Source organism: Heterodontus francisci, chromosome 35 (assembly GCF_036365525.1).
Source record: "Heterodontus francisci isolate sHetFra1 chromosome 35, sHetFra1.hap1, whole genome shotgun sequence".
Taxonomy (NCBI): Eukaryota; Metazoa; Chordata; class Chondrichthyes; order Heterodontiformes; family Heterodontidae; genus Heterodontus; species Heterodontus francisci.
Genome location: NC_090405.1, coordinates 39419675 through 39491763, shown reverse-complemented (window position 1 = coordinate 39491763; position 72089 = coordinate 39419675). Strand labels below are relative to the sequence as shown.

The 72089-nt window shown below is 43.3% G+C and overlaps 1 protein-coding gene across 1 annotated transcript; it reads left to right on the top strand.

The window, feature by feature from the left end:
- Positions 1 to 49758: 49758 nt before the first annotated feature.
- LOC137350634 (ornithine decarboxylase antizyme 2-like) lies at positions 49759 to 69764 on the top strand. The gene is given in 6 exon segments (XM_068015400.1): positions 49759 to 49981; positions 61197 to 61272; positions 61274 to 61354; positions 64625 to 64797; positions 66660 to 66745; positions 69240 to 69764. Coding segments are annotated over 6 exon segments (651 nt in total). The 5' UTR covers positions 49759 to 49877; the 3' UTR covers positions 69371 to 69764.
- The last annotated feature ends 2325 nt before the right edge of the window (positions 69765 to 72089 follow it).

Below are 72089 nucleotides of genomic sequence, written 5' to 3'. Positions count from 1 at the left end.
GCTGCAGCAAGATTGAGTGAGACAAGAGTTAAACGGGAATCACTTGGGTAAATGGAAGAGGGAAGGAGGGTAGGACTTGGAGTGGTCTTGTGAGCAGCTAGTTTATTGCTGGACACCAATGGTGCTGCTGTGCCACGACCAGTGTTGGTAGCATTCAATGACACGAGTCAGGAGTGTGATGGAATACTCTCTACTTGCCTGGATGAATTCAGCTCCAACAGCACTCAAGAAGCTCAACACCATCCAGACAAAGCAGCCCGCTTGATAGGCACTCCATCTACCACCTTCAACATCCATTCCCTCCACCACCAACACACAGTAGCAGCAGTGTGTACTATCTACAAGATGCACTACAGCAACTCACCAAGGCTCCTTCAACATCACCTTCCAAACCTGCGACCTCTACAACCTAGAAGGACAAGGGCAGCAGATGCATGGGAACACCACCACCTGCAAGTTCCTATCCACGTCATACACCATCCTGACTTGGAACTATATCGCTGTTCCTTCACTGTCAATGGGTTGAAATCCTGGAACTCCCTCCCTAAAAACACTGTGGGTGTACATACACCACTTGCACTTCAGTGGTTCAAGATGGTACTCACCGCCACCTTCTCAAGGACAGTTAGGGATGGGCAATAAATGCTGGTCTTGCCAACGACACCCAGATCCCAGAAATGAATAATAAAAACATGACCCAGTAAACAGTGCCTCTTCACTCACTTCTGCTATGTATATTGTTTTCCTGTTTGTTGATGTGATTCGGGTAACACTGGTAAGACAGCTTGTATTGCCCATCTCTAGCTGCCCTGTGGGTATTAAGCGCCAACCATGTAGGACTGGAGTCACGTGGAGACCAGACCGAGTAAGGGCAGCAGGTTACCTTACCTGAGGGGTAATTAGGTCATATCAATGATGGTTGGTTTTCCAAAAAAGAACAACAGCAAAGTCTGAAGAAATAGCTGGCAACTGGAATTGTCTCATGTGAGGCTACATTTCCTCCTGAGTTGAAACATGAGGGAGAAATTCAATTTAGTTGCGACCAATTTGTGACTGTAAAATGAATATTAGGGAGATGAATTCTGGGTCACCATCTCCTGTACTCAATCTCCCCAGAAGTGCACCAGCCATCATATTGAATCGGGCATCTATTGGTCATCCCAGACAGCCAGCTCAAAACAGCGGGGTCCTTCATAAAATATCACTTGTTGAAGGCCCATTTTCCCTAGGCTGATCCTCAAGCCCATCCAGTAAATCTTGGTTCCAACAGTCAGGAGACTGCATCAGCATTATTTAAAGGGATCCTCTGCTGCATTCAGATATGTCGCTAGTTAGTCTTTTTCAGGCCTTTCTCGTCACTCTTGGTTGCTATAGTTACATTCATGGACAGTGACTGGGGTTCAAGCACTAACTCTGTACAGAGGCCTCAGCTCATATTGGTGAAATTATAGGTGTATATGCTCGATGTTCCATTGGGACAGGAGGATGCAGAAGAGCAGCAAGAAAGAGACCTGCAGCCGCTGGGAGGAGAGGACGAAGGAGCGGAGGGTAGGAGGAGGCCTTACACCATGTGCATGGCGCATCAAAGATGGCACGGATGTGGGGGAGTGAGAGAAGTAATTGTGAGGACACTAGCAGGGGGCAGAACAGGACGAGGTTCAGTGACGTGCACTGCTGTGTTTGGGGAAGACTGATGGGAACTGGAGGAGGGAAGACTTTTGTGTGCTGGGGCTACAGGTGATGCAGGGCTAAGCAGGGAGTAAGAGCGAAAAAAGCAAGAATCTTACCTCAGCAGCACTTGTCAGGTCATTGAATTCCTTAAGCCAATCATAATCAAATGAGGCACATGCTACAGTTTCATGATAGGCCATTGATTAGCATTCCAACTGTGACTATACTTCAAAAGTATTTAATTGGTTGTAAAGCACTTCGAGATGTCCTGCGGGCATGAAAGGCGCTATATAAATGCAAGTCTTTCTTTATGTTTCCATCATTGTTTGGATTTCTCCTTCTTTAGTGCTTTGACGATATGCGCTGTAATCTGGAATGTCAAGTGCTCACTGCAGAAGGCTCCAGATCTCTTTCGAGGCTTAAAACAGCATCAATCCATTTGCGTAAAAGGACATCAGTGAGATAGCTGTGTAATCAGCTTTCAGGCCTCCGGGGTCATACTACAGTTCCTGAGTAAAGCTCATGCTGTGCTGAATTGCCACGAGTATTTGCCATGTAATAAAGTAGGCTTCCCAACACTGCCAACTGGGGCAGGGCTCTAAAGTAACGTCAGAGCTCCGGACAACATCAATGCCTTGGAACATCAGCTCCAAAGAAACAAATTGGCTGGTTTATTAATGCATAAGGAACTTGCATTTATATAGAGCCTTTCTTAATCTCAAGCTGTCCCAAAGCCAATGAAGTACTTTTCAAAGCATCTTGTCATTGTTGGAAATGTGGCAGCCAATATGCACACAGCAAGGTCCTACAAACAGAAATGAGATACTGATCAGATAATCTGCTTTTTCATTATGCTAATTGAAGGATAAATATTGGCCAGCACCCCTGGGAGACCACCCCCCACCCTGCTCTTCATCAAAATAGTGCAATGCATTCACCTGAGAGGGCGATGGGGCTTCAGTTTAACGTCTCTTCAAAAGACAACACCTCCAACAGAGCAGCACTCCCTCAGTCATCTGACTCAGAGGCTACCCTTGAACCACAGCGAATGCAGAGATTTGGATCTTTTCATCTGATCTTAAATATATTTTTATTAGTTCTCTGGATGTGGGTGATACTCACATGGTTGGGTTTTCTGACCCAGATGGGGATGGCCGCCGTTGTGAAAGGGAGAGGGACACAACTGAGGAGACAGAACCATTTATAACATCAGCTAGCATGAGGGCTGGAAAGGGAAGTTGGGTTGTCAGCCATTTAATAGGAATGGGGTCAGCACAGCAGGAGGTGGGTCCCATGGACAAGATGAACTCAGAGAAGGCATGAGGGGAATAGGAGACAAACTCGAGAAACAGAGAAGAGGGCTAGGGCAGAGGCAAATTGGGAGTGGACGAAATTTAGCTGGTGGCCAAGGGAGGGGGCTAGAACCAGCAGAGGCAGCTCCACAGAAGTCCATAAGTACTCACACCTTGTTGGAGCTGAGGCTATAGATAGCAGAGGAGAGAAGTTTAAAGAGATGGTAATGGAGAAAAGAAACCAGGTGTTATCATTGCTGTCCAGGATAACCCTGGACTAGTGGGTAGTTTGGCAGAGGTGAATAACACCCAGTAGTACTTCAGAAGACATTAGGGCTGAATTTTCCTGAGTCCACCCTCCCCTGACCCTGCCATGATCCCGCACTAACCCCCCAAATTAACGCAGCGAGTGGTTAGGATCGGGAATGCTATGCCCAGATTCATTCATGGCTTTCAAAAGGGAATTGGATAAGCACCTGAAGAGAAAGCAGGGCTACAGGGAAATGGCTGAATTGCTCCTGCAGAGAGCCAGCATGGATTCGACGGGCCGAATGCCCTCCTTCTCTGCTATGACCCTTCTATGATTCCATGGATATTTGAAAGGCGAGAAGGCCTCTATATGGCCCTGCCGCTCCATTATTTGGGGTCATTCCCACCACCAGCCCAGGCCTGTACTGCAATGGTTCACCTGGTTGCCCTGAGGAATGGTGGAAGGAGGGGCGGACAAGAGGAAATGGGCTAAGTACCTGAGCCCCACTCCACTGCTGGCCTTTCCATAGTCTGGGCAGGGAAGGAGAAGGCAGCAGCGTGTGGAGCAGGGGGATGCTTCCCAATCCAACTCTGTCCCCTTTTCCATCAGTATCCTACACAATTTGGGGTGAGATAGTGGAGGAAAATTCATTCCAAAGAGTCATCCACATAATATGTACTTAAAAGTATTTGTAAAGTCAGGGTGGCAGGTTCTGTTCCTTGAAGGACATTAGTGAGCGAGATGGGTTTTTACCACAAACTGGCAGCTTTAGAATCATAGAAATTGTTACAACACAGAAGGAGGCCATTTGGCCCATTGAGTTTGTACCAGCTCTCTGCAAGAGCAACTCACTTAGTCCCAATTCGCAAACTCTTTCCCTGTAGCCCTGCAAATTTGTTCTCTTCAGATAATTATCCAATTTTCTTTTAAAGGCCTCGATTGAATCTGCCTCCACCACAGTCTCAGGCAATGCATTCCAGATCCTAACCACCCACTGTGTAAAAAATATTTTCCTCTTGTCACCTCATGTTCTTTTGACATTCACCTTAAATCAGTATCCTCTTGTTTGCAATCCTTCCACTTCTCTCTATCTACTCTGTCCAGACCCCTTATGATTTTGAATACCGCTACCAAATCTCCTCAGGGCTATTTTTCTGGTGCCAGCCCAAGTATACCAGATTTTATTAAAGGTGCAATTTCACAGCTTGCCTTTTATACCCGTAGCCTCTAGGCTGCTGACCCAATCAGTATTGGCTCATTAGATAGCAATGTCACCTCTGAGCTACAAGGTTGTAGGTTCAGATCCCACTCCAGACACTTAAAGCATAAAATCTTGGTGTGACACACACATGCAGTACACCAAGAGACTGTCTTTCAGATGAGAGATTAAACCAAGACCCCATCTGCCCTCACAGGTGGATGTAAATGATCACCTGACACTATTTTGAAAAAGAGCAGGTAAGTGCTCTTACCAATATATATCACTGATTAAAACAGATTATCTGGTCATTTATCTCATTGCTATTTATGGGAGCTTGCTGTGCACAAATTACCGTGACTACACTCCAAAAGTACTTCATTGGTTGTAAAGTGCTTAGGGATGTCCTCAGGGTTTTCGAACCAGAACACTACTGATTGGATTTTCTAAGCATGCTGCATACTTTGCCAATAGTACTGAGGGCCCTTTATTGGGAACACTAGCCTTCTACTATTGTATAAATTTGTAGCCTTGAGAGGGTACCAAAGAAGTTGCAAATTCTACCTTTTCTCTTATTATTGTTAACCTAAAATAGAATGTTTGCAGCCTAAAAATTCCTGCAGTAGCGAATTATTTTCTGCTGTAAAAAAAATACAAAGGAAATCGAGAACACTCAACCCCACACTGAAGGTTATCATTTGATTTGCAAATTGACTGACAGCAAGTGTGGGATGGGAGGAAATTTCTCACAACCGCAAGAAGGCATAGAAATGTTTTGCCAGGGTGAGAAGGTGCTAATTCCTTCATGAGTCAGATTAGCAGGAGGTAGAGAGGAGAAACACCAGTCGGTGCCATGCCATGCCATGCCACATCCTGCCATGTCAGACCACACCATATTATACCAGCTTTGCTATGCCTAGCCACGTGATGTCAGCACAAACCATGTCACACTACACGCCAAGGGCTGAATTTAATGGGCCCTCTAGGGATGGAACGGAGTTGGGGCTGCCCATAAATTTGCCTGGGAAGGCAAGGAGTGGAGGTCCCGTCGGCCTCCCGAAGCCTTCTAATTTAGCTCGGGGCGGGGAAGACTGAGGTCAGCATCCCCACCACAGGCCAACTGAGGCCCTTAAGTGGCCAATTAATATAGAGGCATCATTATTTTAAAGAGTGATGTTATATATTATTATATCATTCATAAACAGCTTGGAACTAATTAGCTAGAAACTAATTGTTATGTGTAAGTGTATTCCAGTATGCCATATTTCACTGTGCATGTGACCACCCAAGCAGTCGTTAGCAGGAAGCATGGAAGCTGAATGAAGTAAACAAAGAGATCCAGCCTTTCCAAGTCTAAAGTTTGATTATTACGAACTTATGGGAACCAGGAGACATAACAGTCTCAATGGGTGTTGGTGTTTGGGAAGTGTGCTGTATTTTCTGGGTGATATAGGAGATTGGGAGCGGGGGGTGGGGGGAGGTGTTAGATTTCTCCAGCGAGCTGTTGCTTCCTGGATCCCTCCAGTTAGGTTGGCTGGCAGGAGGAGGTAGCTGGCTTGAATGGGACTTGCAGAAAACACAATTTTTTCTGTTACGCTTAGCCGCTTCTTGCTGTTTCCTCCGTGGCTGGCCTGGCCTACTGCAGCTGGTTTCTTAAAGCTGGGCCGCACTTTTTTATTGTCAGTTGGAAAGAACTTTTTGTACCTTATCATATTGTTTCATCTGCATTTTTATTGGTGCATTCATTTTTGCTGGAATTTTAGCATTTTAAGGCTTTAATTTCCAACGCTATTTCTTACAACAATCTGTCTTCCAGCCGCAATTTAATTTTGTATGAACCCAAAGTGGGAAGGATGGGAATTGCATTGGGGGGGGGGGGGGGGTGGTTTGGACTGGATTTGAAAGATTTGGAGGAGAAAGGGAGGTTCTTAAAGGGACAAGAAAGGCTTGTGTGGCCATCATACCGTACGTTATACATTTGCACATCCTGAATCCAAGATCTGCATTTATAGGCCAGACAGTCCCATCCCAGGCATCTCAGAGGAGAGGTTCATCGACGCCTTCACTTCGAAAGGGAAGCTGCCACATAGCTTTGCCATCTCCTACAGACTGGCAGGGCCACCTCTTCCCGTGTGTGAAGGTCATTACAGCACTCAATTTTATGCTACTGGATCCTCCTAAGTCACTGCTTTTAGCACCTGATAAATCAGTCAGCCAGCTTTCCATAACAACAACAACTTGCATTTATATAGCAGCTTTAATGTAATAAAATGTCACCGGGCCCTTCACAGGAGGACTATCAAACAAAATTTGACATTGAACTACATAAGGAGATATGAGGTCAGATGACCAAAAGCTTGGTCAGAGAAGTAGTGTCTTAAAGGAGGAAAGCGAGCTCGAGTGTCAGAGAGGTTTAGGGAGGGAATTCCTGAGCTTAGGCCAAAGCAGCTGATGGCACAGCCACCAATGGTGGAGCGATTAAAACCACGAATTCTCAAGAGGCCAGAATCGGATGAGTGCAGATACCTTGGAGGGTTTATCCAATTAGCTTTACTTCGTTTACTGAGTAACTGCAAGTGATCAAGTAAGGGCAAAAGGCAAGTTTTTACTTGCAAGGCTCAACACAATTGTCACTTTTCCAAAAAAAGGAATGGGCACAGAACTTTGCCCAAGTGGCAATATTCTACAACAGTGTAGATGATTGTAGGTGACACCCGTTTCCTGCTCCTCTGCTGTCTGCGTCACCCTCTCCTACTCCTCTGTGAACTGTCTCTGCCAGTGCTACTCAGTAACTGCATCTTTCAGGCTATATGCATCTTCCTTTGTGTTTTCAAATTTCAGTGAGAGGGATACAGGATGTTAATTGTATATTAATTGACTGTTTAATTGTATTCAGGTGGTGTGCAGTAACTTGGGGATTCACCTGAGCTCCTATATATAGGAGCAGACTGAAACTGTGGTTTGGAGGTGCATGATATGTAATGTGCATCTCTGTAAATAAGTGTAATAAATGGAGTGTATAAAGATTACACTCCAGTTCTATGCTTCACCGCCTGGCTATCTTTGATAACACAGGATGCTCTGGGTAATTGGCAACCCAGAGCAAGGGAAACTCTTTCAAAGAGCTGGCACAGACACAATGGGCCAAATGGCCTCCTTCTGCATTGTATGATCCTATGCTTCCAAGTCTGCCTTTCTTTCTGTGTGCGACTCTATTTTACACCTGCTCTAGAGAAAGACAACCTTGAAAATACAGGCCATACCCAGCGGGAGCTTTTTGCAGTCCTCTGAACACTTGTTTCTCAATTTGGAATGCAAGTGTGATGCAAAAAATAACCAGAAACAAAAGAAGTGACATTACCAGGAAACAGATTGCTTCAATAACATTTAAATCACATTTCACAGCAGGGTAGAGGAAGTCAGAATAATCCAAAATGTGTCACAGCCAATAAACAACACTTGGATTTTCTTAAAGGTTCAACCGCAAGTCCAGATAAATTCACAGTGTAACTTTGAAGCAACTAACTCTAAGTAAATGAAGCTTTATCATTTTCAGCTGCACCATTGCTTTTTTTTTTCAATTTTGAAATACATTTTTTTTTGCTCTGTGACTCTGCTGCTGACAATGTGGAAAAACGATAATCACGTAATCACAGGCCCCAAAATTCTAGGTGAGCACAGAAGGCTGAATGCAGGCACATCACTGAGCGGATGACTGCATTTGGGACAGAACCTCTTTCCACCATCCAAGAAGCCCAAGTAGTACTGTCCGGGGTTGCAGGTGGTGGGGGAGGGGCAGGGCAGGCAGAAGTGTGTGAGCCTTCAGTCCACCCTCCCCATGTCAAGAAGGCTTGTCAGGAATTCCTCTGCATTAGGCCCAAGGCACACTGCTCGTTGGAGGGTCGGCCTGAATTCTCATTGGAAAGGTCAGCCTGAGTTCTGCTCATGTTAACCTTCTGGACATGGGTTTTTGCTCCCTGAGATGCAAAAAGCAAAATTATCAGCCTTCCCTTTAATCAGCTGCAGTTTCAGGACCCAGGATTTTCGCAGCATAGAAGGAAGCCTTTCGGCCCATCATGTTCCTGCTAGCTGAGTGAGAGAACTATCCTCTTAGCCCCATTCTCCTGCCTTTTCTCCATACCATTTGAAATTTTTCCTTTTTAAAAATATTTAGCTACTTCCCTTTTAAAAGCTGTCATAGGTCCCACATCCACCACTGTTTCTGATGGGGCACTCCACATCCTAACCATCCTCTGCATTAAAATAGTCTCCTCACCTCTCCCTATGATTTTTTGGTGATGATCTTAGGTTGACGCTCTCTAATTATCAAATCATTGACCAGTGGACAAAGTCGTTCCGAATTCACCTTATCAAAGGTCTTCATTGGCATTAGCAGTATCAGGTTCAAATAAGATCGATCCATGTTCATTTTTGAACTGATGTGTTGACCTTTGAACCATTGTCAATGGTGTGTTAACCTTTGAACCACTGTCAATGGCACATTGAACTTTGAACCACTATCAGTAGTGCATTGACGTTTGAACCACTGTCACTGGCATGTTAATCTTTGAACCACTGCCAATGGTGTGTTGAACTTTGAACCACTGTCAAATGGCATGTTGACCTTTGAACCACTGTCAATGGTTGTTAACCTTTGAACTACTGTCAATGGCATGTTGAACTTTAAACCACTATCAACAGGACACAGCTGCATTATGTTCAGTAATTGAACACCAGGCTGTTTGAGAAAGAATCACCTCCAACATTTAAGAACCCAACATGAGCATGAACTTGTGTTGACCAAGTCATGCTGATCAGTAAGGTTGTCAACTTGATCTCCGGGCTGCGGGAAGTCAGTTAATCCCAGTTAGGAAATGGGGAAATTCAAAGTCTGAAAGCCTTTGAGTTGGAGAGACGAACATCACAATATTTCAAATGCTATTAAATCCTGGCATAGAGCTGAGCAGTTAGGAAGAAAGCAGCATAGTCTATTGAAGTTCCCCACAACCCTTTGTGTTATGCAATGGCTCAGTGGTAACACTTGTGCCTCTGAGTTGGAAAGGAAATGAGTTCACAATATTACATTACTAATCCCATCTGGAGTGGTCAGTCTTTGTCTACAGTCTATACAGACAGGGGTTCAAGGAACACTCAATATGGTGGCAGCGGTGGAATTTTTCAAGACTCAAAGATGATTCTGGAGAGCACACTTTTTTCAGTAACACAATGTTGTGGGTTCTTTATTGAATACTGAGGGAGAAGCTGCTACACTGAGATGTTCACTGTGGAGATGTATCAAGACTGCTTAACACTGAATCACATGGTGTGTCATAGCGCTCACATGACCAACATGATCTTGTGGCCACACCTTTTAAAGGTGTACACACACAACATAACCCTCCACCACCTGCCTACACACTGCACAGCTGCTGAGTGTTTCAGGGTTTATCCCCTCTCCTCTGATGTTTATTGACCCTGTCTGCACTGGAATATTGCTGACATGCTGCCTGGGGTATGCAGCATTGCTGCTATCGGGTGACGAAAAGTAACTGGGACTATGGCATTAGTCCGGGTCCATTCACAGTACAAGCAGCCATACTCAGTAAACAAAGCTCAGTTTGATTGTCATTCCAGGCCCCTGGACAAGGCTGATGTGGTGGCTCCTTCCAACCATCATGAGCCCCAGGCCTGCAAATTCATTCCCAGCCTCTCGTCTCCTCTCCCGGGATTCTCGGTCAGTCCGAGGCCCCAGTAATCCGGTTTTGAGTCCATTTTCAGAGCTGCCTGAGCCCCAGTGCATGCTCAGCGATCGATTAACAGTGACTTACTGTGGGAGTGCACCAGGCCTGACATGGAACTCCCCAGCGCAGGAGCTCTGAGCTGTGCTGTTCGAGCAGACAAAGGAAATCAAAATAACAGCCAACAGCGCACACACAAACCTCGCCATCGCAGCAATGGGTCCTGGTCACATTATTTCACAGGCCTGCTAGAAAGTCCCTATGGACCCAGTTTGAGAACCGCTGATCCAGGCTGACACTCCAGTCTGTACCGAGGGAGCTGCCGTCTGTTGGATGAGACATTAAACTGAGGCCTGTCTACCCTTTCAGGTGCATGTTTAAGGCCCCATGGCACTATTTTGAATAAGACAAGTGAAGTCCATCCAGTGCCTTGACCAATATTTATCCCTCTACCAATACCACAAAAACAGATTATCTGCTCATTATCACATTGCTATTTGTGGGAGCTTGCTGTGTACATATTGGCTGCTGGGTCTGTTACATCACAGCAATGACAACGCCTCAGAAGTACTTAATTGGCTGTAAAGTACTTTAGGACATCCTGAAGTTGTGAAAGGCTTTGTATAAAAAGAAGTCTTTCCTCTTGTCCACTTACTGGCTTTTATCAGATTCCCCTATTATGTTGCATTCATCATTTAGCATTGGAAGGGAGAATACAGGAACAGTTATTGTTAAAATCAATATTAGTTATGCAATCAAATAATCTGTTTTCCCTCAGAATGTTCATTCTGATATATGTTATTGTAGTAGGAGTTCCATAAATAGCAATAAGCTAAGTAACCACAATACATGCACAGAAGCTAATGTTGACCTTGAAAGAATTGTAGCTCTGACTGCACCGGGATTGTCTGATAAGCCTGCAGTCTAACATGCATTGTCTTCAGAGTATTAAATAGCAATCAGCGACAGTCAATATTTATTACTTATTTTGCCCACATTCTCAGCCCACCCGCCGTTCCCTTAACCTTTCAAAATCCCCCCATGGCTTTGCCCCTCCCCATCTCTGTAGCCTCCTGCAGCCCCACAACCCTCGAAGATCTTTGTGCTCCTCCAATTCTGACCTTTTGTGCATCCCTGATTTTGATCGTTACACCATTCGTACCATGCCTTTAGCTGCCTGAGCCCTAAGCTCTGAAACTCCTTCCTTCACCTTCTCTGCCTCTCTCCTTCTTTACGACACTCCTTCAAACCGACTTTCTTTGACCAAGCTTTTGGTCATTTGTCAAATTTTACGTATATGAACATACGAACATACGAATTAGGAGCAGGAGTAGGCCGCTCAGCCCCTCAAGCCTGCTCCGCCATTCAATAAGATCATGGCTGATCTGATTGTAACCCTTGCTGGGAGGTTTGCTAGTGCTGTTGGCAGGGGTTTAAATTAATTTGGCAGGGGGATGGGATACAGAATGCAGGTACAGTAGGGGGTAATGCACAGTCAAATATAGAAGAGAAACTGAGTCAGTCTGGAAGGCAGAGCAAATATAGACCTGTTAAGGCACAAGCGAATAATGCAAGGTTGGATTGCATCTATTTTAATGCAAGGAGTTTTACTAGTAAGGCAGATGAATTGAGGGCATTGATCAGCACATGGGAATATGATATTGTTGCTATCACAGAGACATGGTTGAGGGAGGGGCAGGACTGGCAGCTCAATATTCCAGAGTATAGAATCTTCAGGCATGACAGGGGAGGGAGTAAAAGAGGAGGTGGCATTGCACTGTTGATCAAGGAGTCAATTACTGCAGTAAGGAGGGATGATATCTTAGAAGGTTCCTCAAATGAGGCCATATGAGTAGAACTTAAAAGCAAAAAGGGGGCAATCACTTGGCTGGGAGTGTACTACAGGCTGCCAAACAGTCAGGGAGAGATAGAGGAGCAAATTATGTAGGCAAATCTCAGACAGGTTTAAAAATAATAGGGTAATAACAGCAGGGAATTTCAACTTCCCCAATATCAACTGGGATAGTCTTAGTCCAAAAGGCTTAAAGGGGGTGGAATTCTTAAAATACATACAGGAGAGCTTTTTGAGCCAGCACGTAGAAAGTCCTACAAGAGAAGGGGCAGTACTGGACCTATTCCTGTAGAATGAAACCGGACAAGTGGTAGAAGTGGCAGTGGAGGAGCATTTCGGAGATAGTGACCATAACTCTGTAAGATTTAAAGTAGTTATGGAAAGGGACAAAGATGGACCAGAAATAAAGGTACTGAATTGGGGGAAGGCCGATTTTAATCTGATAAAACAGGATCTGGCCAAATTGGACTGGGAGCAGCTACTTGTAGGAAAGCCTACATCAGATCAGTGGGAGTCACTCAAAGTGGAAATAGTGAGAGTTCAGAGCCAACATGTACCCGTTAAGGTGAAGGGTAGGACCAACAAGTCCAAGGAACCCTGGATGTCAAGGGATATAGAGGATTGGATCAGGGAAAAAAAAGAGGCTTATGGCAGATTCAGACCTCTGAAAACAGCAGAGGCCCTAGAGGAGTATAGAAAGTGTAGGGGGTACTTAAAAAAGTAATTAGGAGAGCGAAGAGGGGACATGAGAAAACATTGGCGGGCAAGATAAAGGAAACTCCTAAGGCATTTTATAAGTATATTAAGGGTAAGAGGATAACCAGGGAAAGGGTAGGGATCAAAGTGGCAATCTGTGTGTGGAGCCGAAGGACGTAGGTCAGGTTTTAAATGATTACTTTTCATCTGTATTCACTATGGAGAAGGACAATGTAGGTGTAGAGATCAGGGAGGGCGATTGTGATATACTTGAACATATTAGCATTGAAAGGGAGGAAATATTAGCTGTTTTCGCGGGCTTAAAAGTGGATAAATCCCCAGGCCTAGATGAGATGTATCCCAGGCTGTTATGTGAGGCAAGGGAGGAGATAGCAGGAGCTCTGACACAAATTTTCAAATCCTCTCTGGCCACAGGAGAGGTACCAGAGGATTGGAGGACAGGGTATGTGGTACCATTATTCAAGAAGGGTATCAGGGATAAACCAGGTAATTACAGGCCAGTGAGTCTAAAATCAGTGGTTGGGAAACTATTGGAAAAAATTCTGAGGGACAGAATTAATCTCCACTTGGAGAGGCAGGGATTAATTAGGGATAGTCAGCATTGCTTTGTCAGGGGGAGATCATGTCTAACAAACTTGATTGAATTTTTCGAGGTGGTGACTAGATGTGTAGATGAGGTAAAGCAGTTGATGTAGTCTACATAGACTTCAGTAAGGCTTCTGATAAGGTCTCGCATGGGAGATTGGTTAAGAAGGTAAGAGCCCACGGGATCCAGGGCAATTTGGCAAATTGGATCTAAAATTGGCTTAGTGGCAGGAGGGAGAGGGTAATGGTCAAGGGTCATTTTTGTGAATGGAAGCCTGTGACCAGTACCACAGGGATTGGTGCTGGGACCCTTGCTGTTTGTAGTGTACATTAATGATTTAGATGTGAATACAGGAGGTATGATCAATAAGTTTGCAGATGACACGAAAATTGGTGGTGTCGTGAATAGTGAGGAGGAAAGCCTTAGATTACAGGACGATATAGATGGGCTGGTAAGATGGGCAGAGCAGGGCAAATGGAATCTAATCCTGAGAAGTATGAGGTGATGCATTTTGGGAGGACTAACAAGGCAAGGGAATACACAATGTATGGTAGGACCCTAGGAAGTACAGAGGGTCAGAGGGACCTTGGTGTACTTGTCCATAGATCACTGAAGGCAGCAGCACAAGTAGATAAGGAAGGCATATGGGATACTTGCCTTTATTAGCCGAGGAATAGAATATAAGAGCAGGGAGGTTATGATGGAGCTGTTTAAATCACTAGTTAGGCCACAGCTGGAGTACTGTGTACAGTTCTGGGCACCACACTATAGGAAGGATGTGATTGCACTGGAGAGGGTGCAAAGGAGATTCGCCAGGATGTTGCCTGGGCTGGAGCATTTCAGGTATGAAGAGAGACTGAAAAGGCTAGGGTTGTTTTCCTTAGAGCAGAGAAGGCTGAGGGAAGATATGATTGAGGCATACAAAATTATGAGGTGCATTGACAGGTTAGATAGGAAGAAACTTTTTCCCTTAGGGGGCATAGATTTAAGGTAAGGGGCAGGAGGTTTAGAGGGGATTTGAGGAAAATTGTTTTCATCCAGAGGGTGGTTGGAATCTGGAACACACTGCCTGAAGAGGTGGCAGAGGCAGGAACCCTCACAACATTTGAGAAGTATTTAGATGAGCACTTGAAATGTCATAGCATACAAGGCTAAGGGCCAAGTGCTGGAAAGTGGGATTAGAATAGTTAGTTGCTTGATGGCCGGCACAGACATGATAGCCCGAAGGGCCTGTTTCACTGCTGTATAACTCTATGACTCAACTCCACATTCCTGCCCCGACCCTCAATAACCTTTCACCCCCTTGCTTATTAAGAATCTATCTACCTCTGCCTTAAAAATATTCAAAGACTCTGCTTCCACCACCTTTTGAGGAAGAGAGTTCCAAAGACTCATAACCCTTTGAGCGAAAAAAATTCTCTTCTTCTCTGTCTTAAATGGGCGACCCTTTATTTTTAAATAGTGACCCCTAGATCTAGATTCTCCCACAAGAGGAAACATCCTTTCCACATCGACCCTGTCAAGACTCCTCAGAATCTTATCTGTCTCAATCAAGTCGCCTCTTACTCCTGTAAACTCCAGCAGATACAAGCCTGGCTTGTCCAATCTTTCCTCATAAGACAACCCGCCCATTCCAGGTATTAGTCTAGTAAACCTTCTCTGAACTGCTTCCAACGTATTTTCATCTTCTGTTTGTTAACCTTCCTGCAAAGCGTCTTGGGAGGTTGGCACTATGTAAACATAAGTAGTACTTGTTACAAATAGCAGCAATGTCAATATTTATTTATTATTTTTTCACACATCGTGAGCCCATTTGCCTTTCCTTCAATGGTTATTTGGACAGGAAGTAAATGAAGGCATCAGGTCTCTTATCTCTTTATTTTGCTTGTAACTAGGGATAAGTAACAGATGTAACCATGCCAGTGTCCCAAGAAGAAATAAATGAAAATCTCGGGAAGGCACTGATTCAGGTGTCTGCATGTATATCAAAGCAATGTGACAACACTGAGGGCATATCATTATGTAAACATTCTTTTTTTGCACTTTGACTATGTTGGCCTCGTTGCTGTGGTAACCTCTTTCAACATGAATGCAAAAATTACACAGCGCTCTTGGAACTCCAAGCTCACTCATACAGATTTTGTTTAGAGATACAGCACTGAAACAGGCTCTTCGGCCCACTGAGTCTGTGCCAACCAACAATCACCCATTTATGCTAATCCTACATTAATCCCATATTCCCTACCACATCCCCACCATTCTCCACCACCTACCTACAATAGGAGCAATTTAGAATGGCCAATTTACCTATCAACCTGCAAGTCTTCGGCTGTGGGAGGAAACCAGAGCAACCGGCAGAAACCCACGCAGTCACAGGGAGAACTTGCAAACTCTGCACAGGCTGTACCCAGAACCGAACCCGGGCTGCTGGAGCTGTGAGGCTGCAGTGCTAACCACTATGCCACTGTGCCAACAGCATTAATGACAGCATTGTATAGAAGGTCCAAAGACCATAACTTTAATTTGTAATCATCTGGAGCAGAAATTATATAGGATCATATATAATTTTACAAGGCAGAAACAGACCATTTAGCCTGACAGGTCTATGTCAGTGTTTATGTTCCACATGAGCCTCCTCCATCTATCACCTACTTCATCTATCTCCAACCCAAAACTGTCTATTCCTTTCTCCCTCCTTTATCTAGCTTCCCCTTAAATGCGTCTACTCCACGTGGTAGCGAGTTCCTCATTCTCAGCACTCTCTGGGTATAAAATGCAAGGCCTATGATGAAACTGTACAGCATCATAATGAAGTTGGAGGGTACAGATCAGTGGTAAAAGGACTCTGGAAATTTGGAGGGATAATGGCCTGGAATTTCCTCAGATCCACTGTCCTAATTTTACCAGGAATGTGGCGGAAGCCCGGGTGTAAACAGGATTTTTGCCTTACTTCCCAGTGACATTCTGGTGGCAGAGCAGGAACTGCTCTCAGGAAGATTGAGGGAAATATGTAGAAAAGATTTACGGGAATGGTTGCGGGGATGAGAGACTACAATTGTGTGAGTAGATTGGTGAAGCTGGGACTATTCTCCTCAAGAAGGTTGAGAAGAGATTTGATAGAGACGTTCAAAATCATGAGGGGGGTCTAGACAGAGTAGACAGGGAGAAACTGTTCCCATTGGCGGAAGGATCGAGACCCAAGCATCACCAATTTAGGGTGGTTAACAAAAGAACCAGAGGCGACAAGAGGAAAAACCTTTTTACACAGCAAGTAGTTAGGATCTGGAATGCACTGCCTGACAGTGTGGCAGAGGCAAGTTCAATCGAGGCATTCAAAAGGGAATTTGGTAATTATCACAAGAGAAAAGATTTGCAGGGCTACAGAGAAAAGATAAGGGAGTGGGACCCACTGAGTTGCTCCCACAGAGAGCCGGCATGGACATGACAGGCTGAATGGCCTCCTTCTGATCTGTAGCCATAATATGATGCTAAGTGAACATTGAGTGAGAAATACCGAGAATGAGGCGTGGATATTAATGTCTAGAGACATGAGATAAAGCAGGGAGAGGAAGAATGGATGAAGTGTTGGAGATTGATGGGTAACTCCCAGTACTAGAAGGCTAAAACCATAACTATGGTTATGGGCTAAAACTTGTTCAGAAGAGATTAGAATCGAAGGGCGGGGGGAAGGAAAATACTGCAGATGTTGGAAAACTGATATAAAACTGGAAATCCTCAACAGGTCATGCAACATCTGTAGAAAGAGAAAGAGAGTTAACATTTCAGGTCGATGGCCTTTTGTCAGAATTGGAAGATATTAGCGAGTACTACGCTCTGTTGCTGTTCTGTAGCAAAGGAGATGAAATCGCTCAGCAGCAGCGTAAAGGTTGAGGGTGGAGGTAAACTTCACTGGCAATGGCAGCATGGTGCTTATGGTGGAGGTTGGCTACAAGTCTCCTTGTAGCTAAAGGAACAGCTTTCCAACTGCCAACCCTGCTAAACCTGAACCTGCAGAGGCAGTTTCTCTCCATCACCACCCAAATGTCTTTGGGCTTGTACATGGCTCAATGGTGAGTATTGGTAGTCATTGACTAGTGCCATATGATTGCCCTGACACACACCCTTTGATCCTTTACATTATGGGTTCAAGCCCTACTCCAGAGCTGAACACAAAATCTAGGCTGATGCTCCCGGTGCAGTTCTGAGGTAGTGCTGCACTGTCATCAATGCCTACTTCCAGATGAGATATTAAACCAAGACTATATCTTCCCTCTGTTACGAGTGCTTCCATTTTCTTGTTAAATTTTTTTGGAGGACTTGGGTTTTAAAACTGAAAAGGATTCCATAGATGCTGGAACTTTGTGTTTTTTTAAAAGAGGTCGTCAGAACGTCTTTTGGACTGAGCTTGTAAACAAACAGTTACTGGAAGAATCAAGGAGTGCTAAAAACGAGCACTTACTGGAAGGCATCTGTCTTCAGATAATTACCCAGCAGGGGTTTTTGACTTAGGGAAAGATATTTACTAAGAAGTGACAGGTCAAGATTTATAGGAGTCAGGATGCTTGACTCTTGTGATATTGTGTTTTGGTTTTGATTTGGATAGTGAGTTGGGATATGGACAGTGGTACAAAAGACAGTTGGAGAAAAGTTGCCATGGGAGCAAACCCCAACTCAGCTTGTTCCATCTCTTTTGAAAAGCCTGCTAACATTTCCATCTCTTTAAGAAGCCTGATAAGCAGGTGTAAGAAACTGCCTGAAACCCTGTTGCTGCATTTTTCCTGGGACGCCTGCCTAAACTGATCTTCAACGCTGCTTGACAAGAACTGTTCTAGGAAGAACCCAGTGACAGTCGTCTATGCGTATTTGGGGCGTCAAACCAAAACAAAGGACACCTGATGTCTTTCCATATTTTCTCTTTTTTCTTCAAGAATTAGCAAGTATTTGGCCAAATTAATCTTTTTCACTGTTTTTTTTGTAATAGAGCTCTAAAGAGTAAATCTATTTTTTCGGTTAACTGGTGTATGCGTGTGTGTGTGTGTGTCAGGGGCTGAAGTAAAAAAGGGAACTTTTATATTTCAATCTGTGTGTTAATGCTTTGCATTGTTATGCTTAAGACTTGTTTTATAATAAACTGATAATTTTGTTGTTTATTAAAGAAACCTGGTTGGTGTATTTTATTCTGGGATAAAAATAGACTCTATGACTGACCATATTGGTAACTGAGAAAAAATTTAAATATATGTTGTGACCTGTGGAGAAGTGGAACTAGAAAAACAGTGCACTCCTCCCACCTCAGTAATAACACCTCTCAGCTGGCTGTAAATGGTTCCATGGCACTACTTCGAAGAAGGGCAGGGGAGTTATTCCTGGTCTCCCAGACAATATTTATCCCTCACCAACATTACTAAAACTGGTCTTTATCATATTGCTGTTTCTGGGACCTTGTGTGTAAATTGGCTGCCATGTTTCCTACATTTACAACAGTGACTGACTGTACTTCAAAAAGTAGTTGATTGGCTGGAAAGCACTTTGGAACATCCAGGGTTGTGAAAGGTGCTATATAAATGCAAATCATGCCTTTTTTCTCTTTGCATCCTGTTGCATTTTATTTTGGGATGGGACACAATGAAAGCAGTCCCCATAAATCACAATGGAATGACGAGAAAATATAAGAACATAAGAAATAGGAGCAACAGTACAGTGTACAGCCCCTCCTCTCTACTCCACCATTCAATAAGATCATGGCTGCTCTTAGACCTCAACTCCCCATATCCCTTGATTCCCTTTGTGTCCAAAAATCTATTGATCTAAGTCTTGAATATACTCAACAACTGGATATCCACTAACCTCTGGGGTAGAGAATTCCAAAGATTCACAACCCTCTGAGTGAAGAAATTTCTCCTCATCTCAGTCTTAAATGGCCGACCCCTTATCCTGAGACAATGCCCCCTTGTTCTAGACACTTCAGCCAGGGGAAACAGCACCTACCCTGTCAAGCTCTCACCGAATTTTATATATTTCAATGAGATCATCTCTCATTCTTCTAAACCCCAGACAGCAGAGGTCCATTCTACTCAATCTTTCCTCATATGACAACCCTCTCATCCCGGGAATCAATCTAGTGAACTTTTGATGCGATCCCCTCTAAGGCAAATATATCTTTCCTTAGATATGGAGACCAAAACTGTACACAGTACTCCAGGTGTGGTCTCACCAAAGCCATGGACAAGAAACATGGCCCTTCCCAACAAGAGATAACCTTGCGTACTTTTAGTGTCAATTTTAAGTGGATGAACTTCATTTTGAGCTGAATGAACCTTCCAAATCAGAGGTGAGAGTGCGACCACTGAGCCACTTAGGCAAATGTTCACCAGGCAGCCCGTCCCAGCACTGTGCAGCCATGGCATCAAAATTTGGATTTAAAAAATTGCACAGGCATCTGAGCCAAGCAACACCTGGCTTTGGAAAGATGCCTTCTGTCCAAATTTTCTAAAAGGGAGCACAACAAAAGAGAAAATAGGCCGCACTGAATGCTCGGTTAGGTATCCACCACATTGGATATCAGGACAAATTCCCATGGCAACAGGTTTAACTTTTTTGTAAGGTTCGGCTGAGGGAGGATGTTCATTTTTAATTCATTTGCAAGGACAGCTACAACCAATTATATGAATATGTCAACTGCATTATTGTGTAGAACTTTGTTTTCAGACCTGGATCTGTAATATATTCCATAGCAGTGTCAGTCCTCCTTTAATAGCAAACACAGCTTAAAAACAAGGCCCACGCAGAGCCTTCCAGCTCTTGGAGAACTCCAGAAGGGAACAGCTGGTGTGCGCCATGAGTCATAATTTAATTGTTAGTTTAAATAACAAGACATGATCCTGCTTGAAGATCCCAACCAGAGGGTAATGTATCATTAGCAAGCAGTAAAGGGGCTGCCTTAAAGGTGAATGGCCCAAATTATTTTCATTGAGATTCAACAGTGCCTCAAAATAAGGAGCTCCAGCAACTATTACATTTTGATTCAGTTTAAATCAGGAACTAAATTGCCAGTTGAACCCTTTTTTATTTACATGCTGCTTGAGAATTCACAACCACCATCCCCTCCTTTTGCTCTACCAATAGCGGCTGAGCCTCCAGCCTCCTGCATCCCCCACTCTGGAATTCCCTCCCTCCATCTCTTGGCTTCCCTCTTTTTCTGTAAGTTGCTCCCTAAACCCCACCACTTTAAAGAAACTTTAAGTCACTCATCCTAATATCTCCTCCTTGGATTGGAGTCCATGCCCTTGCTGCCTGCAATTTCAATTGGAAGCTGTCAGATCAGGCTGCGAAAGGAGAGAAAAAGTCTGCATACCTGAATGCAGCAAGACCGGGACAAAATACAGGCCTGGGTTGATAAGGGACAAGTGAAAATTCACGCCAATGATCATCTCCAATGAGAGAGAATCTAACCATCTCCCCTTGATGTTCAACGGCATTATCATCGCTGAATCCCCCACTATCAACATCCTGGGGGTTACCATTGACCAGAAACTGAACTGGACCAGCTACATAAATACTGTGGCGACAAGATGCAGGGCCCAAGAGGATGAAGACATTAAATGATACTCGCTTTCACAGCCCGGATGAGGTCTTTGAGTCACTTGTGGCAATGAATCCACGTGCGCGGCGTGACCCCACGGCTGCTGACCTCCTCTGTGATGTGTTGCCAAGCCTGCTTGTTTTAGCTCCCAGGTCTCCTACTCCCATTCCTCGGGAACAATATGTACCTCCTCTCCCTGACAACCTGCAGGAGCACCTGGAGAGAGGCATCAAGGAAACGTGGGGTCACATGGGGTCTCCTCTCAGCCATCCCTAAATATCCACTATGACCTCCCCCTCTTCCAGGCTTTCAGAATGCAGAGTTCAATGCAGGGTTGGCAGCCCTTTAAAAATGGCACCAGCAACTGCTGAGGCATCACCTGACGCCATGCTCCCCGGCTCTGGGCCCGACCCTGACCATGCAATTGGTCGGGTGTCATAGTTCATTCGGCTTAATTGGCTGGCCACTGCTGAATCGTGTACGGCCCCGGCCACTCCTGCCCCCAGCATTCCTCGCTCTCGGTTCAGACAGATTTGCATAGTCATTTTCTCATCTTGGAGTCAGAAGGTTGTGGGTTCAGGACTTGAATGTAAAAAAAAAATCAAGGCTAACACTCCAGTGTATTGCTAAGGGAGTGCCACAATGTCAGAGTGCTATCTTTCAGATGAGGTCTTAAATCATGTCCTGTCTACCCTCTAAGGTGTATGTAAAAGGTTCAATGGTGCTATTTTGAAGAAGCGCAGGAGAATTCTCCCTGATATCCTGGCCAATATTTATCCCTCAATTAGCAACTCGGGGTGGCGCGCTCTGATCTCAGCGGTCTGCCTGTGCGGATCCGCCGTCGGCTGAGCCCCCTCCATATTTTGTGCAGAGGTTCATTTAAATGGAAGGCGTGGAGCAGCCTCTCCCAATGACGTTGAGAGGGGCGGCTGTTCCGTACCCAGCAATGGCGGCTGGTCCGTACCCAGCAATGGCGGCTGGTCCGTACCCAGCAATGGCGGCCGTGCCAGCGCACAGGCGCCGGGCGCCATTTTTAAAGGGCTGCAAGCCCTTACTGGCAATTTTAATTTTCAAAGTGACCATTACCTTTAGTTTATATAAAAACATTAAAGTACAGATCAAAGTCCCTCTTCCACCACCCACCCCCACAATCATAAACCAATAAATTTATTTCGCTCTTCACCCCGAGAAGCCATTTTTGACGGTCCCGACCTTTCACCCTCAAACTTTACAATCTCTGCCCTTCAACCCCTTCCCACCATCCCCTCAGACAATGGAGTAAGTTTCCTCCGTTTCCCCCCCTCCCGACCTGAAAATTAAACTCCTCCCCCCTCCCACCAGTGGCTCGCCTTGAATCCACGAATGGGGATCGGAAGGCGCAGGACTTCCAGTCACCGTCCAGAATATCAGCGTGGGATGTCCGCCTGGTCCAGGTAAGTTAATTAACATGTATTAGTAGACAATCTATCAGGCAAATGAAGGTCCAGCCGCCAAGTGCCAGGGGGAGGGCGCACTGAGGCCTCGCCGCCACTGGTAAAATGCTACAGGGCCTTCTCGGCGTTGGGGGTCACGGCGGACCTCTCCTGTAAGAATTTGACGGGCCCCTCCCCCAACCCCGCCATGATCCCCAATGCCAGAGGGCTAGCAAAATTCAACCCTGACTGTCTGTTCATTGCGTTGCTGCCTGTGGGATCTTGCTGTGTGCAAGTTGGTTGCCACGTTTCCTACATTACAACAGTGACTACACTTCAAAAGTACATAATTGGCTGTAATGCACTTTGGCACATCCTGTGACCATGAAAAGGCGCTGTAGAAATGCAAGTCTGTCTGTCTCGTGTGAAGTAGCGGAAGGTTTCCCTGACTGATTAACTGTCTGTTAGGCTGCAACGTGAACACTTTTTCCATAGCCATAACCATCTTTAACACAGTTGATAGGGCGGTGAGTCCTTAGTGTTGGGAGGGTTTTATCTGAGGATAAGTCACATCCACCAGTATCCCACTGGATGCTCCAAGCTCTAGTGTCTGGAGTGGGATTTGACCCCTCCATCTCTGGATCAGAATCAGAAACACAACCTCTAAGGTCTAACATAACTGTCAGAGAGAGAAAAGTTCCCCAGTGAGAGAGGTATCATTGCATTGGGAAATGCCCGAGACTGAACTATAGGGCCATGCTTCAGATCCAAAGAAAGGATGATCACCCAACAAAGCAGTAAACACTGGTTCAATTTCTATGATAGTCAGAACAGTAAAACAGGAGGAGGCCATTCAGCCCCTCGAGACTGTTCTTCCATTTAATGATATCTTGGCTGATCTGTATCCTAACTTCACCCATCCGCCTCAGCTCCATATCCCTGAATACATTTTGTGAGGAAAAATCTAGGGCTCTCAGATTTTCAAAATTATTAATTGAGCTAGCATCTCATGCTTTTTGTGAGACAGCACTCCACACCTACCACCCTTTGCATGAAGTGCCTCCTAGCTTCTCTCCTGAATGGCCTAACCTAGATTTCAAGGTTATGTCCCCTTTGTTAATGGTTTATTAATTGTATGCGGATGGTGGGCATTAACTGGGGATTCACTTGCGCTCCTACAAATAGGAGCAGTCTGAAACTGGAGTTGGTTTGTTAGGTGGTGCATGTCGGTCATGTGTAACTCTATGAAGAAAAAGCTTATAGGAGTGTCGAAAGATGGGCTACAATTCTATCCTTCACCAACTGGCTTCCGAATTAGAACACCCTTGTCCTAGACTCCCTCAACCAGTGGAAAAAGTATCTCTCAATCTACTCTATCAATTCTTTTTAAAGTCCTACAAACTTCAATCAAATCATCCCTAAACCTTCTACATTCCAGAGAACACAAGCCCAGTTTATGTAATCTCGCCTCATAATCTCACATTTGGAGCCCTTGTAACACAGTCTCCAGTGCTGATTCACCAGAATATTACCAGGGCTCCACAGAAATTCTAAGTGGTTCGGGGAATGATAAACATGGCAATGGATTCCATGCATGGCTGACCAAAAAAAGATTTACGACTGTTTAAATTTGATCAAACTAAGATGCCTAAATGCCCAAGTGGAATTTTATTCCAGTAACGGTTTAGTAAACAAGGCCACATATGCATGTGTGTGAAAACCATTAGCTGCATCTCTGTAACGTATCCCTGCACGTGTTACATTACAAACTAAACAGCTACAGTAAAGCTGGGCAGTATTTACTCAGCTGGAACTTATATACTGTAGAGGATTCAGCTTTGCAATGGAAATGCAAGTTGTCTGCTGCCTAAACTGAGGAACTTGGCAAAGAAATATCTTCAGAACCAATAACACCAACTCCAGCTGAACAAGCAGGGCTGGTATTTAGGAAGGAGAGCAAGAATGCTACAGGAATGAGGAGCCGCTGATTTTGAATAGATATTTTCCAAGGACTAAGATCAGCAACAGCGCAATGTGAGATACAAAAAATTCACTCTGGGAATGTTTCCATTTAACTTTTTTGATAACAGTTTCCATTCTCCCATGCATGCGTTACACAGGCAGTGTAAATGTGCTAACCCACAGCTTTTGGTCTATTTTGGAGGCAAAATTTTAAATGCTTATAGCATTGCCCAAAGTCAGTTGATTGCACTACAACAGTGACTACTCTTTAAAAGTACCTCATTGGCTGTGCAGAGTAAAGGCCTGCTTAGGTCAGGGAAAAAAAACCCGATCCGAACCCGACAGGACCACATCGGACCCAAGCCCGACCCGGCCCAAGTGCCTCCATAATTTCCAGCGCCTGACCCGACCCAAGCCCGACCCCGACCCGACCCAACCCAAGCCCGACCCGACCACCGGAATGTTCCCTTTACTTACCTTTGTGACTCCCAATCTTCAGGAAGCTGCAGCATGAGCGTGATGACATCATAGAGACGCTCACTCGCTCACTGCACAGACTCAGATTTTCCCTCCTTGACATCCCGGACTCCCAGCTCAGGCAGGCTTTTTACTTTTAACACTTACCTGCAATTCTTGCTGCGTGTGTCCAACCCGGTCCCGGCCTGACTCGGACCCGGCCCGACCCAGCCCAAGACCGAAAGCCGGACCCAGAAGAGCGTCAGGTCCCGTCAGATTCGGGTCGGGTAGCAGGCCTTTAGTGCAGAGTGTTGTGAAAGATGTGATTAAAAATTCTCTTTCATTCTTTCTTACCTTCCCATACAAGTGGGTGTGAAAGATCCCACTGTACTGTTTCAAGAAGAGCAGGGTGTTTGGGTGCAAAGGCTTGTATTTTCTGTCTATATGAGGGAGTTTTGGTGTGCCGGCCAACAGTCTTTCCTCCACACTCCACCAGAAACATTCAATCATTTGTTGTTTGTGGGCCCTTGCCACCTGCAAATTGGTTGCTACATTATGCCACAGAGCAGCAACTGCAGTAAACATGTAATCAATTGGTTGTAAACCACTAAGGACATAACTTAAATTGATGTTCATGCTTTCTATCTCCCCTATTACCAATAAAATTACTCTGATAAAGGCAATCTTTGATACTGGCTAATGAATTCACACCAGGTTCAAAGATTATCCTGTCTTATTTTACTTCAGGTTCTTAATATTGAACAGCACTGGGATGAAGCACTCCTCCAACAATTGAGAAACTTTGAAAAGTCAAGCTTAGTGTTACTTAATCACTATGTTTTCTTTCCATTGTCCTTTGCAAAGTTATTAGACTCTTGCCCCACAGGCTTTAAGCTTCATTTACATTGATCAATTTTTAAAATATAATTTTGAAAATTGTGCCCCCTTTGCCACTTGCGTTTAGAAAAGGGGCGAGCTGGCAGTTCACTACTTCTAAAGGAAAGCCTCACCCTCTGATTCACATGGTGTCTGTGCTTAGCGCCAGCTGAAGAGCTTTCGTGAATGGTTTTCCATCTTGAACTTTCCAGGCGGTTCACATTTTACCTGAGGGGTTTATCGAGTTTCCAATTATAAGGCTTGTGTAATGTCTTATTGCACTGCTTGTAAAGAATTGGCAGCCATCCAGCTAGCCACCGTGATTTCCCGACAAGGCTGAATTTTTTTCTACTGCCAATTTAGACGGTAGACCTTTTCCTTCTGTGTGAAAAATCTTCTAATAATCCAAGTGGGGAATTGTGCTTCTGCTAGCAAAGTGGGAATATATACAATTAGTAAATAATAAGAACTGGGATCTAGTGACACATTGATTTATTATTTCTTCGGCATTTTCTGCCTTTCTATCATTGCCCCAGGGTGCACCTTTAGGGGGAATATTAAAGTTCACACTAGCCATGGAGGACTTTGCAAATTAATGGTGGGAAAATTGCACACAGCGAGCGCTTGACTTTCCGATGAAGATTACCAGGAGATGGCGAGTGAGCGAGTGTGCCAGTAACGCAAAGCCAAAAAAGTGCTCCAATATTATAGAGTTGCTGGCCCTCTGGGGTTGGCCTGGAGTCCTCAGGGATTGAAGATTAATCTGCAGGACACTGCAGCGAGCGAAACCCAGGAGAAAATTCATAGGGGCAATAAAGAAAATGTTCTTCTTTTCATTTACCTTAAATATTTTCATTTATCAGTCATAGGAGTGGACGGTCAAGATTCATCTATTCGGATAATGAAGTCTGTTTGCTTTTTAATTATTTAAGAAGGTGGTGCGTGTGAGGATCAACATGTTGGGTGGCCAATGGCGGTTGAAGGTGAAAGGTCATGTGATGAAATTTCCATCAATGCATCCAACCTGAGTTGGCTACCCTACCATCCTGTGGCCTTGTTCTGGAACATGTAGTAGTACAATAGTGGCAGTACAGGGATTCCAGGGCATTCCCTCGCGATCAGTGGCTGGAGACTGGGCTGGCAAGTGTAACTCAATAGTCATAGAAACAGGATTAGGCCATTCAGCCCTTCTAGCCTGCTCTGCCATTCAATTAGATCATGGCTGATCTCCACCCCAATTCAATTTGCCCTCCTTCGCTCCATGTCTCTTGATACCCCTGCCCAACAAAATCTATTGCTCTCAGTCCTGAAATCTCCGATTGTCCTCCAGCATCCCCTTTTGGGGGAGAGAGTTCCAGATTTCTACCAACCTTTGTGTGAAAACGTGCTTCCTGATTTCCTTCCTGAATCAGACCACGAACCCGGTTTCCAAGAGCACTGAGGGGAGATCAGCTAGAGTGGGGAGTCGCCAAGTACTTCAAAGATCACACCAGGTGCAGTATAGATGGTACATTCCGAGAAATTCCCAAACTAACTTCACAACTTTTTAATGTGGTCTAAGGTGAACACTTCGCCACTTGCAGTCCCCAACACTTAAAAATATGACTCACAGTGGAGATAATTTTACTTGTGTCCAAGCACTTCTACATATGCTAAAAGAAAGATCAATACAGCACATTTGACAACCTCACGATATTCCAAAGGGCTTTACAGCCAATGAAGTACTTTTCAAGTAGTCGTTTAGTAGTCCAGAACTTGAGAATTGCTGAAAATAGAGACAGGTTGTCAAAGCTTTTCGTCTTGCACTCATCAGGACAATCCGTAAGAATAACCAATGTAAGGGAAAACAACAACTTATACTGCATGAGAAGAGAGTACTGATTGGTTGTGAACTCTGATTGGCAGAGGTGTTGCCATGGAGAATGCACCAGTTTACAGTGACTGACAGTTAACTGCCAAGCTTTGTTTGAAATTTAAACCAGGCAGCTTGACTCTGAAGTAACAGCCATTCCTCAGGGCAATGCCTTGACCAATCAAAGTCGAGCTGCCTGGTTTAAATTTCAAACAAAGCTTGGCAATTAAGTGTCAGTCACTGCAAACTGGTGCATTCTCCATGGCAATGCCTCTGCCAATCTGAGTTCACTTGCCAACCAATCAGCACTCTCTTCTCACGCAGTACAAGTTGTTGTTTTCCCTCACATTGGGTTATTCTTGCGGATTGTCCTGATGAGTGCAAGATGAAAAGCTTCGACAACATGTCTTTCTTTTCAGCAATACTTTTGAAGTGTTGTCACTGTTGTATTGGATGAAATGCAGCAGTCAATTTACATGCAGCAAGATCCCACATATGGCAATGAGATAAAATGGCAAGATCACCTATTTTTAAAGGATGCTGGTTGGCGGATAAATATCAGTCAGGAGATTCCCCTGCTCTTCTTCAAAGAGCAATGTGGGATATTTCATACCCTCCTAAGAGGGCAGACAAGGCCTTGATTTAGTATCTCATACAACACTTGCTCAGTAACACAGCAGAGTGACAGCCTAGATTTTGTATTTAAGTTTCCGGATTAAACTTGAGAGTTCTCCCCAGCCTGCTCGCTAATAACTCTCTGCCAACTCTCTGGAGTGGGACTTGAACCCACAACCTTTGGGTCTCAGCAACAAAACAGCTACCAACTGAGCCACAGTTGATGTATCAATAATAGAACATATAGTGCAGTATATAATGAATAAAATCAGGCTATTCAACTTGGGTTTGTTGACTGAATATCACACGTGAAAGTTACCAGTCTGAAACCGGTATCGACTCAAGAAAAGTAAACAGCTTTGCGCAGGGCTCTGCAGTTCTGAGACTTGAAGTGTTAAATTCCGCAGGGTGTTTAAGTGTTTAAGCCATTTTTCTGGGTTACCTGCAACTCTTCCACTGAAGCTATGGCAGATGACTGGGAAAACCCCCAGAGAAATTCACACCCTCGATATCACAACAATATGTCAGAGTCCTAAAGGTTACCTTTCACAATACAATCTGGCGTTTTAGATTTCTCTGTCGGACCATTGGTTTATTTTTTTCTTTTGCCATTTTTGCCAATCTGTTGTGTATTATTCAACAACAACCTGAATTTATATACTGCCTTAACAAAGTGAAAACGTCCAATGGTGTTTCACCAGGAGTGTTTATCAAACAAAATTTAGCACCATCATAACGATTAATTAGAAAAGCAAAATACTGCGGATGCTGGAAATCTGAAATAAAAACAGAAAGTGCTGGAAATACACAGCAGGTCTGACAGCATGTGTGGAGAGAAAGCAGAGTTAATCTTTCAGGTCAATGACCTTTCACCAGAAGTCTGACCGGTATTCATAAAATCTGACAGTGACCATATTGGAGAGACCTGTATTTACTGAATGTGTTTCACTCTATGATGGAGCTACACTATCTGCTCCTGGCTGATCTACAAGAGTCAGGGCAACCCTTTCTAGAGCTGTGGAAGCAAGAAAAGGTTTTTAATCGGGAGGTCAGTAAATATTTTAAAAAGGAAAATTTAAAGGGCCACGGGGAAAGGGAGCCATCCACAGTGATGGGCCAATTGGCCTCTTACTATGATAGAAAATGTAAATGTATAAATTCGGTCTCAAGTGCTGATTCAATTGTAGGTGTATCATTACAATATGCATCGTTGCCCTAACTCCATGGCAGGTTATGGCATGACAAAAGCAAGCCATATGGTAACAAAGCTGATGAAACAAGAATTTTGATCAGTGTTAAAAAGATTTTCACACACACACAATACCAGACGTCACCCTTTCCTTTCTCTAACTTTTACCCTTCAGATTAGTACCTCACATGTAGTCAGACACAGCCACCAGACAATAGAACGTGTTCATTACAACAGCGATAATGCACCTCTACTTTTTAATAAAAAGTACAGAATGGATTAGCTGAGTGAAGTCAAACCCATATTGTTTTTCGCACTTGCTCATCTCCCACGGCATTACTCTCAGACAGAATTTAAAATTATTGGTGTGTGTATGTGCGTGTGTGTGTATATGTATTTTCCTCCTCTTCCCAAAATTGTCCCCTTGCTGATCTGACACTTTTTATTCCTTTATCTTCCTGTTTATCCTCCATTCTCCCTGTATCTTAGGGATGGATTTTAACGGCCTGGGTTTCCGGCAGGAAATCGCTCTAGCCAGTTACTTTCTCTCCCGCCTCAGGTGTTTTGACTGCTGGGCCTTATTTAAGTGCGGACAGGTCACTTGCCGCCAGGAACTGTTGGCAAGAAGGCGCAGAGGAAGCCTGGGCATAAGTGGCAGGAAGGGGCTTTCATCCGGACCTCAAGGAGGGATTCCGAAGCAAGAGAGGTCGCAACTTTCCTTGTGGGGCGCGGAGAAGCATTACTCCTCCCTCCTGGCCCTTACAAAGAAAATATTTTGCCATATCTGAAAGACGGTCTTGTCCTTCCTACCAGTTGCCGACCTGCTTCAGCTAATGGTAAAGCCATAGTGACCTCCCTACTAAAGCCCCAGTTAAAATGCCATCAGAATTCCTAATTGATGTAACAGGACCCCATTCACGAGGTTGCTATCTACTTTTAGGCGCTCCATTCACCTGCAGAATATGGGAGATAGTGGGTAAAGGGTGGAGTTCCCAGCGGGTAGTAACCAGTTCATTTTTAACTGCCCTCCTGCTCAGCTTCTGCCGAGTGTTAGGGTTAAAATCGGGCCCTAGCTCTCACTGAGATTTTCGCTCATGTTGCCAGTTTACAGAGAAAGTGGTCGATTTCCTTTCTCGCTTTGCTGTGGTTCTCACCTCTAATTGGTCCATACTTTCCAAGTAACCAATAATATCACATGGCTCCTATGAAATAACCAGCTCAATAGGTTAGACTGATAGCGTTGCATGATGAGCGGGTGGGAGGAGATTAACACGGAGCATAAACACGGCATGGATCAGTTGGGATGAGTGACCCGTTTCCATGTTGTAAATTCTATCCAATCCTATGTAAGAGTAACACTCAAGACACAATACGCGAAGCATTCATTTCTTCTACACATGGTTTCCAAAATAATTCATATTTTTCTTTCCAGTTTTATATTAATATACTTGAATTACTTTCAAACGACTAAAACTGGTAATCACAACTTCTCTTCTTTTGCTTGCTCCTGGATCCAGGATACCACATGGCTGATGTAATCTGCTACCTTGACATCACAATGGAAGATCACATATAACAGTGAGGGGAGTGACTCCCAGAACCTTAAATTGAAAATAATACAATTTGTCGAGGTCTTGAAATGGATTAGAAGCAGCGATCATTCCAGATTGAGAAAAGTTGGATAAATGGAATGAAATTTTGGAGGCGCCATTAGTTTTGCACATGTCTTCACAAGGTAGCGCTTACTCAAAAACTGTGGAATTAGTCCTGGATGCGATGATGCGATTATTGTTCATCTTGTATACCCCACAGACCAACCAACTCATCGAGCAGGCCACACTTAGCACAATCATAAAGGTGTTCAGTTTTAAAAATTATCCATCTACCTTTGTGAAATCTCTCCTGTAACATTTCATTTTCCTTCATCATCATCTACAATAAGACAGCGATTATTTTTCTTACGCCCCTTTGCATCTTTCGAAATGTGCCCACCTATTGGTTTACTATCTTAGACTGCACTGGAGGAAGATTACAAATATAAAGCTTTGAAAAATAACCCTGCTTGCTCAATCAGTAATGAGAAGTAACTGGTGTAATTTTCACTACTCAGTTCCAAAAGTAGTAACATTACCAGACATTGAATCCTTCAGGGTGACCCTTATGTAAACGTAGTTTCTCAAATGACCTTCTCATTTCACAGCAAGATACACTGCTCAAGACCAATGTAATATTCACATCAGCCAGATTTAACTTCCTCTTTTGAAAAATTCAAGCAACAACTTGTATTTACATAACATCGTTTATGTAATAAAGTGCCCCAAGGCGCTTCACAGGAGCATTATAAAACAAGGTGTGACACTGAGCCCCATAAGGAAATATTAGGTCAGATGGCCAAAATCTTGGTCAAAGAGCTAGGTTGTAAAGAATATCTTAAAGGAGGAAAGAGAGACAGAAAGGTGGAGAGGTTTAGGGCAGGAATTCCAGAGCTTAGACCCCAGGCAGCTGAAGGCATGGCCACCAATGATCGAGTGATTGAAATCGGGGATGCTCAAGAGGCTAAAATTAGAGGAGCACAGATATCTCAGAGGGTACTGGGTTATAGAGATCGGGAGGGGCGAGGACATAGAGGGTTTTGAAAACAAGGAGGAGAATTTTTAAATTGACGTGTTGCGTAATTGGGAGGTCAGTGAGCACAGGGGTGATAGGTGAATAGGACTTGATGAAAGTTTTGGGTGACCTCAAGTTTATAGAGAGTAGAATATGGGAGGCTGGCCTGAAGTGAACTGGAATAGTCAGGTCTAAAGGTAACAAAGGTATGGATAAGGATGAACTGAGGCAGGGGCAGAGTTGGGCGAGGTTACGGAGGTAGAAATAAGCAGTCTTAGTGATGGTGCGGATATGTGGTCGGAAGCTCATCTTGGGGTCAGACATGACACCAAAGTTCATCTTTGACAACTGTTCTTATAAAAATCCCCATAAACTTTATTAAGTTTACTAGATCAAGTTTTATTTATGGTTTCAGGTGTTGTGTTGGATGAGGTAGTGTGCTGCTTATCAAGACAGGAACGAGTGCACTGGGAAGTAGTAGTTCTTATTCTAACTCTGTATACTTTCAATTCACACATCATCAGTCAGTTCACAGCTGTGTTCACCATCCATCATTGTGATAATGTACCTCAGTACTTGAACACCACATCACCACTGCAACATGCCAAAAAAAAGCTTTGTGGCCATTTTGAATAAAATGGTCAGGATTAACGGTGACACTTTCACCATTGGCCTTGTATAAATGAGTCCGTCTATCTGTGTTCATCTCATGACTGACTGCAAATAGCAATGGAATCTGCAAACACAGGTCACAACCCTCGCCACTCCCTCCCATCAGAGCAAGAATTCATCCATCACTGGAAATGTAGCTGATGCATTTTTCATTCCAACGACCATTATTGTGAGCATACAGAACTCTTGTGTCTGTACCTTTGTGCGCTGAGTTTTGTGTGTGAGTATGTGTCTGTACATGTTGAATTTTGAATGTATGTGTTGTGTTTTATGTGCGTGTGTCTGTGTGTGTTGAGTTTTGTGTCTGTGTGTGTCTGTACTTGTTGAGATTTGAGTGTATGTGTCTGTATGTGTTGTGTTTTGAGTGTGTTGTGTGTGTCTGTGTGTGTTGTGTTTTGGGTGTGTGCTTTGATTTGTGTGTGTGTCTGTGTGTGTTGTGTTTTGTGTGTGTGTCTGTGTGTGTTGTGTTTTGTGTGTGTGTGGCTGTGTGTGTTGGGTTTTGTGTGTCTGTGTGTGTTGTGTTTTGGGTGTGTGTGTCTGTATATGTTGAGGTTTGTCTGTGTGTGTTGTGTTTTGTGTGCCTGCATCTTGTGTGTTTTGATTTGTATGTGTGTCTGTGTGTCTCTGTGTTTTGTGTGTCTGTGTGTCTCTGTGTTTTATGTGTGGGTGTCTGTACATGTTGAGGTTTGAATGTGTGTGTCTGTGTGTGTTTTGATTTGTGTGTGTGTGTCTGTGTGTGTGGTGCTTTGTGTGTGTGCGTCTGTGTGTGTTGTGCTTTGTGTGTGTGCGTCTGTGGGTGTTTTGATTTGTGTGCGTGCGCCCGTGTGTGTTTTGTTTTGTGTGTGTGTCTGTGTGTGTTTTGATTTGTGTGTGTGCATCTGTGTGTGTTTTGATTTGTGTGTGTCTGTGTGTGTTGTGTTTTGTGTGTGCATCTGTGTGTGTTTTGTTTTGTGTGTGTGTGTCTGTGTGTGTTGTGTTTTGTGTGTGTGTGTTGTGTTTTGTGTATGTGTCTGTGTGTTGTGTTTTGTGTGTGCGTCTGTGTGTGTTTTGTTTTGTGTGTGTGTGTCTGTGTGTGTTGTGCTTTGTGTGTGTGTCTGTGTGTTTGTTTTGTGTATGTGTGTGTTTTGTGTGTGTGTGTCTGTGTGTGTTGTGTTTTGTGTGTGTGTGTGTTGTGTTGTGTGTGTGTGTTGTGTTTTCTGTGTGTGTGTCTGTGTGTGTTGTGTTTTGTGTGTGTCTGTGTGTTTTGTGTGTGTGTGTCTGTGTGTGTTGTGTTTTGTGTGTGTTGTGTTTTGTGTATGTGTCTGTGTGTGTTGTGTTTTGTGTGTGTGTGGCTGTGTGTGTTGTGTTTTGTGTGTGTGTCTGTGTGTGTTGTGTTTTGTGTGTGTGTGTCTGTGTGTGTTGTGTTTTGTGTGTGCATCTGTGTGTGTTGTGTTTTGTGTGTGTGTGTCTGTGTGTGTTGTGTTTTGTGTGTGCATCTGTGTGTGTTGTGTTTTGTGTGTGTGTGTCTGTGTGTGTTGTGTTTTGTGTGTGTGTGTGTCTGTGTGTGTTGTGTCTGTGTGTGTTGTGTTTTGTGTGTGTGTGTCTGTGTGTGTTTTGTTTTGTGTATGTGTCTGTGTCTGTGTGTGTTGTGTTTTGTGTGTGTGTGTCTGTGTGTGTTGTGTTTGTGTGTGTCTGTGTGTGTTTTGTTTTGTGTGTGTGTTGTGTTTTGTGTGTGTGTCTGTGTGTGTTGTATTTTGTGTGTGTGTGTGTGTGTGTGTGTGTTTTGTTTTGTGTCTGTGTGTGTTGTGTTTTGTGTGTGTGTGTCTGTGTGTGTCGTGTTTGTGTGTCTGTGTGTGTTGTATTTTGTGCGTGCGTCTGTGTGTGTTGTGTTTTGCGTGTGTGTCTGTGTGTGTTGTGTTTTGTCTGTGTGTGTCTGTGTGTGTTGTATTTTGTGTGTATGTGGCTGTGTGTGTTGTGTTTTGTGTGTGTGTGTCTGTGTGTGTTGTGTTTTGCGTGTGTGTGTCTGTGTGTGTCTGTGCGTGTTGTGTTTTGCGTGTGTGTGTCTGTGTGTGTTGTGTTTTGTGTGTGTGTCTGTGTGTGTTGTGTTTTGTCTGTGTGTGTCTGTGTGTGTTGTATTTTGTGTGTATGTGGCTGTGTGTGTTGTGTTTTGTGTGTGTGTGTCTGTGTGTTGAGTCTCTGAGCTGTAACATTCTATCATTTTGTGCTACCACCCGGCACACACCACAACCACCACCACCACCACCCCCCCCCCCCCTCCCACCCCTGACTCCCCCGACCCATCAGGAACACTACACTATACTACACTTGGGTTTTGCTCCAAATCTGCAGGCCCACAGTTCACCTTCTCCATCCACCCCTCATTTCCCAGTCCATGAACCCAATGGTAGACAGCACCTGGGCATTCACTACAATGAGTTAAAGTGGGTACTTGACCAGAGTTCAATTTATCTAGGCCCTTTGCTGCACTGATTTGGACTTCTATTCCTGCCTGATCCTGCACCCCTTCCAACCCCCCGACCCACCCACCTGGGTTATGCCAGTTTACAATACAACTTGCATTTATATAGCACCCGTAACATAGTGAAGAGCCCAAGGTGTTTCACAGGAGCATTATCAAACAAGATTCAACACTGAGCCACATAAGGAGATACCAGGACAGGTGACCAAAAGCTTAGTCAAAGAGCAAATTCACACTTTGCTACTAATTTGGGCCAATGCAATGTCACATTTGAGATATTTTTAAAATTATGAAAGGTTTTGATAGAGTGAATACAGAGAGAATGTTTCCTCTTGTAGAGCACAGCATAACTAGAGGCCATCAATATAAGATAGTCACCAAGAAATCCAATCAGGAATTCAGAAGAAACGTCTTTACCCAAAGAGTGGTGAGAACGTGGAACTCGCTACCACAGGAAGTGGTAATGTTTACTAATGTTTAGTAAACAAAAACCCGAAAATTTGCAACTTCACCCGTTGCACACACGCACATGCAAGCACCCACACAAGATAAGATAGAGATTAAAAGATAGCTTGCATTTAGGTCTGGTGCTTTTAAAAAGAGTTTGTTGTGAAACTTTGTTCATTTTCCCAGGAGGAACATGTAAACGGTGCAGGCCTGTTCTTCCTTTTCTCCTGGTTTATTGGAGTCAAGCTTTGGAGGGTTTTAGCTGGATAGATGCTTTGCTGCAGAGCTCTTTGGTTAAATCTCAGTTACAGTCCAATGGTAAAGATCTTGTTTCAATCTCGCAGATAGGAAGTTTTCAGAAGTCACTTTTTCGTCTCTGCCTCGATCTCTGCTCGAGGTAGTTTTTTTAAAGATGGTATTCGGCAAGGTCTCCTTCTTGGTTGGACTAGATCTCTCTCAATCTCCTAGCTGCTTGCTTTCCTGTCTCTGCTCTGCTCTGGCTGCCTTCATAGAGAAGTCTCTTTTTTAAAAAAAATCTTATCAGGTTCCTGCCAGGTGACCCAAGTTACTCTCCCCTGGTGTTTTCATACGACGTCTCTGAATGTGTGGCCATTGTTAGACAATGGTGTTTGAATGTTGCTCATCTTGTTAAAGTGATGTTTGGTCACACCTATTTTTCTGAGTTTGGGTCTGGAGACTCTATCTCTGCAAAGGTCATTGTTCGTCCAACTGGTTGAAAACTTGGCCATTAACATGGAATGGGACCATAAGCCTTTCTAATGCTTTCTTCAAGGCTGGTCCAGACATGATGATGGGTTCAGTCTCCAGCAGTCACTGTGTATATTCGCACTACAGGAGAGGCCGCTAGACTCTTACTCCATTTTGTCTGGTAGCAAAGGTGTGCCCATTTTTTAGAAGGTTAATTCAACAGTTCATTTTTTTTATAGTTCATAATTTCTCCTTGCACGAGCATGGCAATGATATAGATGATTTAAGGGAAAGCTATATGATGAAGGAGAGAATAAAGGGTTACAATGATCGATTTAGATGAGGTAAAATGGGAGGAGGCTCAAGTGAAGCATAAGCGCCAGCATGGACTGGTTGGGCTGAATGGCCTGATTCTGTGCCGTACATTCCATGTTATACATTAATGACCTATGATATATATTTAACAGTGCCAATGTTTCCCATTGGCATAACACCTCTTGGCCTTTTTTGTGAGGGGTGTGAGTCTCACCGAAGCAGGATCATGAGATGTCTTCTACGCTGTGATGTGATTAGGAAGTCACATACTGGTTTTTCCGCTGCTCTCCTTTCATTTTTACTTCTGCATCAGAGAAAGAAAGAGGAGTCATTGCAAGGAGACCAATCAGACTGAAATAAGTCCTGGGCAACCACTTTGTTTTAAGGCGCTTCTTAAGGGAGGTGAGAGAGGCAGACAGGAAGAGAGATTTAAGGAGGGAATTTCAGAGCTTAGAGCCTAGATGGCTGAAGGCATGCCACCAATGGTGGAGCGACTAAAATCGTGGAATCTTAAGAGGCCAGAATTGGCAGCACGCAGAGATCTTACAGGGTTATATGGCTGCAGCGTGTTACAGAGATTTGCAAGGGCGAGGCCGTGGAGGGATTCGAAAACAAGGATGAGAATTTTAGAATTGAGGCATTGCCAGACTGGGAGCCAGTGTAGGTCAGCGAGCACAGGCGAGATGGGTGAAGATGGACTTGGTGCGAGTTAGGATATGGCCTACAGTGGCAAGGATGATAACAAGGGCAAGGATGAGAGTTTCAGCAGCAGGTGAGCTGAGGCAGGGGCAGAGTTGGGCGATGTTACAGAGGTGGAAATAGGCAGTCCCGGAAGCTCACCTTGGGGTCAAATACGACGTCAAGGTTGCATACTGTTTGTTTCAGCCTCAGATAGTGTCCAGGGAGTGAGATTCAGTCAATGGCCAGGGAACAGAGGTAGTGGTGGGGATCAAAGACAATCGGCCCAATTTTAATCTGGCAACAGGGGTCCCAGCAGTAAGCTTCAAGGCAGATGGAGAACCCACCTCGGCTCCCCGTCAGACCCCTGTTGCTATTCCACTGCAGCCAATTAACTGCCCACCGTAGGGATTGCCATCCCTTTAAGGCATCAGCTCCTGCCTCCAGAGCTATTCCACTGCAGTCGGCCAATTGGAAGGACGGCAGCTCTGCACAACCGGCAGCAACACTTGGAGCAGTGGCCACTGCCAGTACTGCAGGAGGTCCTGCAGTCCAGAGGAGGGAGGAGACCCCGGGAGAAGTAAGTGGAGTTGTGGTCGCCAGTGCCATTCAGGAAGGGTGGGGAGGGAGTGTTGGTGAGGATGAGGTGGTCTTCCCAGGGGGCGGCCATTGTCACTCCGGGGGCCATGCATTGACCCCAAATGAGGGATTCCCACCCCGACCCCACTAGCAGGCCTTCAAGCTTTACCTGGCGGCTTCTACATGCAGTGGGTAAGCCCCTTCACCTTCAATAAAATTGAGGTGGAGACAGGAAGGAGCACTTAAGATTGGCCTGGGGCAGGAACATACGAATTAGGAGCAGGAGTAGGCCACTCGGCCCCTCGAGCCTGCTCCACCATTCAATAAGATTCTGGCTGATCTGATTGTAACCTCGACTCCACATTCCCACCTACCCCTGATAACCTTTCACTCCCTTGCATATCAAGAATCTATCTACCTCTGCCTTAAAAATATTTAAAGACTCTACTTCCACCACCTTTTGAGGTCCAAAGACGCATGACCCTCTGAAATAAAATATTTCTCCTCAACTCTGTCTTAAATGGGCGACCCTTATTTTTAAATAGTGTCCCCTAGTTCTCGATTCTCCCGCAAAGGAAAACATCCTTTCCACATCCATCCTCTCAAGACTCCTCAGGATCTTATATGTTTCAATCAAGTCGCCTCTTACTCTTCTAAACTCCAGCAGATACAAGCCTAGCCTGTCCAACCTTTCCTCATAAGACAGCCCGCCCATTCCAGGTATTAGTCTAGTAAACCTTCTCTGAACTGTTTCCAATGCATTTACATCCTTCCTTAAATAAGCTGACCAATATTGTATACTGTACTCCAGATGTGGTCTCACCAATGCCCTGTATAACTGAAGCATAACCTCCCTACTTTCGTATTCAATTCCCCTCACAATAAATTATAACATTCTATTAGCTTTACTAATTACTTGCTAAACCTGCATACTAACCTTTTGCAATTCATGCACTAGGACAGCCAGATCCCTCTGCACCTCAGAGCTCTAAAATCTCTCACCATTTAGATAAAATGCTTCTTTTTTATTCTTCCTGCCAAAATGGACAATTTCATATATCCCACATTATACTCCATTTGCCAGATGTTTGCCCATTCACTTAACCTATCTATATCCCTTTGTCGCCTCCTTATGTCCTCTTCACAACTTACTTTCCTACCTTTTTTGTGTCATCAGCAAAGTTAGCATAGTTCAGTCCCTTCATCCAAGTCATTTATATAAATTGTAAAAAGTTGAGGCCCCCAGCACTGATCCCTTCATCACACCACTCGTTACATCTTGCCAACCAGAAAATACCCCATTTATGCCTACTCTCTTTTTCCTGTTAGCTAGACAATCTTCTATCCATGCCAATATGCTGCCCCCTACACCATGAGCTTTTATTTTATGCAATAATCTTTGATGTGGCACCTGATCAAATGCTTTCTGGAAATCTAAGTACATTACATTCATCGGTTCCCCTTTATCCACAGCACATGTAACTCCCTCAAAGAACTCCAAAAAATTGGTTAAACATGATTTCCCTTTCACAAAACCATGTTGACTCTGTCTGATTACCTTGAATTTTTCAAAGTGCCCTGCTATAACATCTTTAATAATAGTTTCGAATATTTTCCCTATGACAGATGTTAAGCTAACTGGCCTGTAGTTTCCTGCTTTTTGTCTCTCTCCCTTTTTGAATAAAGGAGTAACATTCACTATTTTACAATCTAATGGAATCTTCCCCGAATTTGGGAATTTTGGAAAATTAAAACGAACGCATCAACTATCTCAAATAAAAGCAAAATACTGCAGATGCTGGAAATCTGAAAGTACAACATAAAGTGCTGGAAATACTCAGCAGGTCAGACAGCATCTGTGGAGCGAGAAGTACAGTTAACATGTCAGGTCTGTGACCTTTCATCAGAACTGGCAAAGGTTGGAAAAGCATTAGGTTTTAAGCAAGTGAAGTAGGGGTGGTCGGGAAGAGAATAAAAGGGAAAGTGTGAGATAGAGCAGAGGACAGGAGAGATTAAATAACAAAGATGTCATGGGACAAAGGCAAAGAGAGTGTTAATGGTTGTGGTGAAAGACAAAGCATTAGTCCAGAGAGAGTGTCAATGGCAGAATAATGAGCAGCTCTGTCCAAATACACAACATGGAAAACAGGCACATGGTTAAAAATAAAATAATTAAAAGATATATAAAACATAAAAAAGGGACCAGTCCTGCTCTGAAATTGTTGAACTCAATGTTGAGTCCACAAGGCTATAGAGTGCCTAATCGAAAGATCAGGTGCTGCTCCTCGAGTTTGCGTTGATGCTCACCGGAACACTGGAGCAGGCCAAGGACAGAAATGTGGGCATGAGAACATGGGGGGTGGTGTTGAAATGGCAAGCAAACGGAAGCTCGGGGTCATGCTTTCGGATTGAGCGAAGCTGTTCTGCAAATCGGTCACCCAATCTACATTGGTCTCCCCAAAGTAGACGCGACCGCGTTGTGAGCAGTGAATACCGTATACTAAATTGAAGCGCCTCACCCCCCCTCACTTGCTTAAACTTTTATTATTTTCTAACCTTTTCCCATGCTGATGAAAGATCACAGACCTGAAACGTTAACTCTGCTTCCCTCTCCACAGATGCTGCTGGACCTGCAGAGTATTTCCAGCACTTTCTGTTTTTATTGCATCAACTATCTCACAAACCACTTCTTTTAGAACTGAGGATGATGTCAGAACCCGGGGATTTGTCAGCCCGCAGCTCCAACAATCTGCTCAGTACCACTTCCCTGGTGATTGTAATTTTCTTGGCCTGGTCATCCTTGGCCTTCCCTGCCCCAGACAAAATGGCAGGGGCCTGGGCAATGTTAGGAACGGTGCCCCTTGCCATTTGTTTGCCCCTTCTGCCTCTGCCCCATCTCCAAGGGCAGAATAAAATCCTGCCCAATGGCTTCAGTCTTCCTAATATTTAGTTGGAGGAAATGTCTGCTCATCCAGGACTGGATGTCGGACAAGCAGGGTGATAAATCAGCATAAGCAGTGAGAACATTTGACATCAATCTCTAAAAAGAAACATTTCAAAACAAGAATGGTGAACTTTACCATCCTTTGGAGTTTTCTAACAATTACATTTAAAGACTTCTTTAAATAGCAATGACAGAGAGCATCACTGGGGAAACTGATAGCAGGAGATATTACATTTGACAATGCAAGGGAGATGAATGATCATCAGCAAAGACACAGTTCTTAAGTCAGGGTAATTTAGGAAGTAAAGTGCCATTGAACATTGTGTGTGAAATTTATGTTTGTCACACAGTGCAGCTCAGTATCTTAGTTTCGCTTCACACTGCTGTCCTTAAGGTGCTGATTCTTCCTGGGTATAAGGTTCCACAGCAATAGATTGCCCTCCAATACCTAGCCCAAGTGGCCATTACACATTTTGAAGACTTGACAATGAGTGTCAGCAGGTTGTTGAACTGCCAGGGGCATCATGGCCTAAGTCAATGGTGTCATTGCCTGACATCCATGCACAGTTCTCCAGCAGAGATGACTTTGATGGGAATCGGGTGTGAAAACGCCCCAGTCGGTTTTCCCATCTGGAACAAAGTGACACTGAGCCCAAGTGCAGCGACTCTATGGCCACCCTGGCTCAAATCAGTCACTCACCACAGGGTGAGAATCGAGCCTGAGGCCTTCCTGGTTTGTGTAGGCTCAGCTCCTCACTGGATTAGGTTACCATGGCGACCCCAGTGATTCCTCTAAGCCTCATTCCCTTGATGATGCTCTCAGAATCCAATGCTGAAATTAAGATGCTCAAAAATTAAAAAAAAAAAGGACATGCCAATTAAATCCTTATTCTTGGTCAGGTTTTGACTTTTAAAAGGGATATAACGAGGATTCCCACTTCCACATTCAGTTGAGTCCTTAAAACTTTGCATAATTTATACTCATCAGATAGAATTTAAATTAGCTTTGATTAGACAAAGAGTATTTTGAAACATTTGGACAGATAATTTGCTTTTCTTGGTCGAGTATTAAAGTAGGAAAGTTAGCCATTGTTATAGTGTTCCATTAAGCTGTCATCAGCAGATGTGAATTATATTGTAAATTGTTGTGTTACTTGGCAAATTCTATAGGGAATGTTATGTTACAAAACAACTGACACGAAAGCATAGGCACAGACCCACATGCACACACACACAGAGATATAAACACACACACACAGACATGTACACAGACATACAGATGCACACATTCGCACACAGCCACACACAAACAGACACACACAGATAAAAACACATACCCACTGACATGTAGGGCTGAATTTCACGTCGCCCCAGCGAGTCGGATGGCGGCGTGGGGGCAGCGTAAAATTGAGCAGGAGGCTCCGGGAGGCCTTCCTGCCCTGCTTCCGCCTCCGGCCAACTTTACGCTGTCGGGCGGGGGTGGGGGAGGGGGAAAACCGCCCGCCTACCCGAAGCCAATCAAGGCCCTTAGCGGCCACTTAAGGGCCCTCGCCCACCTCCACGAGTACTTTACCCATGGCAAGCAGGCTTCCAGGAGACATGAAAGGCCCCCCAGCGATAGCTGCTAGCCTTTCCGCGTGCTGGGGGGGAAGGGTGCCCGGGACCCAAGACCCAAGACGCTCCCACCCTTCCCCTCCCCTCCCCCCAAACGACTACCCTTGCCTCGCCACCACAACCGATTACCACCCCCCCCCCCGCCCCGGCGAGGCAAGCTCAACTTACCTCTAGTCCTGGCTCCATGGCATCGGCTGGGCTGCAGTCCTAGCAGTGGCCACCGCTCCCGGTGGTGCTGCTGGGACTGAGCTGCCGGTCAATCAGCGGCCGGCAGCTCACTGAGGTGGGACTTCCTTAAAAGCCCAGGGATCCGTAAAATGTGGGTCGGATCCCTGGGCTCGGTGGAAGTGGGTTCGCCACTGACTTTTACGTTGGTGGCGACGTCCTGTCCGCCTAGGGTAAAATCCAGCCCATATTCTCACACACACACACACACACACACACACAGATATACAGCCTCACACACACAGACATACAGTCTCAAGACGCACACACACAAATAGATACACAGACACACAGAAAAATACACACAGATGTACAGTCTCACACACACAGACACACAAGCAGATCAACACTCACAGATATACAGTCTCACACACAGAGACACATACAGAGCTATCCTCACACACACAAACACAAACAGATATACAGTTTCATACACACAGATATACAGACACACACAGAGATAAACATACACAGATATACAGTCTCACACAAACACAGACAGACACACACAGACACACAGATAAATACATATACACATACAGTCTCTCACACATACAGATATACAGTCTCACAACCACACACACACACACACACACACACAAACAGAAACGCAGACAGACACACACAGATAAACACACACAGATATACAGCCTCTCACACAAACAGACACGCATCACATGCTGGTCAGCCATGAGACAACATATGGTTATCTTTTGTGATGGATTGTATGTGATGCTTTTCAACATATTCCATATTTTTGATGAGTAGTGTGACGCAGAAAAGGCTGATCCACTTCTTTTGGTACCAGTTTCACTGTACACCACACACAGGGTGACCATGGGGCCGATTTTTGTGCCCATTTTCAGACAGAAACAGGGCAGCAGCACAGGGAAAATGGCAGTTCCCATTCCTACTGCTGATCTGGAGCACAGCCATTTCTGCTCCTGGTTAAGGCAGGTGCTACATTCCGCTCCTACCAGGAATATAGGGCATCGGTATAATTTTCTGATATCAATGAGCAAAGTGGGCACTGTAGCCACTCTGACAACTGGTGCTTGGCATGGAACAGTCCAATCAGTAACCCTTGAAGGGACAGGTACAGGCTGCTCCTACTGGCCCCACAGCAATCATCCCACCTGTTGGCCAATGCTCAGTTGTACCCACCCACTCCCACTTCCCTTTTTAAGACTCTAATTCCAGCCCAGCTCCGCGGAGATTCCCACCCCACCTCCCTTTCCCATGAAAATGCTTCAGGCATTTGTTCCACCATGGTATCAACACATTTTCAAAAAGCCTTCGATGAGGCACCACGTCATAGACTCATGACTAAGATTAGCACCAGTGGAGTCAGGGGACAGAATAGATATCAAGCTGGCTAGAAAACAGAAAACAGTGTAGGGGTTAAATGTAGTTATCAGACCGGCAAAATATGGGATGTGGTATTCCACAAGGCTCGGAGCTGGGATCACTGTTGTTCACTGTCTATAAAAATGCTTTGGACTCAGGAATCAGGAGTACAATTTCAAAATTTATGGATGACACCAAATTGAGGGCATAATTAATGCAGAGGAAGATTGCAACAGAATACAGGAAGCCATGAACTAACTTGCAGAATAGCAGTGTAATTGGCAAATGAACTTCAATATGGATAGATGTGAGGTTATACATTTTGGTAGGCAGATTAAGGAGGCCACATACAGCTTGGAAAATAAATGAGGAACAGAGGGATCTGGAGGTACAGATACACAAAGCATTAATAGTAGTGAAGCAGGTTAATAAAGGCATTAAAAATGCAAACAAAATTCTGGGGTTCATTTTTAGGGGGTTGGAATTGAAAAGGAGAGAAGTTATTTTAAACTTGTATATGACTTTGATTTACACTTGGAATCCTGTACACTGTTCTGGTCTCCATATCATGAGGTGTACAAAATCATGAGAGGTATAGACAGGTTGGATAGCAAGAAGCGTTTTCCCAGAGTGGGGGATTCAATTACTAGGGGACACGAGTTCAAAGTGAAAGGGGAAAGATTTAGGGGGGATATGCGTGGAAAGTTCTTTACGCAGAGGGTGGTGGGTGCCTGGAACGCGTTGCCAGCGGAGGTGGTAGACGCGGGCACGATAGCGTCTTTTAAGATGTATCGAGACAAACACATGAATGGGCAGGAAGTAAAGAGATACAAACCCTTAGAAAATAGGCGACAGGTTTAGATAGAGGATCTGGATCGGCGCAGGCTTGGAGGGCCGAAGGGCCTGTTCCTGTGCTGTAATTTTCTTTGTTCTTTGTTCTTTGAAAGGATATAGAGGCACTGGTGCAAAAAAGATTCAGTGGAATGATACCAGAACTAAGAGGTTACACCTCTCAGGAAAGATTGGCTAAGCTGGCGCTCTTTTCTCTGGAAAAGAGAAGGCTGAGGGGTGACCTGACGGAGGTTTTTAAAATTATGGAAGGGTTTGAGAGAGTAAATGCAGAGAATATGTTTCTACTTGTGGGCGAGACCAGAATTAGGAGTCATAAATATAAGATTGTCACTAATAAACTCAATAGGGAATGTCAGGCAAACCCCACACCTGCCAAGACTGAGGCACAGATTATTTTGCCACATGAACATTAAAACGTAAAATTGCAAGCCCCTGACTGGAAGGACATTTGTTTGGCAGTGTTGGAACAATGGGGACCCAGTCGTTGCTTCCCCAATACACAGAAGACGTGGTCAGACCAGTTTTAGTCACATGACTAACTGGCTGTTGCAGAGAATTTGAACTTCCAACAAAGGATACGAACAGACAAAACCGTGTGCTCATGGAGTAAAGATGTCTCCTGGAATTGAAGCAACAATTACAGCCTCTCCTGTCTGCCTGCTTTCATCTCCTTCCCACAGAATGGAATCTTGTGAAAACACGTGAAACTCAAAGAGACAAAAGTTTCCAACGTGAACAAGGTTTTAAGAAGACTACTAGTGATTAGAATGTAGAACGCAAAACCACATGGAGTGGTTGAGACGATTAGCATAGATCCAGGTAAGGGAAAGCTAGATAAACACCTGGGGAGAAAGGAATAGAAGAACATGTTGATAGGATTAGATGAAGAGGGGTGGGTGGAGCTTAAACACCAGCATGGACTTGTTGGACTGAATGGCCCAATGGAATCAGACACATGACAATTCATTTCTCATGTTCAAGCAGTTCTCTATTGAGTAAATTTCTAAAGGCCTCACATGCAGTCAGCAAGTCATGGAAAATTGCAAGTAGACACTGCCGCCTGTGCCCTTGTATATTGGTTGTTCTTGTAGTAGTTGCATGTTCACATTCAAAATCGATAAGGTCGACAGTCTGCTTTTTGGAGCATTTTCTAAGAGGTAAACCTTGCAAAGACAGCCTGTGTTTTGAAACAGAAGCCCACTTCACTAAGTTGCAGGGTTAGGGGGAAAAAATTGGGGTTTAGGACTAATTTGGACGCTCTTTCATGGAGCTGGCGCAGGTCTGTAGGGCCAAATAGCCCCCTGCTATGCTGCAAGTCTCTTTGATACCATACATGAACAAAAGAAAGACTTGCATTTATATGGCACCTTTCATGACCTCAGGGCTCCCAAAGCATTTTGCAACCAATGAAGTACTTCTGAAGTCTAGTTACTGTTGGCAACCATGACAACCAGTTTGCACATAGCAAGCTCCTACAAACAGTAATGAAATAAATGACCAGCTTATCTGTTTTAGTAATGTTGGTTGAGGGATAAATATTGGACAGGACACCAGGGAGAACTTTGCTGCTTTTCCCCAAGTAGTATTTTACATCCAGCTGAGAAGGCAGACAGGCCCTCGGTTTAAAGTCTTCATCTGAAGTCAGCACCCCCTCAATAGTGCACAGGGAGTGTCAGGCGAGATTTTATACTCAACTCGCAGGAGTGGGACTTGACCCCACAACCTTCTAACTCAGAGGTAAGAGTGCAATCCACTGAGCCACAGTTGACATATTCACTTATGTCATGGGTGTGTTTCCTTAGCATTTCAGCCTTTATTTTTCAAGTGGCAGAGGGACAACATTGTGATATTTGTGGCTATAGGGTGGTTCTTTCTCCTGTAGTGCTTGGGCATAAAGAACCACCTGGGTGGCGGTTCATAGAGGAAAATTGAGCTGGGACATCCCATGCCTGCACTTGAGGCTGCCTAATGTTCCGCCCATTGAAATTTTCCCTTGCCCAAACTTCCCCTGTACTAACCACTGTGAAAGGATGTCTTGAATACAGTTTATGATGCGAGAGTGACAGAAAATTTTATAAAAAGTGGAATGGCAGTGGTCTCGGTTAGCTATTAACAAAATTTGGCACCACCTTTGACCTCTTTCCTACATATATATGAGACAGATTACCCTCTTCCACTGCCTGGGACTATCGGATATCATGGCCTGTGTGGGGCCAGCCTTGTTTTATTTTTTGGGAGCAAAATAAGTTTGGCCCTATCTCTGCGACACCTTTAGTTGTGCAGCCAGTGACCACCTACTGCGGATGTGGCATCTGTAGGATTTGCCTCATCGGAGGACAGTCACAAGAGCTTCAAGGATAATTGACAGATTGTGACGATGATGCCAGGATCATAGAATTATACAGTTTAGTAGGAGGCCATGTGGCCCATCATGCCGGTACTGGCTCTTTGGTAGACCTATCTAATTAGTCCCACTCACCTGCTCTTTGCCTATAGCTCCGTAAAATTGTTTTCCCTTCAGATATTTATCCAAATCTCTTTTGGAAGGTACTATTATATCTGTTTCCACCACCCTTTCAGGCAGTACATTCCAGATCATAACAATTATGACAATAACAATATCAAGTATGCATCCTATGTAAAAAATGTTTCCTCACGTCACTTCTGTGTCGTTTGCCACTAACCTTAAATCGGGTTTCCCGATCCTTTTGCCACTGGAAACATTTACTTTGTTATGACTGGGTGAGGAAGGGGTCTTAGGCTCCCCTCTGGCCCCTTTCCTAGTTTGGCCGTAACAGGGTTTAACTTTTTAAAACACAGTGTTTCAGCTTCACCTCAGTGAGTCCTTACTCACAGCTCTCTAATTGTAAATGAACCAATCAGACAGGCTTTCTTAGGTTTAAACAAGAAACCTTACCACTCTAACTCAGTTAAAATTACTAAAAATACATGACGCAACCATGCTAGCATGCATACGTGATAAACACACAGACAATCACACTAGCACGCATATGAGATAAACACACAGACAACCACAATAGCACGCATATGAGATAAACACACAGACAACCACAATAGCACGCATATGAGATAAACACAAACACAAATGGATTCAGAGGAGGAGAAAGAACTAAGGGGGAGGGTTTGGAGTAGTAGATGGAATTCAGCTACTGTCTAGTGTTGCTGTAAAGTCTTTGGTTGAAATTGCGGTTGCAGTTCTTGTAGTTCTCGCTAGGGAACAATGCACACTTTCAAACTTTCTTCTCTGATACCAGTAGACTGAAGAGGTCCTCTGTCTTGAGGCTTATGTTGCTTCCGTGGGTCCCTGGGACTTTGCTTCAGAGAGAGAGAAAGAGAGGGATGCTTTCTTCTTGAAATTCAATTGCAGTCTGCCCTTTCTGTGTGGCACAATTCAAAAAGTCCCCAGGTTGGCTAGCAGGGTTAGTCATGTGACTAGCAATTTGTTTGAAACAGCATAATTTGCGAGGATTGTTGATTTCAAAGGTTCTCCAGTCACACTCAGTGGGAGGGGTGGAGGTTTGTCTGTTACAAAGTCAGTGGCTCTCAATGTGCTTTAATCACCGCTATTGGCAAAATCCATCTCGCTAATTGAATCAGTGAGCACTCCCATTGTCTCTCTATGCAACTGTATCTCAGAATGCAAATGCACAATTATGTTTTCAGCCGTTCAGCTCTGTGGTTTTTTAAATAAGGTACGTTCAATGTCCAGTAAAAAGTTCAAATAGTGTTCCATATGATGAAATTAATATGTTTCCATTTGGCAGGTGTGGTTTCCGTCACAACTTATTTACACTGTCAAAACCATTCAGGATTTTGAACACTTCTATCAAATCTCCCCTTAATCTCTGTTTCTCCGAGGAGAGCAACTTCAGCTTCTCCCGACTCTCCGTATAAATGAAGTTCATCATTTCTGGCATGTGATGATGATGTCTTAACAGTGTTGCATTGGTTCATTTGGCACTTGGCTCTATTTGCTGCATTCAACTCTGAACACCACACCACGGGAAGGATATATTAGCCTTGGAAGGACTGTAGCTCAGAGTCCCAGAATGCTGCTCGGACTTAAAGGATTAAATTATCAGAACAGGTTGCACAGAGTGAACTTGTATTCCCTTTGTCAATGAAGGCATTTAAAAAGCTTTTCATCAGGTAAACAGAACCTTTTTCCTCTAGTGGGGAATCTAGAACAAAAATGCAAAAGCTTAACATTAGAGCCAGGGCATTCAGCAGTGAAATCAGGAAGCACCTCTTCATACAAAGGGTTACTTGTAGAAATCTGGAATTCTCTTCCCCAAAAGGCTGTGGATGCTGGTCAATTGAAGCTTTCAAGATTGGGATTTTTGTGAGGTAAGGGCATCACAGAACTATGGAGCAAAGGCAGACAAATGGAGTTGATTTGAAGAGTGGTGAACTTATGCTGAGACATTAAACCAAAACCCTCATCTACTTTGGTGAATGTAAAAGATCTCAAGATACCAATCAGCAAGCAGGAAGTCTGCTGGACAATTTTGCTCTTTCAACGAACACCACCAAAACAGAATAACTGGCCATTCATTCATTTCACTCATTCTTTTTGGAACTTTGCTGTGTCCAAATTTGCTGCAGTATTTTGCATGCACTTGAAAAGAAGCCATAAATTGACTGTGAATCATTTTGGCTTGCTCTGAGGAGGTGACATGCTATTGAATAAAATACAAGGACTTTCTTTGAATGTTCTTTCTTTAAGGCCAACATTCATTATGCAAACAACATGAAAAAAAACCTTGTCATCTCAATGCACAGGAGACATCAGCACATCCCCAACCTGTTTGAGGCCCACAGAGGCTCCGCCCCTCCCCTGTCAATCATCAGGGGGATGACGTCACCAGTCAAACAAAACAAATAGCGGTGAGAATTTGGCAGATTTAACCAGTGGAAAAATATATTATTAAAAGGCAAGCGCGGTGCGGTGGCTAAGAGATAAAATAATTTAATGGTTGTTTTATTGTTTGGCGGCGCGGCCCATGATGCCCCGCGCGGGTATTTAAGCGGGCGGCGGCGGGCGCTGCGGCCGCTGAAGATTCTGGAAGGCGAGCGGGTTGGATGGGTGGTAGCGGCAGGTGGCAACAGCAGGGACAGCCACAGCCAGCATAATCCAAGGAGCGGGCTCTGTCTGCGGCCGGATGGTGAGAAGCTCCGTGGAACGGATACTCAACAGTCACTACTTCGGAAAAGAAAGAGACAAGAGCTCAGTCGCCACCAGCAAGATGATAAATGCCCAGGAGAGGTGAGAAGTGGGCGGCGGCGTGCTGCGGGGGAGACCCCGGGGATGCAGGGGAGCAGGAGGCCGCGGCGGGTCCTGAAGTATGGGGGCGGAAGTCCCGGGGTGCAAGGGGGTTGGGGGGGGGGGGGTGGTGGTGGATGGAAGGGGTAGGTCCCGGGGTGCAGGGGAGGGGAAGGTATGGGGGTGGGGGGAAAGAGGGGGAGGTCCTGGGGTATTGGGAGAGGAAAGCGGGTATAGGGAAACGGCAATGAGCAGTTCAGGATGATGACGACAGAAGGGGGAGGCGTGTAAGCCTGTGCTACAGCCTTAGCCCTAGGGGTTGGGGGTGGTCGGAGGGGGAGGTTTTGGGCAGCTGGATTCTGGGGGAAGGGAGGAGAAAAGATCAGCTGACCGAGTGTGGTGTGCGGATGAGAAAGTTGCAATAAATCAGAAAGCTGTCTGCATGTATATCCTTTCTCTGATAACGGCACAGAAATGATCCGCTGTTCAGGTATTGTAGAATGACTGTTCATTGGAACACAGCTACAGCTGCTGATGGAGATGCTCAACTCACTGAAGGGAATTCGGAAAAATGGGTTCCAAGGGCTGGTGTCACAAATTCAACGATGTCACTCGGAGATTGGGGAACTAAAAAAAAATTGCTTGTTTGGACATAAAATATTCTACCAGGACCTGTGGAGAAAGTAGAATCAATAATAGTTTTTAAAAGGATATAAATAATTAGAAAAGCAAAGAAATAAAATGATATGGGACAAGAACAGTGGAATGAGACTGTTAAATGGCTGCCTCTTATGTAAAATTCTATGATGTATGTGTGTAAAGTGCCACATCATTATATATTGTGACATATCTTGTATGTCGTGATGTGCTTTAATGTTATGCACATCTGTAATGTCCAAGCATACATGCAGATGCCTCATGAAGTTTGATAGTATTTCCTCAATTTAAACAGTGTTCTGTGTTTAGATCTCTTTCAGTGTGTGCACATCCTCTTGTGTATAATTTCTGTGTTGCGTCAGTAATGAGTGATAGAGCTAGAGGTTGTGTGTATGTATAGAAAATAATGTAGGTGGTTCTAGCCTTTGTATGTACATACTACTTTGCTAAACATTTGCTTGCCTGTTTTGTGCACTTGTTTATAGGATCTAAGATATGGTTGTTTCAGATGCATTTTTTCAGATATATATGTAGCATAGTATTGTAATTTATGGTGACTGAATTGATTTGCATTGTTTTGGGGTGATTGGATAGAGAATGTCAGTTCGGGTGAACTATTGATGGGTGTTCTGAAGTCTCTGATTGTCATGGACCATGGCTTACTGAAAATAATAGTGTGGTGCAGTGAACTATCAGGTGTTTTACAAAAATGATTTACATTAAGCATTACTGTTACTTTGCAGGAAACTTTATGTACTTTTTTTTATTGGCTTCCCTCCACATTAGAGGATAGATGCAATATGTGGGAAGAAAGCCATGTGGAAAGTTCCAATGGCAATTACTTATTTTACTCAGTTCTGGATTTAATCAATGTAGTTCTCCATGTAATGCCCCTCCTTAAAGTTGTCCCATGTTTATTTTAGTTTTGAAAGACAGGAATTGATAAAAATCTGAAAAAACTAAAAGAAAAATATTTGCAATACGCAGCAGGTCTGTCAGCATCTGAAGAGAGAAGCAGTACCTTGATATTTTGGGTGAAGACTCTATCAGAACTTGAAGATAAGATTATCTTTTATAGGACTGAACAAAACTAACTGGTTAATATTGACTCCTGTTAGACTGTTAATTCACCTGTCAGGGTTTTCGAAAGCTGGAAAAGTGAACATGTAGGGATCATAGCATGTGTGAATACAACTAAGTAAAAGTGATGCCACAAGAGAGAAACAGAGCATCCACTGGTGGTTGAAGTGGATGATGTGTGGGGCAGACAGCTTAAAGTCTGAAGCTCCTGAAGTTAATTTTCAGACGAGAAGATTGAAAACGGCTTTGGAGGAACTTAATTGTTCTTTAACTCAATACTAGGAACAATGGGAGGGCAAAAATTGAAAGATGCTCAGTGAAATGGGAGAGGGAGTTGAATTGAGTTACAGGGATGTCATGGTCCATTAAAATGCAAGGGAAAATATTCAGTTACTGTTTTGAAAGTCTTGTGTTCATGCCCACTTTCAGTCTTTTCCTGTCAATGTCCACATTTATCATGGAAACTGTCACACTGTAATTACACCCATCTGCCAGTGGAAATATGAAAATATATGGTTTTCAAATAGGGACTCTATTATATTAGCACATTCTGGTCCAAGTAACCAGCCTGCCAACCCCACTTCACTTGGAGAATACACAAGGTCTTTGTACCGTTCTGATATAGTTTTCACAACAGTGCTATTTGCACATTCATAGTAAGTTGATACTGTTGAATACTTTTCTGGAGTTCACACAGTGATAAGCTATGGGAGTGAAGTTTGATATTGGAGCGCTTGAGCCCTGAAAATGCAGCTGGATTGCTTAGATGTGTTTTGCAAGGTTGAAATAATCAGATGTTTGACCTTGGATATTTGTGATGTATTGAACTTGGATTTATGACTTAAGTATAGACTTAAAATATTCTATAATATAGATCTGAGCTGTGCATTACTTCAGTTAGACTATATTGATTGTTGCTTCTTATGATACATTGTAGACATTTTTGTGGAAACGGAGTTTAATAATGTAAGAAATTGATATAGCTCTTCTGATGAAGGAAACCTGTGGTGTTCTATAGCCTCAATTTAGGTATTAAAGAAACTACTGCATATTACAACTAATTTCACCGCCAACACCTTGAGCACAGTTACTACACAAAGCGCAGAGTGATCTGATCTGTTTTTCACTGGTAATAAATGTGACTTTGAATTTGGAGATGCTGGGGTGGTGAAAAAATGCTAATGGATATTTCACGTTTCCATTTGTGTCAATGCTGCATCCTTCAAAGTGGTTGTTACTCAACCTTTGAAGCTGCCGTAATAGGGAAATACCAATTTGTCTGAGAAAAGTGACCGTTGGCATAGCGTAGTAGTTAAACATTTGGAGTGTCAACTGAGCAGTAACATTTTGGAAACATTAAACCTGAAGCATGTATAAAAATTATGCAGTATATGATCTAGGATCACGACTGAGGGCCTTGCATTATCAAACTGTAAATCTTGGGTTGCAGTCAGTTTCTGACCATTACAATTTGGGAATGTACTGAACGCATTTCTTACTCCCAGTCTGGATAGTTTTAATACAATTGGTTGAAAACTGTTTTAAATTATATTTGCAGACGGATCTCAGACAAGCTGCGAGAATCAATGTTATTTATGACATAACAGTTCATTTAGTTTGCATCTGTCTAATCTAGTTTCAAGAACATTTGTGTTTGTACATGTTATGTAGCTGTTTCAATGCATTTGTTCCACATTTGAATTCAGAGGAAGGGAAGTAACTTGGTCATACACAAGCATGCAAATTTGCATGAAACATTGGTAATAGAATCTCATTTCAGAGTGTGTACACATACTTATAACAATCTTTTTCTTCTGGCACAAGTTTGAAACCTGTTATAGTCAACTGCCTTTCTGTTCAAGCAGAATTGTGAGAGTAATTTCCCTTTAGTTCTATGGTCATGCCTATTTTACTGTGTTCCATGTTCTGTAATTGAGATCCTTAGATTCAGATCTTATGGGTTGGCCTTTTACAGCTGATGCATTGTGATGCACAAAATAAAAGTTGCAAATTTAAAGCTTTTCAGAAGGGTGACAGCTTTATTGTCCTGAAACTACAATACCTATCTACCTCTCCCATGCCAATGATTAAGAAGTTGCTTCTCACAGAAGAAAGCCTATTCCATTGTACCTTTGGGTGTGCTGATGCCAGCAATATGCAGGATAATTAACTGGATAATTTGTGCTGGTGGGGTGCTGCATTTGCACTTCACCTTGTTTTTCAAACCAGAATGCCTGAACTCTGCTTGTTCCTAATTTCATTTTTCAAACTAATAATTCTCCTCTGCTGCACCCAGGATTACATTTCTACAATATTTAAGACCGATTTCAACTAATGTTTGCCTGTGAGCTTGTACTGTACAAGGGCCCTTACTACATATAAATGAGCAAAGCATTCATTTTAAAGGGAAATTTCCAAAACCGAGCAGCAATCTCAATTGTTCTGTGTTAAGAGACACTTGGAAACTATGCAAAGCACAAGAAGGGTAGAATGGGCATACTGAGTCGTGGAATTTGATTGCATTTACAGCTGTTGCAAATATTCTAGTTGACTTTGTTTATTCTAATAACTCAAATATTTGATTGGTGTGGTAGATATTGCTGGGTATGCTTTAATTAGAATGCTGGACAGGAAGACAACACATGGGTTTTTAGAAGCCAGAATCAGATTTGCAACTCAAAAATATAGACAAAATAAATGGGATGGTGGTTCCTGGGGATCCAGAAAGAGTTTTTGAAATCAATAATGCAATGCCAAAAGGGGAAACATTGCAACAATAAGAATTTCTCATTAAACAGTTTAAAAACTGAAAAGGTGGAGCCGTATGTATTAAGCCTGTGGCGTCGTCTTCCAATCTTGATCTCTTTACTGGCGGAAGCATCTATGATTATGCAAGTTTCAAATTGTTGGAAACAGACAACTTTGCATTAAAGTCACAACATTGGGTCATATTCATTTATGGTGTAGAAGGAGGCCATTTGACTCATCGAGTCCATGCTGGCTTTCCACAGAGCAATCTGGTCAGTCCCACTCCCTGCTCAACCCCCTGCAAGTTTATTTTCCTCAAGCCCATCCAATTTCCTTTTGAAATCATTGATTGTGTCAGTTTCTACCGTGCTTGTGGACAGCAAGTTCCAGGTCGTTAACTGCCCGCTGCTTAAAAAAATTGCTTCCTCACATTCTCCCTGCAACTTTTGCCCCAAAACCTTCGATGTTAGAGGTGGTGTTTCCATGCCCTTATTGCACTTGTCCTTCTAGTTGGTGGAGGTCATAGGTTTGGAAGGTGTTGTCGATGAAACCTTGGTGAGTTGCTGCTGTGCATGTTGTAGATGGTACACACTGCAGCCATCTTGCTTTGGAGGTGGGTGGAGTGAATGTTCAAGGTGGTGGATCGGGTGCTGATCAAGTGGGCTGCTTTGTCCTGGATGATGTTGCTGCTTTAGTGTTGGATAAGAATTTTTCATTAAACAGTTTTAAAAACTGCTCAGCCAGGTAAGTGGAGGGTATTCCATCACAGTCGTGACAGTGGGCAGGCTTTGGGGAATCAGGTGGTGAGTCACTCGCTGTAGAATACCCAGCCTCTGACCTCTTGTAGTAGTTATGTGACTGTTTCAAGGTTTTGGTCTGTGGTGACTCCCAGGATGTTGATGGGGTTTTTGACAATGGTAATGCCATTGAAAATCAAGGGGGTATTGTTAGATTCCCTTGTTGAAAATGGTCCATTGCCTGGCAGTTGAGATGCGAATGTTATTGCTCCTTATCAGCCCAGGTCTTGCTGCATCCGGACACAAACTGCTTCATTATCTGAGGAATTGGATGAATGGAACTGAACACTGCAATCAGCAAGATTTCCCCTTTTTTACCTCATCATAGAAGGTAGCAGCTGACTATGGTAAGGCCTGGAACAAAACCCTGAGGAACTCCTGTCATAATGTCCTGAGACTAAGATGATTGATGCCAGCACCTTACTTTGTGCTAGCTATGACTTCAGTCAGAACAGTGTTTATCATGCATCTTGTCCTCATGCTTCGCCTAGTGTTCACACATCTGAGGTTGTACTGCCTTTTTCATATCATAGCACATGACTGTTTCATCAAAGTAAAGAACATGAGGCTTGTACTTTTGTGGTACCATATTCCCCCACCAGCTGTCTGCGATACTTGAGTCTGGCAACTGCTTCACTGCAGATGTTGTGGATTGCTGATTAGACCCCCCCCCCCCCTCCCGTGCAGCGATCCTCCTCTTGGCCTTCACTACTGAAAGTTTCATCCCAGCTTTTCCATTGCTGCAGTAACCTTTCCTGATCTACTATGGAAACTTTACTTCTCAAGTGGAATTGTAGTTTAAAAAACGTCAAGAATTGTTCCCTGACTCAGTAGTTGTGACCTGGGAGGCCCTGTACCAATTTGCTCCGGTTACAGAGAGTTCCTGATGCATCAAGCAGTGGGACGATTCTAGTGCAATTTCTGCAGTAGAATATGTATCTCAACAGGTAGTGAGAAAATAAGTTTGAATTGGTTAAACAGCTATGGAGAAAGTGGTGTATTCATATCTATATGGAGGATAATTGTAGGTGGATATAAAAGATCCCATGGCACTTATCCTGCAGAGGAACAGGGAGTTCTTGTGTCCTGTCCAAGAACAGTTTAACTGGTCATTAGTCTTATTGCTGTGAGAAAATTGACTACTGCTGTTCACAAAATAGTCTCCACACTTCAAAATACTTTTTTTTTTAAAAAGTGCTTTGGCATGTCTTGAGGGCATAAAAGGTACTTGTACATATACAGTCTCTTGCTCTCGTGCACTCTTCACCCTGATCAGTATTTGGTTACCTTGTCAGTTTTGGGTGACATTGCTTTTACCTGCACCAATGCAGGATCACTTGGTAGCAGGAGTCATTTAATAATGATCAGGAGTGGCACCTGCCCCCTTCCCTTTTTAACACTCCAGTCCAGGAGGGCTGGGGACAAATGTCTTCGGTCACTTACAGTATATTGAGAAATGTTTACATTTGAATTTCAAGTTGAGTCATACACATGTCATTCAGGAACTCTGCAGAAGGTTGTTAAAACCTCCGTTGCTTTTTCTTCACCGCTTGGCTCTTCCCTTTAGCAGTAATATTGTTTTGATCGTCTTTGCCATGCAAGAAAACTGTTGAGTACAGGCATTTAATTCAGTGTCATCAGAGTGTTTATTTTTCTGCTTTGGCCCAGAACAGCCCATTATGACTTTACTGTAAGCTTTCTTAATTCAAACCAAGTGATTAAATCAATCAGTCATGTAGCATTCTTAGCAGCAAACTGAACCTCATTAAGCTGAGTATAGTTTAGAAGGGTTACAAGGTTTGTTAAAACCTGTGTTTTTTGGTATCAATGTGACATATTCTCAGACTTCATTTCAGGTGAGCTGCATGATACTGTACTGCCCGAAACCAAGAATTCCGACACTCAACTACTGGCTCTGGAGGAAGGGTGGTTTTCTTCCCCATTTTCAGCCACATTTGCAATCTGTTGCCTGTATCGAAGCTTGCAGCTAGGGCAGTGTTTGAAGATCTTTTTAATTTGTGATGAGTTCACGACTGAGCGAGACAATTACATGCTGTTTGATTTTATGTATGATAAGGCCAAAGATGTTCATTCAGGAAAGTCAGCAATGCTCGCAGACTGCATCCACATAGAAGCTGATCAGTTTGTCTTTACCAAACCTGTTTTTGGACAGCTCACTGAGAAATTGTATTTACATTACGTGTAATATGGCCAGCAATATTACAATGTAATATGTACCATCAACCTTGGAGCACAGATTTGAATGATTTTTGTCATGCAAGTTGCGTTGTCACTAATGAAAGCAGACACTTTGAAATCTGCACCATATTTTGAAACTGTTTCGATTATCACTTTGGAAACTGGTGTAATAGCTTCTAAGTGGATGCAGTCTGCGAGCATTGCTGACTTTCCTGAATGTACATCTTTGGCCTTACCATACATAAAATCAAACACAGCATGTAATTGTCTTGATCAGTCGTGAACTCATCACAAATAATTGCAAAAGATTCACGTGTTAAACTGAAACTTTACAATGTATAGCAAAAACCTTCAGTAGGTAGTCCTGTCATAGTTTATTTGCACTTGGTAAGCACCATCTTGCACATTGCGTTGCATGAATTCCTGCAGCTTTGGGTGATCCATGCTTTTCCAGTGGTTATGTTGACACTTGCAAAAGCATCCAAAAGTTCCATTTGTAACCAGCTGACTGTTTTCTGAGCTCTCTTTTTTTTTAATTTAAAAAGAGATGAAATCGGTGCTTGTTTTTTGCATGTTATCCAACAGCGCGGTATCAGATGCTGTCTCTGCTGTGATGGCTTTCGCACGCTAAGTGATGCTGAACTGTCGCCCGCCATGTGTGATCCTACAAAACATTGCAGCTTGTTCAAAACCATATTCTGCCATCACGCAGAATTTGGCTTCCAAATTCTTTCACTCTGTGTTGCAGTAATGGTTGTGATCATTTTTGATTAGCTCATTCTGGCATTTTCTCATTTGCTAATAGTTATGCAGCACAGAAACGGGCCCTTCGGCCCATAGTGTCTGTGCCGGCCATCAAGCACTGACCTGTTCTAATTCCATTTTCCAGCACTTGGCCCGTAGCCTTGTATGCTACGGCGTTTCAAATGCTCATCTAAATACTCCAATGTTGAGGGTTCCTGCCTCTACCGCCTCTTCGGGCAGTGTGTTTCAGATTCCAACCACCCTCTGGGTTTAAAAAAAATGTTTCCTCACATCCCCTCTAAACCTGCCCCTTTCCTTAAATCTGTACCCCCCTGGTTATTGACCCTCTGCTAAGGGATAAACTTTCTTCTTGTCTAATCTATCAAAGTCCCTCATAATTTTGTATACCTTGATCATGTCCCCCCTCAGCCTCCTCTGCTGTAAGGAAAACAACACTAGCCTTTTCAGTCTCTCTTCATAGCTGAAATACTCCAGCCCAGGCAACATCCTGGTGAATCTCCTCTGCACCCTCTCCAGTGCAGTCACATCCTTCCTATAGTGTGGTGCCCAGAACTGTAGACAGTACTCCAGCTGTGGCCTAGCTAGTGTTTCATACAGCTCCATCGTAACCTCCCTGCTCTTATATTCTATGCCTCGGCTAGTAAAGGCAAGTATCCCATCTGCCTTAGCTACCTGTGCTGCTGCCTTCAGTGATCTATGGACAAGTACATCAAGGTCCCTCTGTACTTTCTAGGGTCCTATCATCCATTGTATATTCCCTTGCCTTGTTAGTCCTCCCAAAATGCATCACCTCACACTTCTCTCGATTTAAATTCCATTTACCATTGCTCTGCCCATCTTACCAGCCCATCTATATCGTCCTGTAATCTAAAGCTTTTCTCCTCACTATTTACGACACCACCAATTTTCGTGTCGCCTGCGAACTTACTGATCATACCTCCTATATTCATATCTAAATCATTAATGTATACTACAAACAGCAAGGGTCCCAGCACCGATCCCTGCAGTACACCACTGGTCACAGGCTTCCATTCGCAAAAACAACCCTTGACAATTGACCTCTGCCTCCTGCCACTAAGCCAATTTTGGATCCAATTTGCCAAATTGCCCTGGATCCCATGGGCACTTAGCTTCTTAACCAATTTCCACCAATACTTAAAATGGTTTGTTTCTCTCAAAACGGCACTGGAAGCCCACCCTCCTCTATCAATCAACAAGTTGAGCTTTGTGTCGATCACTAAAATGTGCAGTGTTTGCAACATGCCCAGCAATCAGAGGTGAGCCTCGTGTCAGAGTGAAATGTGCAAAGTTTGCAAAATGGACTATTTCACAGCTGGGTCTGCGATTTTACATGAAAGGATTGAGAGCGAGAGGCCACAGATTTAAAGTAATTGGTAAAAGAAGCAAATGCGAAATGAAAAACTTCCACACAGCGAGTGGTTAATGTCTGGAATGCATTGCCTGACTATGGTAGGGGCAGGTTCAATTGAAGCATTCAAAAGGGAACACGACTGTTATATTAAAAAGAAAAATGTGCAGGGTTGTGGGAAGGCAAGGAAATGGCACTAGGTGAATTGCTCTTTCGGAGAGCTGATGCAGACACGACAGACCAAATGGCTGCCTCCTGTGCTGGAGCAATGCTATGATTGTGTGAATTTAGTAGGACCCTTTTTATAGCATATGATTTTTTTCTGGGTACACTTTTATAAAGTGGTCGTATGACAGTTTGCCAAGCGATGACACAGATACTGAATGTTTGTTTTTTTTCAAATACATTTTGGGTTGCAGATAATGCTGTCGAATCAGCTGGAAGGCTGTTATAACTAGTTGATTGGCCAAAACTTTTATTACACTAGTGAGCTGTCATTGAAGGCCTTAGAATTTGATAATTTGCATTTATATAGTGCCTTTAACATAGCAAAAATATCTGAGGCGCTTCACTGGAGTGTTAGCAGACATAAATTAGGACAGAAAGCATGATCAAGAACTTTAACAGATGCTGTTAATTCAGCAAATCTTACAGTTCACTGAAAATCAGTCATTTTTTTCTGCTGTTCAGTATAAAATACTGTCTGTCATTCCCTTTTTGGTTGTATCTTGGGTAATTTTGGGTGTAAAACTGACTACAGGATATTCCTTTTCATTAATTATGCATGGTGTTGATACCGCTACAAAGAGAATTGGGTGGCATGAGCACTTTATCACAGAAATCACTGGATCGTGATCAGGAATGTATGAATTGTTTCGTGTCTGCAGCCATGAGGCAATAATTCTAACAAACTTACTAAACTGATTTTTGTAATTGTGAACTGCAGTTTTAAAAGATCCATGAATTATTTCAAACGGTTTATAGGCTATATGTAGCCAACATTGCTTACAAAATTGGTATTTATATAGGGCCTTCTGTTTCATAAACATCCCAAAAAGTGCAATCAGGTATGAAGACAGCCATTTTGTGTACAGAATTATCCCACACACAGCAATGAGATGGGTGCCTAATCTGTTTTTTGGTGTTGGCTGAGGGTGCAATCTTCACAATCAGTTTGTGCCCTCCAATTACTTTTATTGTCCAGTGTCAGCTAAGCGAAGCTGTTGGCACTCTATCTGTAGTTAGTGACTTTTTTTTTTTAAAAGGTTAGACTGCTCTCCTATTTACCAAATGTTTACTTTTTTGACTTTCTTCACCCAGGAACTTGAGTTTAAAGTTGGGGTTGTAAAAGAAAGTAGGAAATTTGGGCATCTTTTTGTTTAGCAAGAATAAAATAATGCGACAGATTCTCAGTGGGGATGCCCATGGCAGTTTATTTAATATAAAAAGGTAGGATTTCCTTAGCAATGGGCATAGTTATGGTAAAGTTTTGGTGTGCGTTAGAAGGTGGGCCACTGGTCTTCTGCCCAAAACATTGTATTTCTGACTTATTTTGAACTAAAACTTCCTCCAAGCCCTAACATTATTTTTGTTTTGTTTACAGTAGTATTCCTCCCTTGAGTGGTACCTCTCAGCAACAGTACTGCACGAACCTTGGTCCAGGGCCTCTGTGGTGTTCCTGATGCCCCTCACCCATCAGTGAAGATCCCGGGTGGGCGAGGGAATGGAAGGGATCACACTCTTACAGCTCTCTTACACACGGTGAGTATATGTTTGGTTTTCTTACTACCTTGTGCAAAGGCAATATCCTGAACTGTATTGATGGGTGCAGAAAAGTGGTAATTGTGATCTTGGAACACTAAACAGATCTCTGCTAACTGCTATAGAGTTGAAACAAGTTATAATGTACAGCATAAGCAAGTTGGATTCCAAAAGTTAATGGTGCCTGCAAAAAAAAATATCAGCTCCAGCTTCTGCACAAATTTAAGTTGCATCATTGGTTATTGTATTCATACTGGAGTGTAGAATGCATGGCTGGTTGTGGGTTCAAATGCTGTTACTGAGATATTAAGAGGGCTGGGACGGAAGAGGGAGAGGCAGTTGAAGGTCCAGCTTGCTCTCATGGAATCCTATATACTTTTCCAAAATTGTCCTGACTCTTACCATGGGAATGTCATTTTCACTATGCAGATGAGAAGTGGGGGAGTATGTGTAAAGTTGTTGAAGTTATTTCAACAGTCTAAAGTTTAAAGCAGTATAATGTTCAAACCAATAAATGTATACTTAACATCTGCTCTCTGCCCTATCAGTTTCCCTTTTGTTATCTCTTCCCCTGCTATTAAACTTCTATACTTGCTTAAAACCTGTTACATCACTAACTTTTTTCAGTTTTGATGAAGGGTCAACAACTTGAAGCGTTAATTGTTTCTCACTCCACAGATGCTGCCTGACCTGAATATTTTGTGCACTTTCTGTTTTATTTCAGATTTCCAGCGTCTGCAATCTCTTGATTTTGTAAACATATGGTAGTGTGAATTGGGTAGCACAAACATGCTCAACGGGATGTGGTTTTGAATTTCCTCCTCTGAGCTGTTAGAGTGGGTTCTTACAGTTTACAAGTTAAATAGGCATATGGATGCCTGTTGCAGAGGTTATCTTGACCATGAATCGGAAGAGTGTTGTCCCTGCAGCAGTTTTTTTTTTTGGTAGTGTGATGGGGAATACAGTTAATAACTAGTGGAGATGTGCAGTAAGTTGCTGTGGTTTACTGAGTTTAAAGCCATTTTTGTTTTTAAATATTATTTCATAGATTATAATCCTGTAACTTCCTATGTGCTGTATCTTATACCCATGGTCTTTATATAACTCCGCACTAAAGCTTCTGCTTTTAATCCTGCAGTGTTCTTTTTGATAAAGATGCATTTGAATCTGTGTGGCATGTTAGAATGTAGTAAGGGAGTTAAAAGTTTCATGTTAGAGCTTTTCTAAAGTTTTGTTTTTTTTAAAAATGTATTTAGAGATACTGCACTGAAACAGGCCCTTCAGCCCACTGAGTCGGTGCCGACCAACAACCACCCATTTATACTAACCTACAGTAATTCCATATTCCCTACCACCTACCTACACTAGGGGCAATTTACAATGGCCAATTTACCTATCAACCTGCAAGTCTTTGGCTGTGGGAGGAAACCGGAGCGCCTGGCGAATCAACCTGCAAGTCTTTGGCTGTGGGAGGAAACCGGAGCGCCTGGCGAAAACCCACGCAGTCACAGGGAGAACTCACAAACTTCGCACACAGTACCCAGAATCGAACCCGGGTCCCTGGAGCTGTGAGGCTGCAGTGCTAACCACTGCGCCACTGTGCCTCCCTTGAGCATCCTTAACATACAACACAAGCAAAATACTGCAGATGTTGAACGGCTCTATTAAAAACAGAAAATGCTGGAAACATGCAGCATCTGGAAAGGGCAATAACTAATGTTTAGGGTCAGTCAGAACTTTTGTCGGGGCTCGACTATGTTGAGGCAGAGAAAGAACAAAAAGGAAATGTCTGTGGGGGGAGGGCAGTGATTAAATGACAAAAGGAGGTGATAAGACAAGTATAAAAGGAAAAGGTGGATCCAGAGGAGAGGTAAATGGTTATAGCAGGATAGCAGAGGGAAGCGTGAAAAATCTGACAAACTAAGCCTCCTGTGGCACAAGAATGTGGGGGGTGGTGGGGTGGGAGGGAGGAGGAGAAAGGTAGGTAGACCCCAGAGATGCAGACTACCCCCAACTGCCAGGGGATCCCCACTTCTCCATTCCCAGTGGCTCTGGTGCAGCCATCCTTCATTACCAGTACCTGCTGCCCAAGAGAAAATGGGAGTTGTGGTTAAGCTCTAAAGTTGTTAAACTCAATGCTAGGGCTGTAAAGTGCCTAGTGGAAAGATGGGTGCTGTTCCTACGATATGATTAAGCTCAAATTATCAACTGAGAAAATTGCCCTGTATTAGAACCCATTAAAGCTCTTTTGTTAACTCCTTACGCGCACTGTTAACTCTTCACTTGCATTATATCAAGGTTCCTATTATCAGACTGGCCACCTACACTGCTGCCTCTTGGAAATTAATTTTCTTGGCTTTTGCCAAATTTTGTGTTGATTCTAAGTACTATATGAAGATATCTGGGCTGCTAAGGTAGCAAACACACATCCAGTGCTTGCCTGTATTTGTATTACACAATCTACTGAAGTCTAAGATTTAAATTCTGATCTGTGCTGCATTAGCTGTCTGGAGGATGACTGGGTACTCTAACTGGCAGCATGTTGGACAGTTCAGTCATATTTCTGCTGATACTGGGAAGTTTGCATTTGTGCTTTTCACAATCAGACTTAGCAGTTGATGTCCCCATGATTGAACAGCTATCTCAGTTCACAAATGAAAAGTGACTATTGAGATGAGATACTGCAAGGCTGCTGATCCACAGTCCCAGAGAGGTGGTCCTGTGCTCCCTGACTTGCCCCTTACAGTTGTGCCTAACTCATGATGCTACACTGAGTGGGATTTCCAGATTTTGATAGTTCTGTGAATTCAGGGATTTGGCCCACTGTGTACAGCAGAGTTAGATCTCTGGAGCAGCAGTCTCATGTAGAAACAGGGTGAAGACTGGCTTTCTACTTGGAGGAGGAAAGAGAGACTAATGCTGTTGTGATCTGGGGAGGATGGGCTGGAAGAGTAGTAGTGTATACTAGGGAGGAAAAGTCTTTGTAGATTGAGCAGGGAGGGCTATTAATTAATGGTCTGCTACTTGCAAAACTGATTAAACATCTGCAATAGCCTGCAATTTATTGACAAGAAATGAGATTTAGTTTGGAACACATGCTGAGTGATTTCTCTACCCATATAGTCTGTGGTCAGTGTGTGATTAAGCAGTTGTTCTGCTCCGGTCCTGTATGTTTCTCATCACGAGTTGCTTTCTACTTGGAGATGTTGCGAGCCGAATAGTGGCAATTTCCAGAGCACCTTTTCCAATTGGCACCTTTCTTGCTTGCAGGATGAGAAGCTAACTGTAACGCAAGAGCTACCAGTGAATGGAAAACAACATATTATCCATTTTCAGTACAAATTAACAGACTCCAAGGTCTCCAAATGGGATGCAGTTTTCTCCGATAAGAGTCTCTTTGTGGAAATTCCTAATGGTGTTTTGGCAGAAGGAAGCAAAGAAGGGTGAGTGATTTGAAACCTGTTGGCATTTTCTTCCATGCTTGCCTTGCCTTTATATTGAACCATATTAAAAAGAATCCTTTTTTTCCTTTTCAATTTAACTCGACACTCAAATCTTTCCACCCTGCTTCATAAAAGTCTAGACTGGGGAGGAAGAATTCACAAACTCGATCAATTATTCAGTATTGAAATGTAAACTGAAGTGCTAAGGGCAGGGCCAAGATGTATCTTTTGGCTGCAGTATGTAAATTGGCTAGTACAGTAGAATGAGCTGTTGGATATAATGTCTTTCATGTAGCACAGTAACTTTGACAAAGGTCTACTATAGTGTGCCTGAGGCTTCTTGGTGACAAGTATTTAATAGCCACTGAAGACGTTTCATTTACTGTCAAGATGAGTGACCTGGATTTTTGTATGGACCTTTGGGAGTTTGAGATACTGTGCTTGTTCTATGTTGCATGTATCCTAATGGAATCCAAAATACTTAGATTTTGAGCATTTTGGCATTATTGATTAGTTAAAAACGTGTGTTCACTTGAGTAGTGAAGTCAGTTCTCGTTACAATGCTTTTTGTTTGCTTCAGGGCACACACTAGTTACACAAAGTACAATTAAATGTAGATATGTGTTCTTAACCTTTCACTACCTATTAGTGATTCAAGCTGTTTATAAGCTTTCATGTATTTCAGAATGCCTTTTCTGACCTATATTGTCCCTTTTTTATTACTGCAATGGTACTTCTCATTTCGTGATTTTTTTTTTCCTTCATGCCTAGAATTGCCTGGACTTGCCTACCTGTAACTTCATTTACTGGGTTCCACTATACTCCACACAAAGCTATTATCAGTATCAAAATTAACCAAGTTGCTATGTGCAATTTTAACTTGTCTTTTCTCTCTTTTCCTTCCTCCTTTACTTCATGTAGCAACATTAACCAAGTAATGAATTAACCATTGGATTCACTTTCATAGGGGAGTTCATGATCTATCTGAAATGAAACTCAACTTGGTGTGGTCCTTAAAGCAGTGCACAGTTCAAGCACAACTTGGACTACTGTTTGAGCTAAAAAAATTGAACTTGGGTCTCCAGCACGTTTTTCCTCGCCTCCAGGGCGCCATCGGTAGAAAAACATTCAGCCATCTTATCTCCACACTCTGTTATCTAATCTTTGCCTTGGAACCTCCCTCTGTTATCAACAGCCTCTTTAAAATCTATCTCTTTAGCCACTTCTCCTAACTGCACTCCTGGTTTTGCTGTAGTTCCTTTCTAAAACTGAACCAAATTTTATCTATTACTTTTCTGTTATTTACCTAAGCTGCCTCTAGAGTCTTTAATCTTTTACGGCACAGAAGGAGGCTATTCACCCCATCAAGTCCATAGTCTGTAGCCCTGCAAGTCTGTTTCCTTCAAGTGGCCATCCAATTTCCTTTTGAAGTCACTGTCTCTGCTTCCACCTTGGAGGCAGTGAGTTCCAGGCCATCACCACCCGCTGCGTTTTTAAAAAAACCTCTTGCTCATATACCCCCTACATCTCTTGCCCAAAACCTTCAATCTGTGGCCTAGTCCTTGTACCACTAGTTAATGAGAACTTTAGTCTCTACAAGTTTAATGTAACCAACAGATTTGATCAATTTGTATTGAGCTGCTGAATCAAACTCATTAAGTTAAATAAGGAATAGTGTGGTTCCAACAATAATCCTCATATTTTGCCACACCAGGGTCAATTTGGCTTCTTTCTGTACTATTGTGATCTGCTTCCTTGTGTGAATCCTTTAAGCTCGAGGTTGACTTGCATGAGGGCTGAAATTGCAGAGGCCAAGCCAAATTTGCTGTTCCTTTGGGCTCACTATTGTTTTAATTTGGCAGGTTAACTGTGCTATTAGAATTTGCTGAGGAGAAGATGAAGGTGGAATATGTATTTGCCTGCTTCTACAAAAACAGAGAGGATCGAGGTAAGAGCTTCCTATACTGGGTTTGTAACCATATGTCAAAGTCGAGGCGAGGCAAAGAGACAGCAGTTGGCAGGAAAAAAGACCGAAGCGCAAGGCGAGCCAACTGTGTAACAGCCCCGACAACCAATTTTATCTGCAGCGCCTGTCACTCTAGAATTGGCCTTTATAGCCACTCCAGGTGCTGCTCCACAAACCACTGACCACCTCTAGGCGCTTACCCATTGTCTCTTGAGACAAGGCCAGAGAAGAAGAATCATATGCACTGGGATGTGACTCTCATGGGTTTTGATCACATGCTGGTCATGTGGTGAAATCCCAAGTGTCTTAGTTCTGATAACTGAGAAAGCTAGGTGCATGTTCAAACTTTGTGCCCACCTGCACCAAATGTTTTGTGGATCCATTTGCAATCAAGCCCTGGGTATAAGCCTCTCTTTACACAGTAAGTCTTCCTGCCAGAAGTTGTGTGTTGAAATAATAGGGCATTAGGTTCTGAAGTAGAATTCTTAGATTGATTCAGTTCCAACTGCAACTTTCAGTTAAAAATTCAGGAAACTCTTGAAAAACTTTAATTGCATGGAGCCCCTTGAGTTTGGCTCCCTCTGGCAAGCTGCTGTAGTGCCCATGGTCTAGGGAGTAACATATTAACACTGATAGAGGATTGGTCAGCTACAGGAAGCAGCGAGTAAAGATAAATGGGGCATTTTTGGGTTGGCAAGCTGTAACTAGTGGAGTGCCACAGGAATCTGTGCTGGGGTCTCAACTATTTACAATCTGTTTCAATGACTTAATGAAGGGTCGGAATGTAAGGTTGCTAAATTTGCTGTTGATGCCAAGGTAGGTCGGCGAGCAGGTTGTGAAGAGGACGCAGAGTCGGTGAAGGGATATAGATAGGTTAAGTGAGTGGGCAAAAATGTGACAGATGGAGTATCATGTGGGGAAAATGTAAACTAATCCACTTTGGCAAGAAGAATAGAAAAGCAGTATATTTAAATGGAAAGAGATTGCAGAACTCTGCAGTACAGAGGGATCTGGGTGTCCTGGGGTATATGATTCACAAAAAGTTAGTATGCAGGTACAGCAAGTGATTAGGAAAGCAAATGGAATGTTTATTGCAAGGGGAGTAGAATATAAAAGTAAGGAAGTTCTGCTACAGTTGTACAAGCATTGGTGAGAACTCATCTGGAGTATTGCATACAGTTTTGGTCTCAAATAAAGATATAATTGCATTAGAAGCAGTTCAGAGAAGTTTCACACGACTGATACCTAGGATTGCGGGAGGATTGTGAGGAAAGCTAGGACAGGTTGGGCCTGTATCCATTGGAGTTTAAAAGAATGAGAGGTGAGCTTATTGAAACACAAGATCCTGAGGGGATTTGATAGGGTGGATGCTGAAAGGAAATTCTCCCTTATGGGAGAGATTAGAACTAGGGGACACAGTTTATAAAAAAAAAAATTGGGTGTCTTCCATTTAAGACAGTTGAGAAATGTTTTTGAGGGTTTAGTCTGTGGAATTCTCTTTCCCAGAGAGCAGTGGAGGCAGGATCATTGAATATTTTTAAGGTAGGTAGATTCTTAATGGACAAGGGAATAAAAGGTTATAGAAGGCAGACAGGAAAGTAGAGTTGAGGCCACAATCCGATCAGCCATAATCTTATCAAATGGTGGAGCAGGCTCGAGGGGTCAAGTGGCCATCTCCTGATCCCAATTTGTATGTTCGTAACTTCTTAGTGCTGCAGAGCTGCACGACATCAGAAACTACACTATTAACTGAAATCTGTGGTTTGTCTTTTAGTGTCATTTCCCAGGGCCTGGCAATTCTCAGGCTAGTTTGAAGTTGCACTTCCTGCTGTTTGTTGTAGGGCCACTCCAAGGAGCACAATGACACGCCCAGCACATTGGTGTCAATGCAGCAGTGGCGTGGGAAAAGAGACCAAACTGAAAAATCAGCTATTGATGTAATCCCCATGTAAAGGCATACAGGATATAATGAGTGCAGTTGGTGGTTGTTCATAGTGAACTGGGTATGGAACTACACGGAACTTGCTGTATATTGAGGGGATTTCCTATTTGAAAGCCACTAGGCAGGAGGGTGGATGCAGATTGCATGCTATGCAGTTGAAAATGTGTAGAATCAGAAGTTTCAAATATGTAACTAAGTTAGATTTTAATTTAGTACTGCCACTGATTTAAAGTACATTGGCTGTCCATTTGGATTGCTCACTTCATACCAGAATCCTCAAATTGCAGCAAGGAGAATGAACAGAAGCAGGGGGAAGAGAAGGATGGAGGCAGTAGTGAAGGAAAATGACTGCTGGGTAGATGAAGTAGTGAGGATTGCATAATTAATACTTGGGAGCAACAAAAAAGAGGATGAGTGCCACGTTTTGAATTTTAGAAAGTGCCTTGACCTATAAACTACTGGTTGACTGCAAATTGATAGCTGTCGCAAGTATGCTTTTTGTTCACTATAATGGATTTCTTTTTCCCCTAACAGCCTTGCTTCTGAGGACATTCAGCTTCATGGGCTTTGAGATTGTGAGACCAGGCCATCCCTCGGTTCCAGCTCGGCCTGATGTCCTATTCATGGTATACTCCATTGATCAGTCATTGTCTGAGGAGGAGTAACCACATCAAGGAACACTTTACTGTTTCCCACTTTTTATTGTAGCTCTATTGGGAGAGGGTAGTCCTTAGTATAAATGCTGTGTAATACCCATAGCTATGGCCTGTAAAAGGTGCAGATTTTCGTTGTCTTTTGCGTAAGCAAAATTTGATCATCTTGCCTAGATGTTCTTTAGGCAGTCTGGGCTGAATTCAGCTTCATGGATTGATACTGAGCAGTAATAGTTTGTCTCGAATTACAAATTTGTCAAGATTTTTTGTCATTTGTTTCTTGAACTGTGTGACTATTTGTCATTGCTGTTTACAGAAAATGTTGAAAGCCTGTGAATTCCTTTCACATACTGTGTTTTTATGTACCTTCTAGAAAGCTGTTTAAAAATAAAGTATTTCAAATTTACCGTTTCATGTTGAATTGTTTTTTTTCTCTGAGGATAGTAATGTCTTTTTCTCCATTTGTTTCTGTGCCGCATACACCACCCAGAGTCAAATGGGAAGATCTTCCCTCCCAAATTCCTGACCAGGAATATATTGAAACCTACCATTTGGTGATGACTGGCCCCCTGGATGGTCAGAGTATGATGTCTCTGAATTTTACAGCACACAGGAGATGGCCATTTGGCCCATTGATCCTATGCTCTTTCACTGAAAATGCCACCCTACTTGGTCCTTTTTCATTTTCAAATATTTATCAGGTTGTCTCTTAAGTGAGTCTGGATTCCGCAACCACCACCTTTTCCAGGTCTGATGTTCCATGTCCTAAATGCCCTCTATTTATAAAAAAAAAATCCAACCATTGCTCTGTTCTGTGGTAAATTCTGAAACTGAGGTTACTACATTGGAATGATTTACAGCATGTTACAAGCATGACAAACACTCTGAAATCTGGTATTTACAATCTTTTGAAGTTTATTTCCAATGGTTACAGCAGCTGAATTTATTGTTAACCTCATGACTCAGAACAGCTAGCAAAAGAACAATGGGAATAAATCCATTGTTTTAGTTTAGAGATGGGTTCTGAATAAAAGGCCTAAACTTAAATGTTGGTTTAAGAATCTTTTTAGTGACACCAAGTACTGTTGAGACATATTTGATAAAGAAGGAAGATTACAATGTTTTAAACTACAGGTGTATAAATATTTTCTCCTGGTGTGAAGTCTCACTCGGGGCAAGAAGCAGTCAGAAAATTGGATCTTTGAACTGTGAACTCAAGTTACAGGCTGCTGCATTTAACAGCACTGACCTTTGATGTTGGGTAAGATTGCATTGGCCTCAAGTCTGAGCTTGAATAGCTTAAATTTTGCCAATAGATCACTCGCTTGACTTGAAAGCTGACGTTTCCCCATGTGAAATGTCTAATTCTGCCCTGCTGCGTTGCATTTTGTATTGTAGACTTTCATTTCTGCATTTTTATCCCCTTCTTTCCTCAATGCATTCCTATGGTATTGTCTGTTGCCACTGCAACTCAACTTGCAAACAGTGGCATAGGTGGCAGTTCCTTTGAGGTTTCCTGGACATGTCTGGGCAGCTGCTGTATAGTAATGCCATCTCTTGGAGGCCAACTTCTCCACAATTTATATCATGGGCTCAGTTCTTCCCATGGCCATATAAGGATAGATTTTAAAATGGGAGAAGAATTTTGATTCTTTCCCAGGAATATAAGTTGAATAAGGTCATTCAACTTCAATATTTCAACTTTCCCATCCTGGCATCTTGCTTAATATCTTTACCTCTCGTATCCTTACCTGGTAGATTGGTCCAAATGTGTGTGTCTTTTCTGAGTTAAAAGAAAACATTTCAGATATCAATTTGCTTTTCAATGATGTGAAAGTATATCTTGTACTGCACTAACCTTTGGTTGAGCTTATCCATCCCATTTAATGCATAACTGAGGTAAATGCAGGGGACAAATTAAAAGATTCAGACTTATTGCAATGCAGGCAACATGGGTAAGGGGGGTCTTTATTTTCCAGTTAACGAGAGAGGGTGACAGGTCATCTTGAATTAGGGGAGACATTGTAATGCTGCTGTCAAACTGGTGCTCGGCAGTGAATTACAGGATTCTGACATGAAGATGAAGGACGCTTGTCCAAATTAGGCTAGTGTGTGACTTGGAGGTGTTGGCATATCCACTCCATAGCTGCTCCTGTTTGTAGCGAAGGTTACGGGAGGGAGTTGCTATAGTGTATCCTGCAGATGGTACGTATTGCAGCTATATTACACTAGTAGTTGAAGGGGTGTGAATATTGAGTGATGGCAAGAGCATCATTCAACAGAGCTACTCAGCTGGATGATGGGCTTCTTGTGTTGTGGCTGCACATAACCAGGAAAATGGTGAGTATTCAATCACACTCCTGATTTGAGCCTTGTAGTTGGTGGGAAGACCTTGAGGTCAGGACTTGAGTCGCCTATTTCTCAGTATCTAGACTTTTGTGGTCACTGTTGGTATGGCTGGTCCAAGGCAGTGTCTGGTCAGTGGTGATTGATATTCAAGGGCAAGATGACGAGGCTTTCTGCTCTTCAAGATGGCAATTACCTGCATTTGTATCGTATGAAGTTAACTTACACTCATCAGCCCATGTCTGAATGTTATACAGGGTTTGCAGTCTGGCACAAGTTGCTTCATTACTGGAGGAATTGTGAATGGAACTGATAAGTGGAGTTGTCAGCAAACAGCCACACTTGTGACCCTGGGATTGGGGGGGGGCTGCAAGATTGCACCATG